Consider the following 64,035-nt stretch of genomic DNA (forward strand, 5'->3'; position numbering starts at 1 on the left):
CGACCACTTTAACACGGAGTGAAACGAAGAAAAAGGATGTGGAGTCTTGATTGGCAGCTATTGTTATGTTTACCTCTCCATCGTATTTATTAATTGCAAATTGTTTGTCGGCTTACCAACAGAATGAAGCAACTGAAGTGGAGTTGGGTACTTAGCAGGGCGGACTAAATGGTAGATGGTCAAATTCGGTTTTAGAGTAGTGGTCAAGCAGGTCAAAGTTCAATACATAGGCAAATGGTTAGATGGCTAGAGTGGCATGTGGTTAATTAATTTAAAGCTGTCGGTTAGACAACAGATAATTTTAATCAGCAAACACGATTATTGAATGTGTGGGTACTCTTTGTTATGAAACGCGACACTGTCACCATCGAATCTTATCATGGAATCAACTAACTGAGAGCTCTTGTCCTGTAAAACCACGTTACCAAATACCAATCAATGCTGGAATTAGGTCATGCACAGATTAAGGGGTAGGTAAGTAGTGGTGTGTCCAACAATATTTCTCTTATTTCTGTTCTCGTTAGAGATGCAACGACATATCGGACGTTTGATAGCATTGACTCTAAAATCTATAATGATATAAATATTAGTGCCACTTGTCCCATGGGACTACTGGGACGTAATCGTTTCAGTAGTCCCATGATGGGACTACTCAATTAGACTATTGGTATAATCGGATTTTTTATCGATGTAAAACCATTGCCCATACGATATAATATATAAAACCGATAGGTACAACGTTTTTTTCTGAAATTTAGGTTAAAATAGTGCACTTTTAATATAGATGCTGACTGTACAAGGATTCAATCAATTCGCACCCCATTCCCGACGAAGGCAATTTTTCAATCAATCCGCGCTCTTGAGTTTTCCTTCGAGATAAAAAATAAAATTATCTTATGTGCTTACTTTTGCCCGTAAAAATCCAGATGAAGATAAATATAAAAAATAAAGCTCTTCTATTTTGTATATTCTTAAAAAAACTGGTTAAGCGTGTGTCGGGCCACGCGCAGTTTATGGCTCCGTACTAAAATGCAACAAATATTAGATATTAAATATCGATCGATTATTAATCTTTAACTTGTAAAACCTGCTAAGCTGTAATAGTTTTCGTTTTAAATTCGTTAAAGGTGTGAATACTATCATGATAGTAGTATATACTATCATGAAATATTTCAGATTTTTCAAGCTGACACTTTAGCTTGTAGAGGAGGGAGTGACTTTAATACAACTGAAAAGTTGTATTAAAAACCATGTACACTTTGTTGCCTTCCCGGCATCCCACCATCGTCGTCTACCTAGACGAGTAGACCTCTACTAGGTCACCTTTTCTAGTTGGTGGGCGTCCACTCGTTGGTTATCTTGGCCCACAACACATCCAACTTATCCTACAACAACAACAATACCCAACAACTCATCTGGCATGTGATTTTTTTTATTTACAAAGAACCAATTGATTAATTTAGTTACATTGTTATTTTAAGTTTTTTTTTAAGTACAATACAGCACTAACATTTTGAAACCCGGAAGGGATTTTTACTTTTATTACTGTAAGATGGTACGAGTGGTACTGATAACTGTAACCAAAATAAATGTATCTTTCTTTCAAATACATATTTCAGCATTCATAGAAGTACCAGGGGGCCTACTACAAAATGTTATAAACGAAGTTTGTATCGTACTAAATAACATAAGCATTAGCGGAACGGCAATATACAAAGTTCCAATTTTGCACTTCGCAGTATAGGGCCAGTGGTCGTATAGCCTAACGTTTCAACGCTCGCGATCACAAACAAAAACTTGCACACAAAAACTATCATTTGATTGTGATCGCGATTGTCAGAAACGTTACGCAATAGACCCTCAGATCGGTTGGTGCAAACCCGACCGGTACAACGGCAATTCCTCAATCAATCCGGCGATGTCCTTTGCACCGCACCGATTGGTGCCTACCAGTGATAAAGCGTCGGGGAAAATCGCTTTTATTTCCTCTGAGAATCAATTTATCAGGAAAATTGCTATTGCGAGCGTTTTGCTGGAGTTTGCGATGAATGAGACGAGTAACTTACCTACTTTAACCTGATGAATGTGAGTGGAATTTCGTCATAATAAATGCCTTGAATATCTGAACGGGTGCTTTGTGACAATACGATATTTTTTTACTTTGAAAAGGCTCGATTTGTTACGTATACGTAAACGCATGTTAGCGACGTGAATGATGAACAGAAATGCTTTATAAAATGATAATAATAATGGTCAATATGTCTATGTTCAACTGCTATATAAACAAGATGTAACTCATTCAATAAGCCTAAGTTCTGGTATGTCTAAGGTATCCGGCGTATAAATTATGTAGGCTTTCTGTGGCATGACAACAAATTACCTTTGCCCGGGGCAAAGATGTGCGCGATTGGATTGCTAATACAGGGTGTTCGGCAGGTTGTAGGCCAAATGACTAAGGTGGGAAGTTAGGGTGCAATGGTGCGCCAGTAAAACACATCCTGCCCAGTCTTTTTTTACAGCTTTGATTTAGTTTCACCTGTCCCGTTGTCTGTCAGTCTGTCTGTCTGTCTGATGTCAAATCTTGCAAGTTAAATTCGACCAACTTCCAGTAGTTGGATTGATTTGAAATTTGGTATACTTATATAAATTGCGTGACGATACAATAATCTAGTAGTAACATCCCGGTAATCGAATCGACCTAAGAATCGTCTCCACAGGACGGAACTCTTCAACGGTTAATGGTATCGACTTAAAATTTGGTATGCAAATGTAGTTTGGGTGACAATACAAGTTCAGTCGACAAAAAGTACCGTCAGCAAAAAAATATCGTACTAAAAATACTTTATATACCAAAAACTTATTTTCGATATTTTCCAAAAGTTCACCATTTCGCTTGCCTAATTTTTGTTTAAATGCGAGAGCACATTTTTTTACCTAAAATCTATGCCAATTCTAACATACTAGCTAGCTTTGTTAGCTTTGTTAATTACAGAACACTAATTATGACAAAAATTGAATACTCTTTAAATTCTGGTATTAATTAAAAAATACTTTACTTTACAAGTGCATAAAAATTACAATAATAATATGTAGCCTACATCAACTGTAAATACGAATTTTATAAGCATGAGGAATTAAAAAATGTAAATACAACCAAGATAATGTGATGATGATTCTCTTAAATTTCTAAAATAAACCCATTAAGTAAGCTATCCTATTTGTCAGATCCTTATCCCGGGGGAGCAGTAGGTATGTAACTCGCGCAAACCTCGCCAAGTCCTGCTTACCATAGTAATAATGAACTTACTCCATTTCGCCGCGTCTCCTCTACGTGAGGGAAAGTCATTATGTCCGTACACTTTTTTCGTATTTAAATGTAGGTAACGTTGAGTAGGTTCCGTCTTAGAAATGTATAATTATGTTTAACTTTGCCTTACTTATTGCACTTTAACTTTGCTTATCTCAAAATTTGTGCCCAAAATAAGCGAGTCGCGTAAAGAGTGCCGGGCCCTTTTTGGCGCGAACGAGTAAAAAAAAATCTAATCTTTAGATCATAGTCTCTAAAATTACCAATAATAAACAAAACATTTAATGCGCTAATAAAGTGGAAAAAAGTCACTTTCTAATACTCCAAAATTCAAAGCGCAACTTAAATCAAACAAAACAAATCGAAATCAAAATTCGAATAAGCACACGTCATTGCCAGATCTCGCCGTCTCAAGTAACCCTAAACCAAGGCAACGGGACTTACAAAAAGCCGATTCAATTTCCCATATTTGAACAAATGCAGAGCAAAAAGCCTCGGCCGGAGTGAATGACCGCAGACTATTTTTATCTCATGATAAGTAAGAAACTAAAAAAGGAGAAAAAAGCGAATTCGTGATTCGATTACCTCGATTACGGCCGGCGCCGGTGCTTAATAGCCCATACATTTTTTAGTCGATCTCAACGTACCATGATCCAATAAACCAATTCTTCAGAATGAAATAACATATTTCTACGTCACTTGTTGGTAGTTCCAGTATAGTTTTGATAATCAATTATATATTTAATTACTTTAAAATATTTAAAAACATTGAACTCTTGTCAATTTTCAGGTAAGCGGTATAAATAAATTACTATTATTTAATGTTTGGACTCGCTTCTCTTTGTTATAATTTTTATTTTTAATCCAAAATCAGCCATAAATTGCAAAACCTGTGCTTATTATAAATGGGTTCAGTTAGTTTGGAACATTGAAACTCAGGTATCTATTATCGATGCATTTGAGTACCTAATTCGAACACTGGGATCTTATGCGAATTGCACAAAGTACTTGCTATAGGTACCTACATATATAAGTATGTACGTAAACCCGCCAAACCACTTTTCTAACTCCAGCTCGCAATTTAACTTGAACCATTAAACTATCCCAGTTAAACAAACAAACATAAAAATAATCCACTGCGCAATAATTATGTTATAAAACTTTTATTATGCGTTTGTGGCGACTAGTAATTTTACAAAACTTTTACAGGTGCAAGGCTTTTACGTTACATTAATAACAGTAAAAAAAAAATTATACTTTGATTCAATAATAATATGAAGATTTATAAATGTGTATAGTTTTAGGGATAGGGAGATAGAAAATTTGAAGTCGCCTCTTTTTTTCAAAGTTGCACCAATGTGAAACCGTGGTGAGTTGCTAGTAGCGTATTGTACGATAAAATTTAAAAGTAGACTGACGCACCAAAATTTGATGTATTTTTTTTAATTATCTTGTTAAGGGCAAAGTTGTCAATATTCCGCAGCATCTCATCGTTCTCATCTCACTTGCACAAGTCGCTGTAACTAATCGAGGCGTGCTAAGTAATATGCAAACAAGGGTACTAATTATTCAAGCTCCCGCTCGATATACCGTCTGGCTCAACACGTCTCGCTTCCTTGCAATATCTGAATACGATGCCTTAAAGATTTGCTCATAAATAACTTCCGCTTTCAGAGTCTATTACTTATACAATGCATCATAACACGTATTTTTTTTCTATGAGGACTGATCATTTTCTCACATAGTTTTTTTTAATGATCATCTTAGCATGAACCATTGCTAACTTTGCCCGTGCTAGAACAACTTTGCCTCCTAACTAGGCAGTGCGTGGTACGCCACAGTCGTCGTGAACGCGCTCGCCTTAAAAAAGATCTTCCGAAAAGATCGAAAATAGTCGGACCGTTTCTTGAGTTAAAAATGGTGAGTTGAGCCATTTCAATTATTAGATTTACAAATCATGCCTCACGAGAGTTAAAGTAATATTTTCGATCAACTTGTCTCGATTAACCAGTTTTCATTAAATTGATCATTTTTATGTAATGTAAACCCCACTCAATCATCGCCATTTGTATCAAATGCAGAAGTTTTCTAGTCGCGTTTTGCGTATCCATGTACCAATCAAAGGAATAAAAAATATAGAAACAAAAATTACATCACTTTTTTAGCTTGACATCGGAACTAGGTTGTCGCTGAAAAGGCTCTATTAAAAACGCTTAGTGAAAGGAGCAGGGCAACCCCGACGGAAATAGTTCACGCTGTGTTGCCAGCAAAAGCCGTATTTGTGTCACAGTGGATTAAAAGGAAATTGGAGACTTAGCTGAGCGCCAGTTATGAAATGTTTTGATTAAAGAAAATCTTTGATCACATGGACCTATCCATTAATAACATCATCGATCGTCAGTTGAAAGACGTCTACTGCTTGGACGTAAGCCTTCCAGTGCCGCCTGTATCTATGAGACTCCTGTGACGTTGACCAAGTCATCACTCCACCTCGTGGAGCGACTAACCCAATTATTATGTATGCCATGCCAATTGGTTTCTAGTGCAAAAAGTCACTGAGCCGAACTATGAATCGATATCATCATCATCATTTTCAGCCATAGGACTCCCATAGACCTCCAGTTGCTTTGGTTGGAAGCGGCCTACATCCACCGTGAACCTGCGGTTTTAACCAGATCACCTGTCCATCTTGTTGGTGAACGTCCTACGATTCGCAAGTCAAAGTCAAAAAAAATAAAGATCGAGCACCTTTTGACCCCAATGGCCATCTATTATATCTGTGTAATTTGCTTTGCCGACCGATATGGTGAAACAAAGGCTCCGTGTTTGCCATTTTGACTACGGAACTTTTCAAAAGAGACTGGAGGGAGTCGTTGTATCGCCAAGCTGTCAAACCCCGCTGGGCTAACTGACCTAATTTAGGGCTTGCATTGCACCCACTGCAACTGAACTAGATTTGTTAGAACACGCCATGCCATAAGATGAGCGAGCATCCGCAAGAATAAGAATAATTTTAGAATATTTTTTGTATTCCATTCACTAATAACAAGTTATCACTATCCCTGATTACCGTGGACTTTTCTTATTTCGACAAACTTCAAAATCCCAACAAAATTGCTGATAACAGCTAATTGATAATATAAAACCTAAATAAGGTAGTCCGAGTGCTGATATCCCAGTAGTTGTCATTTTTAACTTAACGTCAAAAGCAATAGAGTTGACAGCAGGGTGTCATCTATTGGGCTTTAGCTCGTCGAGCACTAGGACATTTAAGTTACTCTCCTGAATTTAAACAGTAAATTATTGTTATTGCTTTCCAGTTTCTAAAGAATCCAGGCCAGATTGAATCGCAAAGAAACGACTGTTTTCTGACAGACAAACGCTTTCGAAATCGCTCCGCTCATCAATGGCGTAGCCTTACAAGTTTAATGTGAGAAAGAAAATTGTCCCACAAAACAATGCGATGAGGCAAACCTTGGTTATTCGGTTACTAGAATTCGTGACTCTACGTTTCCTACTAACTGTAAGTTTGCGTTACAGTTACTTTGAGCTTCGACAACAGTTGAGAACAGCGAGTTGTAAAAATTGTGCAGTTTTTAAAAAATCCTATTTGTTTTTAAATTTGCTGCCTTAAAAAAACTGAAAAGAAAAGACAAGTCTAGAACTGTAAAAGTAACTTAAAGTTATTGGCCTTAGAAAATGGTCACGATTTTGAATGGGTCCCGAACTCTTGAACTTGAAGTTCAACACAGTTCTAAATCTGTAGACAGACTTGTTTTTTCTTTTCAATTCATTGAAGGTCGGGTTTTTGTTTTTTTTTTTAGTTTCATGTTTTTTTTTACTTATTTATTTATGTATATTTTATCATAAGTCGACGTTTCCTATTCAGAAAATAACTTACGAGAAAGTCCCATATAAATTCCGTGTAATTTTTCTAAGTATTTCACCTATCAAAAGACCACCTTAGTCGTTAGTATATTATACCAAATCATGTAACACTAACCTATTATATTATATGACTTTAATGATGATGTCAACAATGTGAACTAGGAATTTCAAAATGGCATACCGGTCTTATTATATGAGCAATTCAAAATATTCTTCCACAATTGTGATATTAAAAATTATTTCAGCAGGTAATTAAAGTTTTTTATGCTAATATAATTATGATATAGATTATAAACTTCTTTTGTTTGTGTTTTTGTTACTATAGGGACCTAGCTACTCTTTCTCTTTCTCTATACCTACTCGTAACTACTACAGTTAATTTAAAAAATGAAACGGAATGATTTATTTGCAATATAAAGCTTAGAGCGCGTAAACATTACAAATAGGGATGTTGACACCACACCACCAATTGATTGACGTACTTTTTATGAGCTGTCAAAACACAATTCTCCCATAGAGTTTGAATGGAAATAGCAACTTATGACGTCACTTGTTCGCACACTCAATCAACTATTTATTTGTTTTAAAGCAATAGAAATCTAATTTTGCAGTTAATCGAAAATTAATCTGGTTTTCAGGGCTAAAATAAAGCGTTTTTTTACTGGAGTCGTGTCTTCGAATTATTTTTTAATGGTGTCAACATCCCTTTTGTAATTTAAAGTGAGAATAAAAAAAAGTGCGCCATAATTTGCTTGAATTAGCATGCATAATATTAAATGTTTAATTTTGGTTATTTTTAAATTTGCAACACAAATTGTTATTTACGTAGAAAAATTATAGCGTTTAATCATTAGGAATGAATCATCATCATTGGCATACGAGTATAAATTTGAAAATTAGTGAAAGAGTTTTAAATAATATTGAGATGCGTACATTATTAATGAATTACAATTTTATAATTAAAAAGTTTAGTTATAATTCCTTCATTTGTATGAAATCGTCAGTGCGCGAGATCGACTGCGTATTTTTTTCTGTGTATCTGTTTTCTGTATCGCTTACTATGTCTGGTGTACAATAAAGAGTCTTTGTATTGTATTGTATTGTATCGACCCGCACTGGGTCTGTTTGTTGTCGAATGGACCATTACGCTCCGTTTCCATCAGGGAGGTGCGAGGATATGTCACGAGGATTGTGTTTTTCATGAACCAATAGGAACGCTTCATTTACCCCGCCTCGCTCCGCTCAGCTGTTTCCACTAGAGAAGTGCTGTGCGATGATGTAAATGAAGCGTTTCTCGCACATCTTTGGTGGAAACGCATTTTTAGAAATTGGTATTTTCACAGTCATTTTCTGGGGAAAGCCAACACTTCAATACTCAACACTTAATTATTTTCGTAAAGCGGAGAGCGAATTTACTACAATTTAATCTAGATAAGATAAAATTGGAGCACTATTTTTCAATTCAAGTACTTATCATTTTACTAGAAAGTTCAGTTATTCGGAGCTTGTAGGACGAAGGACGGTTGGCTTCAAAAAATAGTTGATGGAAAACTTTTAATTGCCAATTTAGACCTACAATTCACAAACAGAGTTTCGTAGGTTGTCTCTACCTAAGACTAACGGCTAAGTAAAATGCCTAAAATAAAAAATCATACCAACCAATACCACAATAGAACTGAAGGTGAAATACTTAGCTTGATAACTAAGCAAATGATATCTTATATAAAACAAGTACCTACTACATAACATTTTTTTTTATTCGACTGGATGGCAAACGAGCAATTTAATGCTTTCTTAGTATAATATTACTACCTTATCATTATCTGCATGTTGAATAGTTGCGTGCGCCATTAGGTCTGGCATTTGAATTAAAATTCCGGGATTTTTTTCTAAATATGGTATTGTATTGGAAAACTCTTTGTTGTACATAAATACCCACGAGAATATCAGTGAACATGAGAAAGAAATGTACAAAGGCGAACTCATCCCTTGAACGGATCTCTTTCAGTTAAAATCGTGTTCTTCATTTAATTTGTATGAAGAAAGCTCGTACAAAATTTCTTGTCTCCAGTTGATTTTACACGCGTGCGTTCTTATCCCGTAGGAATATCGAGATAAAATTTAATCTTTATTATTCCCAAGATCGAGCTATATACATTTATAACTAAAACACACAAAATTTGGTATATATAAAATTTGCAGGATAGTAAAAACAGGCGGAACTAATCAAACAGGCAAGTATAATAGTCAATTTTTCTCTTAATTTACTGCCTTGGAAATATCTCGTATAAAAACTTAACTCTATTTTCTCTATTTTTGCCGCAAAAGCTTTTCAGCCAGCTTTTGCCCGTGAGCCTAAGCTTATCCGCAAAAGTCATTAAGTTTATGCCTTAAAACATTTTTTTCTTAAGTCCAATTTATATTTATGTTTTCATTCATACGTGAGGTCATTGAACTAAACAGGTTGCGAATCCGACCATGTGAGATGACAGGAGCTGCCTGTACATTAATGAGGTATTTTAAACAAATATGCTAATTAGAACGAGATTTTTAGCATTAAAATAATATTTAGGAGGTGCTTGAAGTTTTTTTTCATCTTTATAAATATGTAGCTGTAGTTTGTGTCAATTGACGCAAATTAAGTTTACAAATTTATTTTAGCACGAAATTCAATTAGATAGAAACCTTAAAAGTCTAAGTATGTAAGTTTAAACATTGTCGAAACAATATGTGAAAATATACATTAAATATAATATAATATAAATTCCCTCTTGTAAATACACAAGAGACGTCTATAATATGAACGTTAGCAAAATACATTCACCCTCAGTGAATACAAATGCTAAAACAAAACGTGTAAGTCTTACAGTAAGTACTAACTTTTTTTTTTATTCCGCAGAGTCAACGCACGAACCTCAGAACTCGCGTAAAAAGCTTGCACGAGCGTGCATTTGCGGGTAACGCGCGTATAAACAGCGCCGAGCGAAGCTTTCCTCCCTTTATTACACAAAAATACCTACAGGAAAACTTGTAATAAACACTGGCTGAAACAGAAGACAAACTTACCAAAAAAAAACAGCAAACTGGCAGGCAAACGTAGATTTACAAAAACATTTCAGATTCCAAATTTAAAACGTCACGAGTAATCCGTTGTTCCACGTTCGAAATCGTAACTTCTTTTTGAACTGTTGCTTCAGACGCGACGCGGGCTTCTGCTAGTAAAGGCGGCACCACACTGCGAGAGCGGTGAGCTGCGTCGGTGCCCCCTCCGAGTGTCACTCCACTTTCGGTCCTCTCCCTCGAGTGCAACCGATTTATCACCGGCGCTAACTCCGGACCCGGGAAGGTTTGACACTTTGTTTTAATCCGTCAAGGTTTGCATGATACGATGCTGGCCGGAAACAATCTCTTCAGGGCTTGAAATAACTCTATAGCCCATGTATTAACTATTTAAGATTTTATAACTATTTCAGAAAAGTTTACTGCCTGGTTTTTCTTTTTTGAAGTAAGTATACTTATTATTACCGCTGTGTTGGGGGTAAAAGAGAAAAATAAAGTAATATATTTCGCGTTTATTTCAATAAGTACCCGACCGGGTACCAACTACCAATCATCCGTGAAATTTCGGTTTTCCAAGAATAAAAAATCATCGTGATAAAAAACCACTATTATACTACAATTTATGTATAATTATTACAAATACAAATAAACCTAATTAAATAATCCGAAAGCTTAATAGCGCTTAATTACAGTGAAATCAGTCCTTGCACTATAGTTACGACTGATTAAAATTCGATTGCAATTTTACTACTGGGTTTAATATCTTTTTACATACAGTTTGTAAATATATATGCGCGTCCGTGCAAGTTTGTGTGTTACTGCTTCGTGCAAAAAACGAATTTGGATGAAATTCTGTTTGAAAAGATGTTTCTTGGACAATTGGAACCACCTTATAAAAAATTGGATATGGTTATTATGGGTATGTGTTAGAATCCCCAGCAATTTGTATGGAAACACCTTTTTCAATTACCCTTTTGTTTTCGGTGACTTTTCATTTTAATTCTCCAAGGCGTAGCAGACCGGAAGATTTAATATTAATTTCAGCTTGATATCTCCACGCGTTCCTTATTGGGCCACACACATCGCGATAAAAATTATTGCGATAAAACTTCGTCTTCGGCCTACGGCATTGTGTATGGCTGCATTGCAAGCAAAGAAATATCGATAGTTTATATGCGCCTTTGATGTGCGCAAGTTTACCGACAGTGGGGCGAAGTGTCTGCGGCTTCGCCCGAAGTGCCGAAGTATTCGCGAATATTCGGCTACACACATCGTGATAAAGCGAATGTTCTTATGTCTTCACAGACGAACGGACGGATAACAAAGTGATCCTATAAGGGTTCCGGTTAACCGACTGAGGTACAGAACCCTAAAAATCAATAAAACCGGTTCTTTGCCCACCAACCGTAGAAAAATCACAAAGAATTAACTTTAACTTAGGTCACAATCAAATTGTTTGGGTGTCGCACAATAGTCCAGTCAACAAAAAAATATTCTTGTGTTAGCTTAGTTAAATACTACACAATTTCACAAATTATGAATTATTGTGACCATCCCCATACAAAGAAACATGTATTGATTGGACTACGACGGAAATCAGACTAATTAGGTATGTAGCAGTTTCCGTGTTGCTACAGAAGAACAATACAAACACGACCTTTGTGAATTTTCTTTTCTTTTCTTTTTTTTGCTCTGTTTTTTGCCTATATACGACTGCTAAGGCCTCCTCCCAGATTGCCATAGTTGTGCGGAAAGAATTGCTTCGCAATTGTGCATTACGATGTTTTCCTTCACCGCACAGCTCGTGGTAAATAATGTAATTCCGCACTTAAATTTCGAAAAATCAGAGGTGCGAGCCGGGGTAACCCACGACCCTAGAGGCGATAGGTCAAACCACTAGGCCACCACGGCTTTTAAAGTAAATTAGATTCAGCCGTTTATAAAAGATTTAAAACTAGTATAATAAATATAACGTAAAATAGTTCTTTGTTTAAAGCTTCGTAGCCAAAATGTCAATAACGTAACCCATTTTCGTTCTCTCTGTCTATGCGTAAGTCAAAAGCGATATACTTAGAAACTACAAATAATCAAAGAAATTTCGCAAGTGTCATCTTTAATTGCATATTGTTGTCATTCAAGCACTAGCACACTTATATTCTACCACACGCATATTCTACCATACTCATATTCTACCACACTCATCTTCTAGCACACTCCTTAGCACTTATGCCCTAGCACGCGATCGCTCGGTAACAGCAATTAACAAGAAAATAATCGTCCGGTCGAGTACCGTAGGTCAAGAGCGCCGGCACGATAGTTTGCGAACAGCGGGCTCACTTGTAAAAACTGCTTGTCGAAGTTATCAAGTGTTTTTAAATCGGGCGTTTTTGAGATCGGGTAGGTTTTATTTTTATTGTGTTTCTACCGTGGCCGATGGAGCAGCAAGCAAGACGTGCTTAGTCGAGCGAAATAGGCCGATGGGACAGAAAAATTCTAATGGAGTGGCAACTTTCAGTGTGACCTTTGTCCAGCAGTGGACGTCTTTCGGCTGACATGATGATAATGATGATGATTTTTCTACGGAACAATGTATTTAATTTAAGTACAATGGTATAATAATAATAATCGTTTATTGTTTTCTCCACCACCAAGTAGGTAATTACAAATAACAGTCCCAATAAAATCACAAAAGACAAATGGTAAAAAGAAATAGGCGAATTAAACAAATAAAATAAATCTCATTGAAACAAAACTTAAATCGTTGAATTTGTGTTTAATCAGTCTAATATAACATGCAAACGAAACATTAGACTTTGTAAAGCTTCAGATATATTTCAACTGTATTAAACACCGCTTAATATGCCGGGAAATAAAAAAACGTTTGTCGAATTTTCGGTAGTTGATGTGTTAATAATTTTGCTAGTGTTACTTATGTTATTCTTACGTTTTTTTATCGTTTAGTAACGTTTATTAATATTTGCGCGTTTTTACACCAAAGTGCTTTCTTTGTGTTACTCCATGCCAAGCGTCTCCTCTCCATACAAATGCGTTCACACTTGCTCATGTATTCAGGCTGACCCATTAGGAGAAATTTACTTTCGACGCCCCTTTGAGAGGCACAATGGACGGAAAGTGTTATTCATAACAATGTCAATACGGACGCGGTTCTTTGACCGTCTGCGCCTTCTGTTCTGTTATCTTATTCTGTGCGCGCGAAAGATAGAAATTTTCATTTAGAATTGTTCTGGACAATAATTCAGTCTAGTTTTTTTTTAGACAGTAAGATTCTTTTTTTTTAGCTTTAAGTCACGCGATAGATATATTATTAGATTACAGTAACAATGACTTTTATTGTATTTAAATTATTATACACACGTACTGGAGGACGCCCGTTGGGGCCTAAAAGGTCTAGAACAGAGACCACGGATCGGCAAGCGCAGTGTAGGACGTCCACCAACGAGCTGGACGGATGACCTGGTTAAAGCCGCGGGTTCACGGTGGATGCAAGGCGCTTCCAACCAAAGCAACTGGAGGTCTATGGGGGAGGCCTACATATGTCCAACAGTGGACGTCCTACGGCTGAGAGATGATGATGACACACACAGTGGACTGATGACCTGTGGCCGTATTATCTAACGTGCGGACGCTCGCGATCGCATTCAGCAATAGGATAGTTTTTACCCCGGAGAATTGCATAGTTCCCGCGGGATAGCGATAAACAAAAACTACGCAGACGGAGTCGACGGCAACGGCTAGTCAATTATAATTCCAAGTGCATTTGACAATGCAATTTTTTTTTAAATCTTAAACTCACTCTTTGTCGGACCCTAACTGATTGCTCCTCTCATCTACTCAAAGGTTGACTGGTAGAGATCCCTTAAAGGGATAAGTCCGCCTTTGTACAAGTATCTCAAAGTTTGTCAATTGTGTTTTGTTTATTTTCTTTTGTACAATAAAGAGTTTACATACATACATACATACATACAATAAGGTCTCAGATAAATGTCACAGGTATTTGATAGACGCGGGAGATGCAGGATCGGTCATTTTCTTGAGGGAGGCTTGTGTCCAGCAGTGGATGTCTTTCAATCCAATTGACGAGGATGATTTAAATTATCGTCGCTGCGCCGACAAGTTCCATATGTGATTTTATGAAGGTTTTGGGAAACAACAAAAAACGTTTTATTTAATAAACAAACTGAACCACTGCAAAATTATTAATGCAACATTATAGATCTTTATTCAAGATATATTAAAAGTATAAACTTTGACACAATTATTTTGTTATTCAAGGAGCTAGAATTTTTTTTAAACCAAAAAGTGCACATAATCTGATTTAGAGTCGTCCAAAATAATGATGTATGTGAATTATTGCACATGAAGGATTTGGGAATGGGTTTATTCTTTTTTCTATGGTTTATCGTTATGTGATTTTTAGGTTTTTTACCCGACTGCGAAGAAGGAAGGCTATGTGTTTGACCCTTATGTTTGTATATATGTCTATTCCTATGTCCTCTCGTAACTACTCAACGGCTGAACCGATTTTGATAAATGATTCGTCATTAGATTTGTCTCAATGACGCGAGTGACATTGGGTACATGCAATTCTAAAAAACACAAAATGGCGGATTTTTGGCCCCAAGTTGTGTCTAAAATTCTTCTAGTCTATAATCCTATCGAGTAGGGTATCAAAATGAAGGGAAATAAAAAGAGATTACAAAAATATACACAAATCATGTGTTTTTATTCACCGTTTTCACAGAAATATCACAAAAGTATGAAATAAAACAATAAATAAAAAAAATCTATAACCCGACTGCGTTAAAAAATACTCAAAAGAAGAAAACAAGACAAGAATAATGGGTCCCTACTGTTGAAGTTCAAGTTAGCTACTTAATAGAGTTGTAGACCACTACGTCCACGTCTTACTTTCTTCTTTTGTGTATTTTTTATTTTTTTTTACGTGCTGTGTCATCATCATCATCATCCCAGCCTATATACGTCCCACTGCAGGGCACAGGCCTCCCCTCAGAATGAGAGGGTTTGGGCCATAGTTCCCACGCGGGCCCAGTGCGGATTGGGAACTTCACACACACCATTGAATTGCTTCGCAGGTTTGTGCAGGTTTCCTCACGATGTGCTGTGTAGGTAATTTGAAACACCACGACCGCTCATCCACTTCTGTTGCTGACTGTACAAACAACCACGCAAATTAACTAAATAGCTCTCACGTTAAGGTACTTAGATAGTAATAGTTTGCTGGCTCTGTAACACTAAAAAGTATTGTGACGAAGTAACTTTCCTGCTCACTCACACACTCGCATACCTACTCAGAAACGTTCGCATATATCACACACTAAATATCATAGTATGTTTGGCATGATTAAGCTTTAATAATAAATTAACAGTTAATTTAATAAATTTGTAGTTAACGTCGTCATAAGAATATTTAGGTAATATAGGTTAGAAAATCATTATTTAGTTGAATTGACAAGCTTTTACAGATATTTCTTCAAGAACTTGAGGATTTTCTAAGAAATACAATAACTATGAAGTAAATTCACGATATACTTACCACTTTTACTATCTTTTGACCACTGAAACGATTTTTGAAACTTTGTTTTCTTCACAAACGGTCACATCGCTAACACAACTGGCGAGCGACTGGAGGCGAAACACAAATCCTTTATGTGCACTTCTGCACATACGATTTTTTCTTAACGGTCAAAACACATGTAGAATTTGTTAAAATGGTTTCCAGCTTGAATATCACAAAAAGGACTTTATCATCACATAGATAATGAAACGGAGATTATGTTTAGTGCAAAAACGAAAAATGAAAAAAATGCACATATGGAATTTGGCAGGCGCAGCGACGTTATTGTTTTGCAACACCAAACAAATAATAATATAAATTAGTTATTTTATTAATTCGTTCATTTCCGCGACCACGGTGTAAAGTTGTTTCGTTTATTCGCTCTCTCTCCGTTCTATCTATGGAAAGCATGTAATGTGCTCATCATCATCATCCCAGCCTATATACGTCCCACTGCTGGGCACAGGCCTCCTCTCAGAACAAGAGGGCTTGGACCGTAGTTCCAACGCGGGCCCAGTGCGGATTGGGAACTTCACACGCACCATTGAATCGCTTCGCAGGTTTGTGCAGGTTTGTTTTCCTTCACCGCAAAGCTCGTGGTAAATTTCAAATGTAATTCCGCACATGAATTTCGAAAAACTCAGAGGTGCGAGCCGGGGTTCGAACCCACGACCCTCTACTTGAGAGGCGATAGGTCAAACCACTAGGCCACCACGGCTTGAGTCTTGAGCATGTAATGTGCTCGCAAAGAAATTAATATAAATTTGTATATTTATCATTGATTTTATTATTAGCATGACAACATTCCAACAAATGTTGTAACCAATCTGAATTCGTTTTTAGCGAGTTATTGTCAAATTACCTTTTTAGTTTTTATTAATCACCAACAAACCGTCTAACAACTACTACAGGAAAAGCCGCAAGAAAGTAATAGTAATAAATAAACACTGGGCTCCATTTGCGCGGCCAAAATTAATTCAAAAACCGCGACATTTTTCTAAAGAGCCAAAGTTAACATTCCTAGAGGCGGTTTGGGAGCGATTAGTGGTGGACTAAGACAGGCTTCGCAGTAAAATAAATACAGTACAAACTCTTGGTTTACTCTATTTAAGACCTTGGTCGTTAACACCATTTAAACCGCCGACCTTTTGCACAAAACGCTTCGCTTTATATTTTTGATAATGCAACTGACAAGCATTAAAATTCAAGGTTCCGCAGCATAAATGTCAAAAACGGAACCCTTATAGTTTCGTCATGTCTGTTATTCGTGATGGTAGTAAGTACATATACCTATCAAACTTCCAAGGAAAACTATAACGGCTAAGTTTGCTTGAGAATTATTATAATTAGTTTCGGAACCCTATCTTAGGTGTGTCTGACACGTTCTTGGCAGGGTTTTTGATAACTGACGGACGAAATAGAATACTTACTCTTTTTTTAACCAATTTAGGGATATTCATGGCCAGGTCACCTGCACCCTTAATGTAAGTTTTGTAGTAATAAAAATCTCAAATATATATAAATAAAAAATAAACAATATATACATAAAACAGTATTTTATCGATATACGCTATTTTAAAAGCGCTGCCAATTCAAAAAGCATGCAAGTTCAAAGAACTTATTTTGTGCTTTCAATGTAACGTGAGCAATGTCACAGAATAAGTAATAGTACAGCAATGTGCACTTACTAAACACTTACTGTTCTTATTTGACCATGTGCAGCATAATATTGGACGAAAGGCACGGCTGCGGCTTCAGCCTTTATAACGCACCTGAGAAATTAACTTTCCCACAGTCGGAATATATTAAATTTGGATCGTGATTCACCTTAATTTGAGACTTTAGAAGCCTTTGGCCCTAAGTTAGGTAAGTATAAATTAAGACAGAATAAATTAATAAATAAATAAAACAGAATAACGGAAATATAACAGAATAAATTAAGACAGAATAACGGTAAGTTAGATTATATTTCCCCGTGTGCTGTCGGGTTGTAATTACACCTCTCCACTTCTTCCGCGGAAGTCGTAAAAGGCTATTAAGGATATAGGTTAAGGTATACCGTAGGCGACAGGCCAGCAACCTGTCACTATTGTACCGTTTTTGTCAAACTTTAATCCTAAAATTGCTCAAAGTGGCTCCGAAACGTTAACGTTTCGGTGCTCTGCCTACCCCATTTGGGAATGCAGGCGTGATGTTTGTGTGTGTGTGTGTGTGTGTGTGTGTGTGTGTGTGTGTGTGTGTGTAGATTATAATAAAGGTAAAACCAACTTTTTTCCACAAACTTATACCAATACATACTCATACTATTATGCTAATATCATGAATGCGAAAGTAACTCTGTGCGTGTGCCAGTATGTTATCTTTTCACGTTTAAAACGCTGAACCGATTTAGAAGTATTATGATTGTTTGAGATCCTAGGAAGTACTCAAGATAGTTTTATCCCGAAAATCGCATAATTCCCACGAGGTAGCGCTATAGAAATTCTTTGCGAACGACGTAGGAAGTTAGAAGCTCTGTAGAAACAATATTTTTTTAAACATCTAGAACTCTAATTTGGCAGCAGCATAAATACTTCATTCAAACCAAGCTGCGACAGGTTCTCTAAACAGAACATTCTCAAACAACAAACACATTGACTGCATCCTAACTTCACTGTAATTTCAAACTTAAAAATTCGCCATAAAGTTACCAATGTCCCTGCGTCGTTTTTGAATTTAAGTCGTTTAGTTGGTAAGCATGCGCTTGATCACGTCCCGTGAAATATGCAAATTGTCGTCGCTCACCGGCCTGTAATTCCCTGATTTATGGTCACCACTGAAATTACCACTTGATTGATTCACGGCTTTGATAAATAATCCTTCTTAGTGGCTAGGGGCGTTCCTGACGCTTACTTTGTTCCTTGATGGATCTTAGAAAAAAGACTAAGAGCGTACAAAAATGTGGGTACCTACGAATATCCAGCGTTATCACAGCTCCTTTCCTAAGCAAAATATACGTGAATGTTTGCAAATGTAAAGCACCATAAGCACATAATACTAATCGGTGCCTTTTCTTAAGCATTTTTTAAATCTTAAAAAATGTGTCACATATAAATGAGGCATTATTAAGTTTCAATAATTCACTCATCTCATTAAAATAATTGAATGAATTGAATAAAATTATTAATGACAATTCTTGACAATACCAAATCAAGAACAACACAAAACAACAACAAATTTAGGCACCTATCAGACACCATTTTGCGTCGTACCTTGTGTCACTAAGAATATCTAAAACACAAAGTCTCGTAGCGTTTATATAAAATAAGCTATTTTCTTGTTATTTATGAAGTGACAGAATTTGTAATACTACTTACTGTTTCTGAAAGCGGCCCAATCCCAAAAGATTTGCTGGCAAATGGAAGGAAACCATCTTAGCTCGTGTGGCTGTCCTACGTTACACTAATACCCAGCTTTATCATAATAAAACTAAAGTTCTAATGTCTATAGCCTTACAGTAAGCTTGTAAAATACGACCACACTAGTCATAATGTTTGGTCGCTTTTGAGAATAGAATAAGTTCATTGAACGCGAATAACGAAATCTAGCAGTCGTGTTGAAACTTTTTCTGGCAATTGAAATTTGAAATACTGGCCACCAAAGACAACTGCTTCATACTGGGCACTAACAAAGTACGTAATTAGATAATTGGTATCCCGCCGAACTTTCAGTTTCGGTTGCTGTCGGTTTCGGCAGAAAATCTGTCGAAACTAGGGCCAAAATCCGAAACTGGGTCCATGGACTTTTTTATCGAGTAATCGCTTCTATAAACATCCATACTAATATTACAAATGCGAAAGTGCGTGTGTTTGTATGTTTGTCCGTCTTTCACGTCGAAACGGAGCGACGGATTGACGTGATTTTCGGCGTAGAGATAGTTTATGGGCCAGAGAGTGACATAGGCTACTTTTATCCCGGAAAAATGCATGCACGCAATTTAAAAACAAATAACCTAGAGCAGCCCTAGAATAATGTTTCTGGTTCGGCTTCAGCTTTGTTACCAAATAATGGTTTTGGTTTGAGAACGTGTGAGACTACGTAAAGCCGGGTTTATACTTGCAAGAAAAATCGTACAAGTTGCATTACGAGTACATTGCGGTACTCGATTGACCGCTTCAAACTCGTCCGCCTTACGGCCTCGCAATGTATTGCAACTTGCACCATTTTTAAGAATGACATAACTCATCAATCGTATTTACACTTTATTAACGGTTTTCCTCCACAAAAATTTAAATATTTGGAAACAGACTGTCAACACCACAAATTAATTTACTTAAGGTCGCGTTACCAAACAACAATTACAACACACGAAGACATGGTAATCGTCTTAATAACTCCATTATTATTATGTGCTATCAGAATAGTAATTACTGGCCTATTTATTAACAAAGCTTAGATTTGTTACATCATACAATCTCTTCAATTACAAGAATTGGGCAATTTTGACAACTTCGCTGAGTTCTTTTGTTACGGGTTGAAGGATGTTATAATATTGTTTCGCGATCTTGACTTACTCGTATACTATGTATGAGTATGTAAAATATGTGTAGTAAGAATTTACATCACTACTATTGTAAAGTTTTATGTTTCATTTACCTTTTTTTTTCAATTGATTACATTATTCTTATTTCTTAAACTGGGCACATACTTATCGGCTCGCATAACAGTTGAAAATCGTAATTGTAACGTTTTTCACGATGATGTACTTACTCTTTTTTTTTAACGCCCGACGTGTGCTTGTGGCACCGTAGCTCTTAAACGGGGGGACCGATTTGAATGCGGTTTTTTTTAAATTGAAAACAGGTTTTCTAGCGATGGTTCTTAGACATGTTTCATCAAAATCAGTTCAGTCGTTTTTGATATATTGAACTTTGAAGTGACTTTTTGTTGGTTAGGTTTTTTCTGGCATTATTGTTCAGAATTGCCGTAAAGCAAACCTAATCTAACCTATATATAGAGATTTACAGGCCAATAAAAAAATTGTGTACGATCTCGGCGGGAAAAAATATATGACTATCAAAAATTATGAGAAATATTTCGAAAATTATTGGTCTAGAATACACACTCCCTTAAACTATACCGTTTCACAACTTCACTTTTTTATATATATATCAGGTAGGTATGTTGCATAATCTTATCTAGTCTAGTGTATGATTTGTATGTTACTCGTAATTAAGTCTCAAAGCAAAAAACGGGGTTTTATAAAAATATATTATGTACGTCGCACAAATGCAGCTGATTTACATTCGAATGCCAAATTTCTCGTCAAGTTTCCAGGGTTTTTTCCTATTCTACAACATGACTAAATAATACTATCATTTAAACACTAAGTATATTTCCTGTTTTACAGCTTCATAAATAAGACTGAAGCTTTCCCAGGGGTAGGTTTTACTCTGAGAAATACTAGGTAGATAGCTTTAACAAAGTTCCATGTGAAATTTTAAGTGTAACCCAATTCGAACCGGAGCTATAAATACAAAGGGTTTCATTTTGATTATCTGAAAGTGAATCATAGAACTTTGTTGTGAACAGTGACGTCAGCATTTCCGCGCTGGCGTTTATTACGGCCCATCAAAAGCGTTGTAAAAATACCTGTATGTTTGATCGTTGGTTACAATGTTTGGAATGTATTCGCCATAACTGTTTGATTTAGGAGACATTTTCTAGAGATATACAAGATTTCGATGCTGTTTTATGTAGGTAACGATATCACAGAGTTTACAAAAATGTTTTATTTTTACAAGCTTTTATTATTTTATTATTTAAGTGCGGTTGTTCGATACAGCGCCATCTATAGTTCATTTGCTAAACTAGATGAAATAAGGATGTTTATGTTTGTTTGCCTCTGTTCCATTGCAATCGGCTTCGAAATAAAAACCCAATAAACTCCAACCGATCTCTCATTTTGGGCGCCCAATTTTACAGCGGTGCGGTGATAAAACAATAATCTGTTAGTGAAATTCTGGGATCGCCTTCCAGAAATGAACTCTTTAGCAGTTAATGGCATTGACATGAAACTTGGTACGGATGTAGTTTGGATGACAGTGCAAGTATTGTAAACCAATATTACAGGCAGTAAAAAAATATATCAGAAATTAACATTTTTAACAAAAACTTATTTCTTAAAAATCGAAGACATTATACCATCCACATAATGTGTGTGTTTTTAAACAATAAAAAAGTATCCAACTCGGATCGAAACATATTAAATCATGACCCAGGGTCTCCCAGGGTGGACCCTTTTTTATAATCAATTTCACTACGATTTCCTAGACAAAAGTATGAGATGTCAACATGACATTAGTAGCACAAAGGTTCCACCCCGGGTCATGATTCAATTTGTACGACTGTACATACTCATGTAAATGAAGAGACTGATTATTGTCCAAGGTATAAGTTTTTACGTAGCCTCAAATACGTACCTACTCCGAAAATGTCTAACAGATCAGCTGGTACCCCCAGAATAGCTACAAGACACCAGCCTCTTCAGTAATGTGATCTGTCTGCATTACTATACTTCTGACGGAGACGGAGTGCCGGGATGATTGATGTCGGCGCAGAACAACTGCTGAATGATAAGTTAACAGAGCATATTATTAACGGCCTTTTTCTCGCTTCGCCCCCGTGGAAAGAAATTACCTAACCTAACCAATTTATTGAATCAGGCGTTACTTTTCGGAGGTCCATATCAATTAACTAATAAACAATTACTTTGCTCACCCACCTTATGATGATCGTGCAGTTCCTCCACCTCCACACTGTAAAAACGCACACAAATCACACAAACCCATCTGTCACCACCACCACGTTACACGGACGCGTTTCGAACTCAACCAGAGTTCATCTTCAGAGCAACACAACCGTTCACCATGCTACCAGATGTTAAACATAAACGCAGCTATCACAAGGTCGCGGGTGAGATCTCATAAAAGTTGAAACTTCAAAGTATATAATAATAATAATAATAATGTTTATTGTACTCAAAAAGAAGTGTTACAAGTAACATAAACTTAAGTTTGTACAAAAGGGTCTTAAGTAAGTGGTCGAGCTTTCGACCCTAAACTAGGTTTAAACCTGTGCCTTAGGTAATTTCAGAGTGCAATATTTAAATAAATAAATTAGTTTTATAGTTTACAAATTATCTATTTCTTTATGTAGTCTTATGTAGTTAATGGTGTGTAGTATGTCTTTATAACGGTCCGAGGGTTGCCGACGGTGCTGGCTGAAAATCAGCGCTGGGGTGTTTATTATTAACGCTTCAGCATTATGCTGAGCCAGTGTCCGATTCACAACCGCAATGACACATACCTTTGTGTTGTTTTTATTTTTACCTTATAATATTGTTGTCTTGTGTTGTGAATAAATGTATTTTCTTTCTTTCTTTAAAAAAAGGCTGAACCGATTTTTATCAAACATAGCAAATAACCACGGTAAAGAAATTTGCTTTCATGTAAAAAAATGCATCAAAATCGGTAAATCCGTTTGAGAGCGGCGATGCCGATACCACTAGCGACGATAACAGACTTTGGTGTCAAACTTATTACACGTCTCTTTTGCGTCGTGGGTTAAAAATAGGTGCCAAAGATCACATAAAATTACATGTATCTCCGGTACCTCAACCTTTAATACGATTCCTAATGATTATAACCCCGAATTATTCAAATTCATAATCAAAAGTCAAAAGTGTTTTATTTGTGAAACATAGGTGATGGACTATGTTTTGCCAGTTGGCGTACAAAAACATTGGCTATTAAGCCAGATCTTAACCTATTATATTTATATATTGAACATTAAATTAGATAGGTATACGAGAAAAAAAACAAATTAGACAAAAACAATTAAGTACAAACAATTTAGGTCATCATTTAATGTCAAAAGATAAGCTTATGGTAGGTTAGAACTGTCATCCTAATAAAGATAAAATAAAAAATAAATATCACGGGACAATTCACACCAGTTGACCTAGTCCCAAAGTAAGCTTAGCAAAGCTTGTGTTATGGGTACTAAGCAACGGATAAATATAATTATATAGATATAGATACATACTTTAATACATATTAAACACCCAACACCCGAGAACAAACATTCGTACTTTTCATACAAATATCTGCCCCGACACGGGAATCGAACCCGGGACCTCAAGCTTCGTACTCAGGTTCTCTAACCGCTAGGCCATCTGGTCGTAAGTGAGGCCATCTGGTCTGGAGATAAGTGGATTGCGTTGAACATCGGAACACAGCAGATTGATGTCATAGATCATACTGCGTGCCTTACGGCGCACGGCATGCGTGTGTCATGCGTGCTTGCGTTTTTGCGCGTTATTGCTAATTCCCATGAGAATTTCGTAAAATCCCGGAATTTTAAGTCAGCTGCCAAGTTCACTTAATGATCAACAACAAGGCCAGTATGCCCTACAATCATCGAGATTCGTGGTCAAAATTCGTTACTTTTTGGAAACAACCTAGAAACAGCCACTGAAATGCTTCTGAGCGTTACTTAATTTGTGTTAGTCATTGGAAAAACCCACAGAACAGCTTTTTCTGTAATCTTGTTTCATCTTCGTAAGTCCCGTAGTTTGTCCCTTAAAACAAATGAACCGTGGATCGTTTGTGGCGCTACGGTACAGCTGCACCGGTGGTTTATTAATACTAGATTTTACCCGTGGCTTCGTACGCCTTAACATTCACTTTCAGCAGTTGAATTGAAATTCAGGATTTTGACGATTTCCATAAGAATATACATACATAAACGTTCCACGCTGCGCAAGCCTCCTCTCAGAATGAGAGGAGATGGGCAATAGTTTCCACGCGGGCCCAGCGAATTAAATTCAATGTTGCGCGTGAAGTTCCCAATCCGCAGTGGGCCCGCGTGGGAACCACGGCCCAAGCCCTTTCATTCTGAGAGGAGGCTCTACCCAGCAGTGAGACGATGATGATTATGATGATATCTTCGCAAATAATTCAGGTCTCTCGATAGAGCTATGGCTCCCCAGACCGAGACGGCGTAATGCCGGTACCGTAGCAAAAAACGATGACCAAATTGTAGCGTAACAGGACGTAACTGTGTTAACGCGCTTCTTGTTCTCCGCGATTTTTATGCTCTAAGACCTACTTTTAATCCGGCTACAGCTAAGCATAAAGAGCAGTAAGCTTCTGTTGAAAAAAATACAGCCTTTCTTAGCTTGTAGTATACTGCTTTGTCATCCAACTAGTGCATACCATAATTCAAATCAATCCGACCACTGAAAGTGGGTCAAATATTTATGTACTACTACTAACGATATTTAAGGAATCATAAATGTTCTGAAATAAAGATATTTTATTATTATAATTTACAAATATGTCCCTCCAATGAAAACTAATAGGTACATCTCGACTTAATGCAATGTTGGTGTTCGATTCCGCAAAAAATATGCTAATTTGTCAATCTAATCGTTCACCATTGTTCTAGCTCTTTAAACGACGAAGAATTCTTTTTTCACACACTTCAATTTTGTGTTCAAACGATTTAACTTTAGGTACATAATTATTATGAGTCAGTGAATCAGATACTACCACTCGCGAAACTAGTGTATGAAGATATTTGTTGATAAGTAGCTATTTATTACTTCATTCCCAGCCTATATACGTCCCACTGCTGGGCACAGGCCTCCTCTCAGAACAAGAGGGCTTGGGCCATAGTTCCCACGCGGGCCCAGTGCGGATTGGGAACTTCACACACACCATTGAATTGCTTCGCAGGTTTGTGCAGGTTTCCTCACGATGTTTTCCTACGATGTAAATTTTAAATGCAATTCCGCACATGAATTTCGAAAAACTCAGAGGTGCGAGCCGGGGTTTGAACCCACGACCCTCTGTTTGAGAGGCGATTGGTCAAACCACTAGGCCACCACGGCTTCACTAGGCCACCACGGCTTCAACAACACTTGACTACTTCAAATTAATGTGCACGTAATTTGATTTGTATATTTCATAAATTCTGTATTAACTGTATTCATAAAATCACCAAAAATCAAACGTGTATAAAATTACAATTCGACGAAAAGTAATAAACCAAAGTTAGTAACTGGAAATGCCTACTACGCAGAAAGACTTTATTTTATCAACTTCAAACCGCTCCCCTGAAAAGTAGCACTTTCAGAGTTCTATTAGTATTCACTAGAGGCACAGAAATTTAAATGAAGTCTTGTAAAAATTTGTATGTTATCATGGGTTGTACATATATTTAGAACCTCTAAATTTTTAAATGGGATTATATTTTATTCAGGCAACATCCAGTGTCCTGAAATCCCACGCGTTGCCGCGTCGCCTCATTAATTCGGCATGGAGACTTAAACGATAATGTTACACTCCCATTAATAATTTCCACGTCAACTGATTCCATTAAACACTAACTTAACTTTAAAATATATTGACTGCCAATTTGAATCTTCATGCCAAAGTTAAAGGTCCCCTTTTGAACGTATTCAGTTTTTACGTTAGAGCATTCTGTGTTTGTGTGGCCAGTGTTGCCAGAATTCAAAAGTATTAATGTAACACGTGTCGTGCTTACGGAGTGATTACGTTTTTAGGGTCTCATTATACTGAAAGGGAAAACAAAATCTTTATGTACTTACGTTACGTTGCGAATTAGCTCGTTGGAGTGGCAATAGGCAGGTCATATAGCACGGAAAACAGATGGCCATTGGGGCTAAAAAGTTCTCGAATGGAGACCGCGGATCGGCAAGCGCAGCGTAGGACGTCCACCAACGAGATGTACGGATGACCGGGTTAAAGCCGCGGGTTCACGGTGAACGTAGGCCTCTTCCAACCGAAGCAACTGGAGGTCTGGAGGTGAGTGGGGAAGGCCTATGATCAACGCTGGACGTTCAACGCCTAAACGATGATGATTCAATTTAGGGCGTTATATGTTAGTATGCATTCACGCGAACATCGCTACACTCGAATGCATCCCAGGTCACTGCTCAAGCAGTCGACTATAATACTGCAGTTCCAAAAAAAACGCAAATTATCACTTTGTCCGTGTGTGTGTATTTGAACTGTGTGGTGTGTCGCGTAGTTCTGTATCGGATGCCAACCTGGATCCACGTAATATCAGCGTCGAGCCACCTTTAGTGACCCGACAAGTGCTGAGTGGACTCCTTTTTCGCATTAGTATTTTACTTTTAATTTATCATTTTTTTCATCTTAGTATGAACATGTCTGTACCTAATTCTTAGTTATACGAAATAAAGATTTAAGTATTATTATTATTATTATTGTCTACAAAATGACGACATTTTACGTCAGCTGCGCCAAAGTTCGCTCCCTGATCATTTAGTTTAAAGCTATAGCAATATCAAAATGCCAGTAATACACTTTACGCCATCAAACCCCTAACCACGAAACAAACATCTCGGGACACCTAACAAACTCTGTATTCTCCGAGAGTTCCGAGTGATTTATTAATTGAATTACTTTGCTTGATTTATTTCCTGCAGATGAATTTAAATTTCGTTTCGCAAATTCGTTGGAGTGAAAAGATAAATGCTGAATGTATTGACGATGACGAATTAATTCTTGTGAAATTATTTGAGTGCTCCCAAATTTCCTTGTCGTAATTTTTTCGTTGCTTTTAAAATAGAATAAGTGGCTGGTCCACCGTCCATTGATTAGCGTTAACCGACGGTTAAATGTGATGCCGTCTCCGTCTTTTCGAACAAAACAAATAGAGACGGCATCACACCTAACCGCCAGTTAACACTAATCAATGGATGGTGAAACAGCCCCTAAATCTGAGTAGGTAGGTAGCTTAATTCTTAAGTTTCCCTTGCCGAGATGACAGAGAAAGAATTATAAAGCTGCGTTTCCTCTAGAGAAGTGTGATTTAATGAACCAATATTAACGCTTCATTACCTATCCTCGCACAGTGCAGCTCTGGTGGAAACAGCTGAGCGTAGCGAGGGCAGGTAAATGAAGCGTTGGTTCATGAAAAACATCTTCCTCGCTACATATCCTCGCATGTCTCTGGTGGGACCGCAGCCGTACAGTTTCACCCTGACCGTCTGTGTATATGTCCACGGCCAAGCTCAACTATAAATCTGTAATTTGGCATCATTATTATCATTAATGAATGAGAATGAGAGGGCTTGAGTGGGCCGTAATTTGGCATGGGTGCGATCGGCATAATCACGCTGATAAAGTTGTGGTACTGTTGTGGACGGACGGTCCACAACTCTATAAAAAGCCCTATTTAAAGAATAAACACTTTAAGTATTCTGTTATTTTATTTAAACTTCAACAAATACATTATATAAGTATGTCGATAGTTCTAGACCGACTGCCCCAAAACTCTGTTATGTCATATATTTTAAATTGAAGTATATTCTTTCGAACACACATCATGTAGGCAGCCAGTCGTGTCCTACAGTACCTACATACAATAAAAAATCTATTGAAAAACATAACTTGTGTTACCTCCTTTACGCATAAAGTGCCTTTTCAGCAGGTGGTCACGCAAACCGCTGAATCGTTTCAGATGAAATACTGTATGCTGTAGTTGTGATCCTTAAAATTAAATACATAGGAAAATTGCACTATCTAGTACTAACTCTTCACAGACGGAGTCGCGGCCTAACAGCTAAGTCTATTTTTAAATCTGTAGTTGAACACAATCACAAACATCATAATTCCAAATCGTCTAACCAGGGTGGTCCACTTAAACAAACTTGACTTCAAAAACCTGTTTTCTCCGACTTTGCTAAACAATAGCGCGTAAAAGATACATCAAAAGATTAGCACGTACGAACAGTCGACAACTGATACTTCTACACTATCATATGTCTTAAAAATAAGCATAAACTCTCTTATGGTCCTGCTATTAGAGTCGTGGTCGGATCCGAATAGGATCTTCGTAACGTTGGTATATCTGTCGCTGACTTTACAGACCGTTGAGAGGTTTATGGTACTATTAAATTTTATTAGGCTTTCTTTTACCCAGTTTGCTTGTATCAAGCAAACGTTCGATTGGAAAGCACGTTTAGTTCATAAAAGGGTGAATCTCGAATATTAATCTGCAGGGTTTTAGGCGTCAGCACACAACGTTTTTTTTCGTTTTATTTTATTTTAGAGGGAGCAAACAAGCATGAGGTTCACCTGATGGGAAACTAGTACCTCCTTCCGAGGATTTTATTACATTCCCATATTAATTCCCGATAGTTGAGAAATGACATTTATTTGGAAAATAATTTGCGAATTATACCATGGTGCGACATTTTAATCTTCAATATTAGGCTTGTTATCAGAATCTCAAATATGTTCACGATTGTAATTTTAAGACATATATGTGGTTTCAAAGTTATTTATGAATATTTTTTCTTTTTTTCTTATTTTTTTAATACCCGCTTATTTTTCAAACAACTGGACACAAATTTTTCTATTATATTTAAAGGAAGTCTATTGTATATAAACATAGAAATTGTTTGTAATGTCGAATCTGGCTTTGTGAATGCTCTTTCCACACGAATTTAACTTGTACTTGTCCAGTTTTTTCAGATACGAAATAGAAACAACACTAACCAAACATAAAGACACGAGCCCCAAAAATACACGACAGGCAGTGCAGCCATCGCAATCCTCTTAAATAATTCTTTGTGTCCACTAGATTCATACCCACAAAAAAAGAATTCATACTGGACCCAGCCTTATCCGCCACTCCGCAAAACACAACCTTATTGTACTTCTAACTGGATTCTAAGTTGCATAACCGGCACTCTTCGAAACCAAACAAACTTAGTGGTTGCGAAAGCGGAATCTAGAGCTGAAAAATACAGGATTTAGTCCGGATTTTAGGTTAAGTTAGTCTCAAAACGAGTTTGCGATGACAATTTTAAATGTTTCACAGTTAATTAAATTAGACAGATTTTCTACGGGATATGAATAGCGGTTAACTTGGCGAAATATCACAATTCAGAACTTAACTTAAGTAAATCAACATCTGTTATAAAACAGTCGGGATTTTAGGTTATTTTAGTCTCGAATCGTACCGGCGACAGATTAAGTCGGCCGCTTTCTCTGCGTCGAATCGCTAACAATTGTCGTAACTAATTAAACATTGTTAGGACCATTGTCCACATACGTGCGGGGACAATACGCCCTGTTGCTATGGCGACTTTTTCTAGCACGTGGCGGGCATCACGAATTCTTTTTATTAACGAGATTGCGTTTAGGTCCGAGTTAGAGTCCAGTTTGGATCGAGATAATCTTACAAGTAAGACAAGATGAGATTCGGGTAGTTTTAGTTTCCTGTGTAAAAAATAGTTATTTGTGTCACAAGGGAGTAAAATGTTGTATTTACGGCGAGGGCGTAATTGAATCCAGAATGTAGCGAAGGACTGCAATAGAATCCTGAGCGTAATGAGGGATTCAAGTGTGTTAACGCCCAAGATGTAAACTATTTTGCTCCCGAGTGGCTCGTACAACTTTTCACACCGAGCATTAAGAAACTTGAAAAAAATAATCTAAATTTTATTAAAGAACAACCAGCATAGAAAATGGCGTGGCTTTACAATAATCAACTTCAAAAAATGGCATTTGCAATAAAACACTTCGAAAAGCCTTGAACAGAAAAGATGCACTTTGCTCCCTCTCGCCAGGGAGGAAAAGTTACTTATCAGAAATTATTGAACACATAGGTATTTTTTCTTTTGTCTATCAAACCAAAAATGACTTAGATGAAGCGCGTCAAAGTTCAGGAGCGAAGGCCCGTTACATCACTCCTAAAAATATCACTAATAAAAATTGTACGTACTCGTAAGTACGTGTGACGTCACACGGAATTAACCGGCTAGGTATATGTCCAAATAAGTCTATATACAAAAATAATAATAATAATAAGCCTTTATTGATCCTTGACTTAATCTTAAACGTAACAAAATAGAATACAATACTTATCCTTTATTAAATATTTCCCACCCAAAAACATCTCTGAGCAAAGTTTCTTGTCGCGGAAAATATGGTTATTGGGGCTTAGGAAACCGTCGCCATTTTCGCTCAGACATGTCCAACACCCTGCGTTATTTTTATGATGATTACACGCCACATTCATCATTAACCACGAGTATCTCTAACTTTTTATACCTAAATATCCTACTTCTACGCAGAATCCTTCGTTCGCCACAGGGTTTTGCAGGCGGTAGGACCTTGTGCAAGGTCCGCCCGGATTGCTACCACCATCTTGCTCGCTAATCCTGCCGTGAAGCAGCAGTGCTTGCTGTTGAGAGTAAGACAGCCGGTGAAATTACTGGCACTTGAGGTATCCCATCTTAGGCTTCTAGGTTGGCAACGCCTCTGGTATTGCAGATGTTTATGGGCGGTGGTGATCTCTTACCATCAGGAGACTCACTTGCTCGTTTGCCAACCAGTCGAATAAAAATAAAAAAGGTGGTTGCAGGCTGTTTCCAACCGAAGCAACTGGAGGTCTACGAGGAAGGTCTACCGTCAGTGGACGTCCTACGGCTGATATGATGATGATGACTGTCAGGACCAAGACTTTCTCAAACGATGGCGCAAAAAAAAATGTACCTTCGAATGCCTCCTAATGAGCAATCGTCAGAAGGGTTAGTATCGTAGAGGTAACCGTTTGACGTTAGTCTTGCTTGCAATTGGCTCATTTAGTTACCTATTTATTAACTAATCACAAACGTGATACAAATGTCAAATGTTATTTAGAACCTTGTGATACTATCGCCATAAGTAGCCTGTCATGGAAACCCTCATTGTGACGAGGTGAGTGAAAAATACTAAAACTTCTACAGTCACGGAAACGGTATCGTTCCAGAGTGCCTTTGTGCTATTGACGTCATGTTGAGATCCCAAACATTAGCCACAGAAACCATATTGAAATTGATTATGAAAAGGTTCCAACGCGTCTGTTTATTAGTCAACGATGTTTGCCATGCAATTTTTGACTAATGTCCAAGGTGCTCGCCTAAGCTCTGGGGGGCTACTACGAAATTCGAAAATCAAAGTTCGTATCGCACCGTCCCTCTCACTCTCGTAATAAATAATATTCGTCCGAGCGCTCGACACGCTAATGCCCCCCCTGTCCTGCCTGACCCTGCTGTCATCTTTATTGCTAATGACATAAGATTAAAGGTGCCAACTATTGGGGCAGTGACGAGGACTCGTACGTTTACCTTATAGGTCATGCTCTTCCCCGGACTGATGCAGAAGAGAACCGCAGCTCTTGGACACACGAAGATTTTATCTGACACGCATCCTATGAAGGCTGTGTTTCCATCAAAGGTTTGACTGATATGTGTGTCTGTTTGTCTGTCTGTCTGTGTGCACCGTAGCTCTTAAACGGGTGGACCGATTTGAATGCGTTTTTTTTTTATTTGAAAGCTTGTTTTCTAGCGATAGTTCTTAGACAGACAGACATGTTTCATCAAAATTGGTTCAGCCGTTTTTGAGATATTGAACTTTGAAGTGACAATGGCGGGGGTTTTCCAACTTTTTTGTTGATTAGCTTATTAACCAATAGAAACGCGTCATTTACCTATCCTCGCACAGCACATCTCTGAGGTAAATGAAGCATTTCTATTGGTTTTTGAAAAAAAAAACCTTTTTTTATCTATTTAAACTTCTTTACGTAGCTTAGCTCTTGCATTTCGTCACTACTTTAAAAAAATCTCGTATCTCAAATCAATACGTCAACAAAATTGAACCTTGACCCAATGGTCATAAAGTGCACTCAGAAAAGTTATCCATTTTGAGATAAGAGTTTTTTTAAAAGTAGTGACGATTTGTACAATGGAGTTACCAAGGAGTTACGACCACTTTTCACTTTCTTTATTCAAATTTTACCAACAACATGCCAACAACTTGATATATACGTCACAGTGACATTTGAAAAGCAGTCACATAATGTTGTTTGATATATTTACAATTATCGTATAAATGTATTTATACGTTTTATGACTCGTAAGGATTTAATTTTATAGAAAAATACGGAGAATTTATTATCGTAAGGACAAAGGTAAAGTCAGTCAAATTAGTTTTTAAATAAGTCACAAAGCCAGTGTCTAGTGGGTTTTGCTGTTGCACGTTAAAAAATCTAGAAAACGAAATATGATAGGTAATGAACGGTGACAGCATGACTTCAATGTAAATAGTTCCTGTAAATAACTGATCTAACGCCCTTTTCGAGCTGAATATCCTACTTTATAGTCGGACGGAGAATGAAGAAGAACCATTCGTTCGTTCCTTACCTATCTATAGGTAAAACAGTTGTTCCAAACCTACCCTGTCATCATCTCAGCCTATATACGTCCCACGTCGCTCAAGCCTCCTCTCAGAATGGAAGGACACACCATGGATATTCTTCGCAGATGCGTGCAGGTCTCCTCGCGATGTTTTCTTTCCCCATAAAGCTTATGGTAATTATCAAATATAATTTCACATGTATTATGTAAACATTCTCCCTAAAAACATAATCCTCCTTAGGACAGTTGGCTAAAAAGCTTAAAAGCCTAAATATGCACTAGTTCCTGCTATCCCTTTCCGTCTTTAATCGCCAAGTTTCACTCTCCGATAAATAATGCATGCATCGTTTGACCATGACCACCGCGCCGTGAATAATAAACCCTATTTACATCGAGACAGAGAAATTTTATAGGTTTCTAAGGTTTATTTATATATGATAGATAACTACGTATGCATTTCGCTGTTAGCGCATATACATATTGCTTTTGATGGTCGTAGATGGGTCAATCAACTTTTTCTTGTTTGTTATTCCGTCCCGTTGTCCAAGAGACAACATTGACAGAGTTTCTTAAAAAACTGTTGTAATATATAGTCACTACTATGAAAAAATCCCGTATCTAAAATCAATATGTCAACAAAATTTAACCTTGATATAATGATCATAAAATTCACTCAAAAAAATTATCCATTTTGAGGTACGAGTTTTTTTAAGTAGTGACGATATTTGACGATCGGATGGCTAAGTGGTTAGAGAACCTGACTACGAAGTTTGAGGTCCTGGGTTCGAATAGATATTTGTGTGAATAACACGAATGTTTGCTCTCGGGTCTTGGATGTTTAATATGTATTTAAGTATTGTATTTATCTATATAAGTATGTTTATCCGTTGCCTAGTATCCATAGTACAAGCTTTGCTTAGTTTGGGATATTATTTATATATAGGTTCGTAAAGTAATGGGCTTGTACTACGACAAAAATATACGCTCGAGTGTACCAAAAAAGTCAATCCGATCACTGGAAAGTGGGTCAAAATGAACTTGCAAGATTTGACTTAAAACAAACAGGGCAAACTAAAATAAAAGCTTATAAAACAGGGATTGACTGCAGATACAAAGTTAGAAAGTTATAAATATAATAATAATATTTATTTAATTCGGAATGAAATAGATTGCTGAATGAGCAAATTTATACAGGCTGTCTTCTAATTATTCCGAAATAGATATTTCGGCAGGTTGACTTTGACTTTTGCACAAAAAACTTTGGAGAAATTAGCTTCAGTTGACGGCTCAGGACTGAAATGTCTGTTTTCGTAAAATGTACAATGCTCAAAACTTCTGCGTTTTCACAATGTTAGCACTGGGTACCTGTCGTATCGCATAACGTTTTTCTGGAATGCCAAAGTTAATGGAAGGCGGATATTTTGAGGTTGCAGACATTTTGAGAATAAGCACTTTCGCGAACATTATACAATAACTGTCATTCCTGGAGACAGGAAATTTTAAATAGCTGACATTTTGTGAAACTGACATTATGCAAAAAAAATGTTGACATTCTGAAAAGCAGACATTTTGCGAAAAATACATTTTAGGAAAACGGATATTTCAGGCGTGAGCCCAGTTGACCTGTTGAATATTAATGGAAATCAAAAATAACACGGTGTATAACACCCCAGATTTTGTCCTTCAGAAAATAGGTTGGCTGGGAGCTCTCTGATCTTACTCTATTACGTTTCGCGAACAGAGGTCGTATTGTAAATGAAAGAGCGATCTACATTGCCTGCCATCTCTTGAATTCTCGATTGAATTTCATTGTGGTGATAACCAAATTGGTATAAATAACACCTCTAATTTGAATACAGTAATTAGTCTGCCGTTTGGGTCCTTTTGTGTCATTTTCAATGTTTACATTCACGCTGTACGTAAATGTGGAAGCGGTAGCTCCTGTACATACACTGCCATCAATGGACCCGCCTAAATGGAACCTATTGCTATTCAGGACGTGACTAAACAATATTGGTATAGAATAATTAATTCGATTATACTTAATTGAGTTTTAAAACTTTAACGTATATAATTATTGTGTACTCTTCTATATTTTCTGAGAAATATAATAAATCATGAGCCGTGGTGGCCGAGTGCTATGACCTATGGCCTCTCAAGCAGAGGATCGTGGGTTCAAACCCCGGCGCGCACCTCTGAGTTTTTCGAAATTCATGTGCGGAATTACATTTGAAATTTACCACGAGCTTTACGGTGAAGGAAAACATCGTGAGGAAACGTGCACAACCCTGCGAAGCAATTCAGTGGTGTGTGTGAAGTTCCCAATCCGCACTGGGCCCGCGTGGGAACTACGGCCCAAGCCCTCTCATTCTGAGAGGAGGCCTGTGCCCAGCAGTGGGACGTATATAGGCTGGGATGATGATGATGATGATAAATATTTTCCAGGCCCCGCTAATTTAGATAGGTATACTCTACTAAAAATGAATCATAGTTTTGTATTGTTTATCTGTGAGGGATAAATTCAAAAACTAATAATATTTTAACATCTTTAATTGATTTCGGACTATTATGAGTATTTCTCAAAAAGTTGTCCCGTCATGAAATTGACAAGAAATCAGTTTTGTCAAGAAATTATTAACCCTAAGGACGAGATCATAAAATATAAATTACATAAAACACCCAAAATTTCTTGACGTCAGGAAAACGTCACGAAACTTGTGAGGAAAAAAATCGTAATTTTGTAACTACATCAAAACTTTCTATTGGATCCAACAACAAAGATTATCTGACTTTTATCACTTTTACCACAAGTTTTTGTATATATTTAAAAACAATATTACTTATTTTAGTGGTGAAATAGCGTCAGGTTTTTTTTTTAAATAAGTGGACAACAGATTTTTTTTTAAATGGACAACTTTTTGAGAAATAGTCTTATGTTAATTTGGAAAGGCCGAATATTTGTGTAGATTTATGTGGTCGTTATATTATGCACTGCTCGTATGCCTGGAAAAGGGTAAAATTATTAAAACTATAATATAATAAGGAAAAATCGTAAAGATGAAACCAAAATAGATGTAGTGGAATTTCCGATATTGACTCTCAAATGTATTTTTCTTGCAGGAAAACAGAAGACACGGCCATGTCGCTAGAAAAATGCAACTCCGTGTAAGTAATAAACGTAGGAGACCCTTGCTCTAGCACGATAGAGTTTATCGCGGATGTAAACATCACTTTCACATACACCAAATGATCTGAAAAATGTAGTATTGTTGCGACTATTATTAGACTATAGACTACCGCGTAATTAATCGACACTCGTCTACTATCTCATCATCATAAACATATATTTAAGAGCCTATCTCTTGTCGGTGGAGTAATCGCCATTCTGTACGCCTCTCTGCCAATGCTTTGAGCTCCCTGATACGACATTACACCCATTAACTTCTCTTTGGCTTGATCCGTAAACGCACATCTCGGTCTTCTACTATCTATGGATTTTAAAACTGTTCAGTTCATACCTATGTGAGATAAAATTTAGCGTTAATTCGGCGAACAGCCGCTAACTTGAAACTGTTTAACACGTAGTCGAAAATCGTAACACGATGTCAATCGCGTTAGCAGCGCGTGTTCAAGATACTTTTGAGCTCTTAGACAGCTCCGATGTTTATGGTCGCGATTTTCAAGTCACTGGGCTGGCCACTTTATAAAGTAAAAAAAAAAGTAAGAAAAATAAAATTGAAATTAGATTATCTCCGATTAGATTATCAATGTCACAGTGACGAGAAACTACTTGTTAGTGAAATGGTGTTTGGTAATTTGATTTTTTATTCACTTTAGTCTTAGTTACTTTAAGAATGCAAGTGTATATTTTGACTATAGACGTTTTTAAATTGGGAAACTTTATCACGAGTTTGAACTTTGTATCATTATTGTTCTTTATTGCCAACTTGATATAGTTTTAATCATCATTATCAACATACAACACTAAAGACGTCCATAGAACGCCACAGTGAACGACAACTTACCATCTGCATCCAATGAATGAGGGTGTTCACAGATGCGAAATATCGCTAGATGGCGTTAGTATCGTGAGGTACGTTTCACGTTTGATGTTTGCTCATGATTGGTTAAATAACTACTTCTTCTTCTCTTTTAAAATATGGCTTTTCTGTCCTAATTAATAGGACAATTTCGCCAGTGTCAAAGTATACTCTCTTTGAGAGGGACGTTGTACGGTGGTTGTAGTTTTTGCAACTTGATAGTAAAATTCCAGAAACCACGTGGACACAACTTGTGCATTAAAAAATGTCAGACACGAGAGAAATATAGAATTTTGTGATCACTGTTCACTGTTAAGGTAAATCGCCGCATAAAACACTATCAAAATTATACTTCAACTAGCCAAAGAAACAGAAATAGCAAAATTAGATATTGTCTACATCCGCCATGTTCGAATGCTACAAATCGAATCCGTTAAATAACTAAATGAGCCAATCGCCAGCAAACGTCAAACGTCAAACGAACCTCACGATACTAACGCCATCTAGCGTTATTTCGCCTCTGTGATAACCCTCATTGCCCGCACCTTCTATGGAGTTGGTCTATCTAGTGGGAGGCCTGCTAACGCTGCGTCTTCCAGTTCGTGGTCACCTCTCGATATTTGCCACTTCAATTCACATATTCTTTGTAGTGGAAAATATAATTTGATGCTAATGATAAATTGACGTATTAATTTGACAGAGCAACGGACAAACGGGTCTCGCAGTGGGAAGAACTGATGCGAAAATTTTCAGAAGCCCACAAGGAAGAATGCAAGTAAGTGCTTAAAACTTGGTTACTTCTATATAGCTGTTGTTTTAGGTAAAGAAAGTTTCATAATTAATAGGAATAGGTGCTTGTAGGGCAGATTTAACCTCAATTTCGTCATTAAGTATACATAATCTTGCAAAACCGGGGCTGGGCAGCTAGTGAATATATTTTTTTCACTTCCACTTTCACCTGTGCCTCTGCTGGAGCGAAGTTCTTCACTTCAGCGTCCACCTCCACCTCCGCTAAGATGGCCTCCACTTTATCCCTAATATATTTTAACAAATACTTGCTAATACACACACACAACAAGAAACCGCTTTTGCCTGACTAATCAATCACTCCAGCTAGTGCGGCGTCACATATCCATCTAAATTTTTAACGAGACCACACAACAGAGGCGTTAGCGGGGATTCACATTAGAGGACTAATCCATTTTAATGCCCGCTCCACACTGTCTGACGGGTTTAGCCGGTGACGAATTACTCGCTTCAGTAATCTGTCTAGTTTTTATATAATTTAAGGCGCTTTTCTCGGATGAACTGTAGCTGATAGCCGCTGATGGCTTTTACAGCTTACCGGAGAGCCCTCTCTCCGTGCGTGTTATCGAACGAAAAAAAAAACAATTTTGAGTTATCTTTACGTAAAACAGGGTTATAGGGGATTGAAATTCAAGATTACACTCAGAGGCATGCAAGTATACCGTGTGACATCACATCACACGCAAGTAGCTCGATACTTACTGCATAGAAAGTAGCGTTTTAGAAAGAGACAGCTATGTCGATGGTGCACAAAAACACTATAAATTCACTGTCAAAAACCGTTTTAACTCGTTTATGTTATACCAGGGCGCTGTCCCTGGACATCCCGCGCGTGCAACGTGCCGTGAAGAAGTTCCCGACCGGCTCCTCGTACGAAGGCACCTGGGACGTGCTCGGCATGAGCGGCCATGGGACCTACACGTTTTCCAACGGTACGTCAGCATGTCTCCGCAAACCGTCACTACTTTAAAGAGCTCGCACCTTAATAAAATAGAAACCACGTTTATTTTATTATTAGGCCAAAGCGCTGGTCAAAGATACAGCCAGACAGACAGTGCTAAGATAGAGACATTAGAAAACCGATAATAAAAAACCGGCCAAGAGCGTGTCGGACACGCCCAAAATAGGTTTCCATAGCCATTACGAAAAAAATAAGTAATATTTTTCTAAGGATTTCGTATTTTATACGGAATCTTCCAAGTTTAGGTATATTTTATACCTTAGGCAGCTATTTACTCATAAACTACTAATAATTCTCAAGCAAACTTAGCTGTTATAGTTTTCCTTGAAAGTTTGATATACTTACTACCATCCTGAATTTTTCAAATTTTTCCAACCACCGGTTTAGATTTTAGAGGGGGGGGACGCTCGATTTTAATGAAAATTTGCACTTTAAAGTTCAATATTTCGCAAACAAATCACTGAATCGAAAAATCGTCTTAGTAAACCCCTAATAGTTTTAAAAGACCCATCCAACGATACCCACACTATAGGGTTGGAAAAGAAAAAAAAACACCCCCACTTTACGTCTATGGGAGGTTTTTTTTAATTTTTAATTGTACCATTTTGTCGGCATAGTTTGTTAAGATTGATAATGAATGGGCATGTAGATATGCATTATCTCTATTGCATGGCATGCCTTATGACCTTTTGTGTAATGACAACACCATGGGTTGTCTACTGCTCTCTATCTCGTCTTCCGCCCGTCGACTCACTGCTTGTTATTTTGTTGCTGTACTGTAATTGAATAAATCCTGATTCATCTGAGAAATCATCCGTCTTCATTTTATTGTATCCACGATAAACCTCTGAAAGGACACCGACTGCTGCTCCTACAGGTTATGTATGCCCAGTTCACGAAGAACGTGGATGGATGAGGTTAAGCATCTGACTGAATACAAGTAAGCGCAAATATTTATATTTTTGGAGCGATATGTCTGCTAATGGTGATGATGTGTTGGAACCTCGTGCCAACATGCCTGCCGCGAACTCGCAAGCGACAGTAATGCATGCCGCAAGCTCTCATGCCAGCATTGAAAAACTGGAAGGCGCTCGCAATTACCATTCTTGGAAATTCGCAGTCAAAATGTCATTGATGCATGATGGATTGTGGGACATTGTGGAGACTGGTACTAGTGAGGGAGATGTGCTGCGTGACCAGCGCGCCCTAGCAAGAATATGCTTAGCTACTAAATCAAACCTATACCAATACGTAAGAAATGCCAAAACCGCCAAGGAGGCGTGGAAATGCCTTGCTGACGTCTTCGAAGATTCAGGTTTGGTGCGCAGAGTACTCTTATTAAGACAATTACACAGAATAGAGTTCTGCAATTTCAAGTCTATGTCAGATTACATAGAAGCTATAATGACAAATGTTCAACAATTGGCCGATATAGGTAAAATAATTGAAGACACTGAAGTAGCAGAGGTATTGTTGAGTGGATTGCCTGTTGAGTATGATTCTCTTGTTTCAAATTTGGAGACCGCAAATATGACAAAGAAATTGTCCAGCGAGGTTGTCCGAGCTCGCTTGTTACAGGAGGAATACAGGAAGTCTGACTCCGAAAACAACACTGCATTTCTTTTGAAGAATAGATCATTTAAAGGAAGATGTCACTTCTGCAAGAAAGTAGGTCACATGAAGGCAAATTGTTTAAAATTGAAACTGAAGCACAGGAGCAAGAGTAGCGAAGACCAGGCCATGGCTGCAGGTTTTGAGGTGCACCAGGATGTGTGGTTCGTGGACTCTGGATGTACTTCGCACATGTGTAATTCTCTGGACTCTTTTGTCAATTTGAAGACTTTTAATAATAAAGTGACAGTTGCAAATAATGAACATATGCAATGTGAAGGTATAGGTGATGTATTTTTGAACTTAAATGGTAAATTAAGAAAATTGTGTAGCGTTTTGTATGTACCAGGTCTTGCAACAAATTTAATATCTGTTAGTAGGCTAATTAGTCGAGGTTACAGCGTGAGGTTCGACAGGACAGGGTGTGTCATTGTAGACAAAGGTCTTAACAGGGTTGCGTCTGCTTTTGTACAAAACGGTATGTATAGATTGAGCATAGGTGAGAATTCGTGCAATGTGGTGAGCTACAAACCCTCACAAGGGCGAGAGTTTGTTAGTTCCGCAGTTGCTACTCAGGATGCAAAACAATTGTGGCACCAGAGGTTGGGGCATATTAATCAGAGGGATTTGCAGTCGCTTGGGGATAGGTTGCCTAACAATCTTTTGTTACAGAACCAAGGACAGCAGGAAGGTAAATGTGTTCCTTGCCTTGAGGGGAAGTTGGCCGCTAAGCCTTTTCCTAAAGGGGCAAGTGTGTTAGCTGATAAACCGCTAGCTCTGATACACTCTGATGTATGTGGCCCACTGCCGAGTAGCTGGGGTGGCGCGAAATATCTGCTCACCTTCACGGATGACTGCACGAGGAAATCATTTGGGTTCTTATTAAAGAAGAAATCTGAGGTATGTGACCGTTTTATTGAATTAGTTAGTATGTTAGAAAGGCAGACAGGGCTTTATGTTAAGTGTCTACGTTCAGATAATGGCGGAGAGTATTGCAACAAACAACTTTCTCATTTCTTGAAAAGAAAGGGTATAGTGCATCAAACAACAGTGCCATATTGTCCACAACAGAATTCCGTATCGGAGAGGCTCAACCGCACTTTAATGAATAAAGTCCGGTGCATGCTGCAGCAGTCGGGACTGGACCGCCGTTTTTGGGGTGAGGCTGTGATGGCCGCCATATATTTGAAGAATAGATCTCCAACAGTGGCATTAGGTGGACGTATTCCGGAGGAGGTATGGACTGGGTCTAGAGTGGACCTTGGTCAACTCCGGGTCTTTGGTTGTATGGCATATGTTAAGGTACCAGATGTTAAACGTGGTAAATTAGATGCAAAGTCAAAACCATACGTGTTTGTGGGTTATTCAGACACAAGTAAAGGTTATAGGTTGGCTGACTGTTTAGACCCGAGAAAAGTTGTATTGTCAAGAGATGTAGAATTTTTAGAAAATAGGTTTTATAATTTTCGACAGAATAATAATGATAATTGCAATAATTTTAATTTGGATTTTATTTATGGATTTATAAATAATGAGGATAATTGCAATGTGTCATTGTCAGGTGATGTGAATGAGAATAGCATTGGTTCCAGCAGTAGGAATGAGAGTACTATTGTCAGTGATGTGAATGAGAGTAGCATAGGAATTTGTAGGAACGAAACGAGTAGTCCTAGGTATGTGAATGAGAGTAGCATAGGAATTAGTAATAGGAACGAAAGTAGTAGTCCTAGTGATGTAAATGAGAGTAGCATCGAGTCTATTAGCAGGAATGATAGTACTGATATAGGAGTTGTAAATGATAGTAGCAACATTTTAGAGAGTATTAAACGTGATCATAATTACTCATTAAATTTTTCAGATGGAGCTGATGAAGAGTATTGCTCTGCAAGTGAGAGTGGCTCTCTATCTGATGGTTCTGCGGGAGTGAAAGAGTGCTCACCGGGCAGCACCACGTCTGCTGGAGGGGAAGTGACGGCAGAGGCGGAAGCCCGACCTTCGACCTCTACAGAGCGTCCAGTGCGTAGTACGCGTTCTGCTCTACCCAAGAGGTATGCCGATTACGATTTATCTTTGATGGCGAATGGTCGTGCGTTCGAGCCAACTACGTACGAAGAGGCCGTATCCAGCGCTGATGCTGATGACTGGCGAGCTGCTATGACGCAGGAATACGACTCGCTAATGAAGAACAAGGTTTGGAAACTGGTAGACAGACCTAAGAACGTCAATGTGGTAAAAAGTAAGTGGGTATATAAAATTAAAAATGATGCCTCTGGTAATTTTATATGTCATAAAGCACGACTCGTCGCGAGGGGCTTTACGCAGCAGGAGGGGATTGATTACAATGATACATTCTCGCCTGTCGTACGCCACTCTACCATGAGGATATTATTTAGTTTGGCAAATGAACTAGATTTAAATATAGATCACATTGATGTAACTACAGCATTTCTGAATGGAAATTTAGAAGAGACCATTTATATGGAACAACCTAAAGGTTATAATGTAGACCATAGTAAGGTATGTTTACTTCAAAAAAGTATATATGGACTGAAGCAATCTAGTCGCATGTGGAATTTAAAAATTCACAATGTTCTGTGTAACAATGGTTTGGTTCAAAGTAAAAGTGAACCTTGTGTGTACTACATAAGGTCAAAAAATGATTTTGTTATCGTAGCATTGTATGTTGATGATTTTTATTTGTTTTATCAAAAAGATAGCTTATGTAAAGTCAAGCTATTGCAAACATTAGAGAAAGAATTTAACATTAAAAATCTGGGTCCCATACAAAGCTACTTAGGTATCCGTGTTCGTAGAGATAGAAAAAACGGGACTTTGTCTTTGGACCAGACTGTGTACATAAAGAGCATTTTAAATAAATTTAATATGTCTAATTGCAAGCCTGTATATACACCTATGCTTCAGTGTACTAAGTTAGAATTGGAAAATAAAAATGAATGTTTAAGTGATGACACATTCAAGTACAGACAGCTTATTGGTTCATTAATGTATTTGTCTGTCTGTACACGACCGGATATTGCTTTCGCGTGTAGCAAACTTAGTCAGTATAATAACTGTTATGGGAAATCACATTGGTCAGCTGCCAAGCGTTTGCTACGATATTTAGCAGGTACAATTAATTACGGTTTATTGTTTATAAAAAGTAAGGAATTGTCATTAAGTGCATATAGTGACGCTGACTGGGGAAATGACTGTCTTGATAGAAAGTCTTATACTGGTTTCGTTATAAAGCTGGGAAATAACACAGTTAATTGGGAATCCAGAAAGCAAAGGTCGGTAGCGTTGAGTAGTACTGAAGCTGAGTATATGGCTATAGCAGATGTATCTAAGGACTTATGTTTTATTCAGAACCTTATGTCAGAGATACTTCCAGATACCCGTATGAGCATTATTGTTTATAATGATAATCAGAGTGCGCATAAATTAATTGAGAACAAAGAATTGTGTCATAAGCGCACTAAGCATATTGATGTTAGATTTCATTTTATTAAAGATTTAGTGCAAAAAGGGTTTATGGTTGTAAAGTATCTGAGTACTGAAAGAATGATAGCCGATGCTCTAACTAAGGTATTAAGTGCTAGAAGAAACAGTTTATTGATGAATAAAATGTGTGTAAAGCCTTGCTAATTATGATTATGTGTACATGCATCATGAATTGTTTGTTTATGCTAAGTTAGCATGATAGGTTGTTATTTTATGGTTTGGACTGTATACCTACTTGAATCTTGCATTGTGTAGAGTCAATAAAGTGTTGATGTAGAGTCGATGTAGGATTGATGTAGAGTCAATATAGAGTTAATGTAGAGTCTATATAGAGTCAATGTAGAGTCTATGTAGAGTCATCAAGCATGCAATTTGTTGTGTTCGGCATTAGATTATAATGCATAAGGGGAAGTGTTAAGATTGATAATGAATGGGCATGTAGATATGCATTATCTCTATTGCATGGCATGCCTTATGACCTTTTGTGTAATGACAACACCATGGGTTGTCTACTGCTCTCTATCTCGTCTTCCGTCCGTCGACTCACTGCTTGTTATTTTGTTGCTGTACTGTAATTGAATAAATCCTGATTCATCTGAGAAATCATCCGTCTTCATTTTATTGTATCCACGATAAACCTCTGAAAGGACACCGACTGCTGCTCCTACATAGTTAACTTATATATCTATGCAAAATTACAGCTTTCTAGCATTGACAGTCCCCGAGCAAAGCCGCGGACGGACAGACAGACAGACAGACATGGCGAAACTATAAGGGTTCCGTTTTTGCCATTTTGGCTGCGGAGGCCTAAAAAGGTGTTTCCGAAAACCGGTGGTTTCCAAAGGTGTTTTGAAAAATCTGAAAATGTCATTATGTCATCATAAAAAGTTCTCATGGGTGCTCAATTTGACTAACCCATCCATCTGCTATAACATTCTTAATTAGCGCACAGAGCATACATAATGTTTTGTTCCTATGCAAACTTTCAGAATAACATGACAGATTAAACGATGTTCATGTAATTTTCAGAATTCAACTTTCGTACTCGCATAACAAAAGCGTGTCTAGTTTAGCCCCCGAGTGTGTAGATAAGGAAGTAAATAAATGACGGTTATATTTTAAAGGTGTCTTGGGACATTTAGGATACTGCGTATTTGTAATACGTACACGTACACTCATTTTGTTGGAGGACATTCTTTATACTTTCACTTCAATCTGTTTTTCTGCGGTGGTTCATCTATACCTATGTCAGTATCTTATATCATATCTTTAAATGAACAAGTTTTGTAAATTTCTTTTTTTATTTATGTCGGGTATCTGGGAAACAGCTCTAACGATTTCGTTGAGATATACTTACAGCCATGGTTTAGCCCCGCTACCCTTCAACCAATTCTATATTTATAATAAATACCATAATGGAACTATTTTAAAAGTTTTTTGCTACCTTCCTCCTCTAAAATATGTCACTAGTTTGGTAAAAATTCGTATCTCAAATCAGTACGTAATAAAAATTAACCATTCAAATAATGTTGATAAAATTCACTCAAAAAATAATCGATTTCGAAGTACAAGCTTTTTTTTAAATCAGTGGTGATATCTACCAGCTCTTCAAATATAAGTTGTTCTACTTTCGCGTTTGGAAGCTTAGTTCAAGTGTAAGGTCAAAGCAACATTGTCGCTTGCGTTGGCCATATTGGTCACGTCGTCCGGTCTCACGCAGCGGTCACCGTTTCCCTCCTCATTTACCACATTACCCTATGAAAGTGTCAGCGGAATGAGACGCCTAGTTTTCACCGCAAAATGTGCCTTTGTTGGTGTTAGTTTAATCAACTATTTTATTTTTTTGGTCAATAACTGTGTTAGTGGCAAACTTCGTCTGCAATGAGGGTTTCTTGACAGGCGAAATATCGCTAGATGGCGTTAGGATCGAGAGGTCCGTTTGACGCTACAGCAGGGCTACTACGAAACTCGAAACTTGAAGTTCGTGTCGTGCGGTCCCTCTGACGTTTATACTATTTAATACGAGGGCGAGCGGGACGTTACGATACGAACTTCGAGTTTCGAGTTTTGTAGTAGCCCTGCTGTCACGGAAACCCTCATATTATATATTTCATCACACTTGCTCGTAAACAGTGTCATAACATGCAGGCTACCTTGGTTGCAACCCCCCAAATAAAACCCTCGACCTTAATGTGCTTGTCATGAAACCCGTGGTCGGTAAATGAGTCATTGCCCGTACTAATTTTCATGTCATGAAGCCCAAGGTCGGTAAATGAGTGTGATACTGCATGGTGTGCTGCAGCGCGGCGCGCGCAGGTCGGGCACGTATGCTACGTGGGGTGGGGTGGCGCGGAGGCTGACGCTGCCAAGAGCGTAGTCAGCGGTATCGGCAATTTTTGGAAAAATCTTAGTTTTTCTTTTACAAATATACAATTTTACTCCCAAATGTGATGAAAAACATTGTATGTCGCACGGGCGGTACTAGAATTACGAACATCGACTCATTAAAGCCTCTAATAAAGCTTCTAATAGACTCTCGTTCGTAATTCCTTGTTTACCGCCCTTAAGACACAATGTACTATTCTGTGGCTCTGCGCTCGACCACAATATATATGTAACAATAACTGACGATCATAAACGGCGCTGTGCGTACAAAGCCGCGGAAGAACACTGTAAGTAGGTATCGCGCATCTGAATTTTCGCGATTTTAGAGGCGGCAGAAAAAACTTAATATCTCCGACATTTCACTAGGTATATTTTGCCGACTGAACTATGTAGCTACTTCTACTTTTGCGAATAGTAGTAGAACATAGGCTCTAGCCGCAGGTACCTACTTAGGCCGGGGCGTGGTCAAGCCTGCGACATCGTCGCACCCTACATATATTATTGTATTTATATTATTGTAAACGTGGATCAAATTGCGCTATCTGGTCAACTATTTTATAAACTGGCTAAAGTTTTTAATAGTGGCTTAATAGAATGTGAAATATGTAAAAAAACCGGCCAAGTGCGAGTCGGACTCGCGCACCGAGGGTTCCGTACAAATTATCAAAAATATTTTCGCAATTTTTCCTTTATCTGTGCTATACTATAAGACGTTGCTTCGTACCAAATTTCAAGATTCTGAGTTCACGGGAAGTACCCTGTAGGTTTTGATTCCTTATTTATTATATTATTTTATATTTGCAGCATAAACGGCTGTGTCTTTTGATTGCGTTGGCTTAGAAGTTTGATTTTTTCATAGCTCCAAGGGACGTAGACCTGTTGTGCTGTAATTTCAGCTTGATACCTCGGGTTCCTGAGAAAAAGGGTCTTGACAGACAGACAGACAGACGGACAAAAAGTGATCCTATAAGGGTTCCGTTTTTTCCTATTGAGGTACGGAACCCTAAAAAAATAGCTGCAACATTGTTCCAGGTGTAATATACGAGGGCGATTTCGACGACGGCACTTTCCACGGCAGCGGCGAGCTCCGGTACCCGAGCGGCGCCATCTTGCGCGGCAAATGGCGGCACGGGGAGATGACACAGCGCACGCTCATATTCGGGGACGGGCTCGAGTACAGCGAGACCGATTGGAAGTACTGCCGCATGCCGGACAGGAGGTACGTGTGTACGACTTCGGTTGCATGCTCATTCTGGTGTCAGTTCAATCCATCATTCTGGTTTTCTATCATTCATTGACGAATATCATTGAAATCGTTTAATTTTCATCAATCTCGACCATCGTCCGTCAGTCTGAGAGAGTTACACGGTAATTTTGACAGCTCTTGATTCTGCTTTTCATGCTAAATCATGAATACCTATACTTGGTTTGGATAGGAATTTAACTAAATGTAAACAAAACACGTCGATTGGTGTCTTAAATATTGAAATTCCCCCATTGAACTATCTAAACATTTACATTTCTGTATTGAAATACACTAGTGTAGTTTGTACAAGTAATCAAATCTTTCGTGCTGTATTTTTAAAATTCAATCTTCACGCGTCGCCAAACGTGTTCTGTATGATTTTTCCCAACTATACCGTAGGGAATATCTATCCTAGCTTCACAATTACGAATACCCGCGCATTCCCAAAAGAGCCTGTTTCACGGCGGAACGTGCTGGAAATTGAATCGCATCGAAAACACGATTAATCTCGGTTAGTGGACTCTACAGTGCGGCTGGGGACACTAGTGTGGTGCATAGCCGCAACCCGCCACCACAGCTGGGCTACTACGAAACTCGAAAATCGAAGTTCGTATCTTGCCGTCCCGCTGACGCTTATATTGTTTAATACGAGAGTGAGAGGAACGGTACGATACGAACTTCGATTTTCGAGTTTCGTAGTAGCCCTACAGGTTTACCTATAATACTCGTATAAATCAGCAATTTAAGAGAAAGAGTGATAAAATACGCGTCTGCTAGGGCGAGATAGATATATACGAGACCATTTTTCCCTCACTAATGAAAGCTATTAAAAAGTCAAGTAGCTTAATGTTTGATTTTATGTCATTTTGTTATGGGGTAGGTAGTCTTCAGTGATAGATTATCCTCTATAATATAGAGTCTATATTGTGAAAAAGGTACGGACACGTTATAGGCAGCAGAATGTACTCGTATGATTTGTTTGTCTAGTAAATGCAAACGTCGAAGTTACCGAAAAATACTCGTAACAAACGCATATTAAATAAAAGATGAGTTTATTAATGGTTAATGGATACGAGGGTCTAATAATTCGGGGTAGGACATTGAATTCTAAAAAAGTTTTATAGTGCAAGTACTTATACTTGCTCGTTTTTTTTATTGATTCAGATTTTGCTGTAGGGTCTTTATATTTACCTATTTTGAGAGGTCTAAGCAATATTTATTTTCGGCATTTGAGCGTCTTAAGAAGAGTGAAGCCTTTCCTTTTTTTGAATTTTTGGGAAAAATATTGTTTTTCCTACTCAGAATCAAGAGCACAATCGATTCCGATCGTTTAAAAAGCTGTCCCCATTTTTTCATACAAAATTTTTATGAGTGAGTTTTTCACGCCCATACTAAGTGTATGAAAAAAACGTCTCAAAACTGTCATTTTTTTGGGGACATTTTTTAAACTTATGGGTACATTTTTTTTAAAAACGCCCATTTAAGCTTGTGGATCGGAATACATGCCTTATTTTATTATACGCACTAATCTCAGACATAGATATTCTATAAATTTACCGGGTGTGGCCTGTAATACGAGCAAAAAATTAAAACATCCTCGTCAAACTGAACAACATTAGTTCAGCGACTTAAAAATAATGGAGTCTTCCTTTTTCATACAAATTAAATACTGCTTTCAATGTATGTCATCCTAGAACACAACTGACGTCGCCTGTCACGCTACAAACATCAAGCATTTTGCTTTACATTGCTTCTTCGAATAAACTTAAGTGTAATAAAAATTAAAAAACTCACTATTTTTGATAAATAGCTGATCTAACGTTGTTCAGTTTGACGAGTATGATCTATGTTTTAATTATTTGCTTATATTACAGGCCACACCCGGTATATAGGTACCATCAGCCAAATAAGTGGTCTACCAATTTTTAAACAAGTTCCTATCAAATGAATATGTCGCTAAAGTCGAACTTTCAAGTTGACTGACACGTCTATTGGTATTATTGTTTTATGACATGCAAACGACTATCAACTTTAGGGTGGTAGACCACATATTTGGCTGATGGTATCAACCATTAGGCGCTACAAAAAACACACAGATATTAGAGACCGTGAGAGCTTTTTGCGCTGTTAAAAATGAGCGGGATGTAAACAACCTGAAAACGTAGTTTTTATAATAACCAGCGGTTTCACTGAATGAGAATGAATTTGAGTGAATGAACGGAAATAAGTATTATTATGGTTTCACCAGAACTGTTACGAACAGAGTGAACGAAATTTTGAAAAAAAAAACTGCGTTTTAATGAAAAGCATGAATTATTGTTATTTGAATCGGAAACAGATCAAAAATAAAGGGTACTAAGTGCATTTGTAAGTGCATTTGCAACATTCATTGTTCATTGTCATGAAGGACTATGAAAGCATGCAGTATTGTTTGTAGCCTCTCATTCATTTTAATGTCATTACCTGTGCAGTAATTCAAAAACATGTTTCACGTCCGCAACCTGGACATCTAGGTCCGATGGGTACCACCTTTCTGTCACTTTCTAACCAACCCAGTACAAAAGAGACACTGCGAGCGAGTTGCCACGTGACGCGAGCTAACTAGAAAATCTGATGGCAAGGGGTAGCCGCATATACGCTATTAACTCCTGATTTTCATAAAGCAAGTGATCCATCTTGATTATTTCTAGCTGCCGCAGCGTACATTTTGGCTCTAACAATCCCAAAAGACTTAAGTGACAAATGGCGTTCATTGTGCTATGACCGGAACGACAACGGTATAAAGTAAAAAATGCTCACCCGACATTTTTCCTTTTTGGACTGTTGAACTTATAACCGTCGATTTGTAACTCGAACGCAAACGCGGTCCGAAAATTGCTCACCATTCTGTTCGCAAATGGACGGTTATGAATTACGGCGCAAAACATTGCGGCGCATTTCTTTGCGTCTCATCTCGCATTGAATTACAGATAAAGATAGGGCTCTACATTATTTATGTTGAGGATCCATTGTAAGACTTGTAATTTAAGGCAGACTTATTTTCCGTTTAGGAAAAAACGTAAATATTAAAAATTAAGCACTGTTCACGAGTTTTACGAAACTGGCTGATTTTTTGCCTGGTGTAACATGGCTACACTAAAACAAAATTAATAATTCCAAATTATTGATAGTCTTTTATTTTTTCCTGCCATTTGCTTTAGCATTTGGCAAGGCGTAACTAGGTGAATCGGAAGTTTGTTTCTTTTAGAAATAAATAATATTTTACAAGCTTTTATTTAGTTTCACCTGTCCCGTTATCTGTCTGTTTGTCTGTCTGTCTGTCTGTCTGTAATCAAATCTTGCAAGTTAAATTTGACCAACTTCCAGTTATTGGATTGACTTGAAATTTGGTGTACTTGTGAAAATTGCGTGACAATATAATAATCTGGTAGTGACATCCTGGTAGTCTGGCCAGGATCGTCTCCAAGGACGTAACTCTTCAACGGTTAATGGCATCGACTTGAAATTAGGTATGCAAATATAGTTTGGGTGAGAAAAAAAAAACTTATTAAAAATGTTTTTTTGCCAAAATCTTTTTTTCTGTGATAACTTACTGTTTCATCGATGCTTCTTGCAACAATAAGGACTGCATAAATGCAGCCTTTCCTTTCGTGCTTCATCCATCTTTTCTACTTACTGTACCATCGCTCCACTGCCTCGAAGCAGATCGCCTGCAAAGATTGTGCTAGATGATCCGAGACTTCCTATTATATCCAACAAATCTCAGGCCAGTGTATTTTTTATTTGTATTCAAGAGCAATGCTAGTTGAATCAATTTGTACGTAAGTATATTTGTTTTGTTTTATACTTTTATTTTACAACTAACGCCTTCTCATTCATTTACCCAAGGACTAAAGGACATTGGGTAAACCTGGAATGCTCCGGAAAGATTTTTTTCTGAACTTAACAATCTATTCAATACAGACCATACTTTAAAATGTTTTTTTTTTTTCATTTTATCACTTTGAAGAAAACATTTTATAATTGAGACTTTCAAACGATACGGTGTACCTAGTAGGTAATGTAAGACAAGTGAAATGTTACTATTTTGTGAAGTCAACCAAAATTTCTAGATAGTTTTTTTTATGAAACGGAGTGATAAACGTGCTAGTAGGTCACCTTAATACTAAATAATGCTGAGACACCAGAGGGGTACAGTTACCGAGTTATAAGGCTGAGAGAAATATGCCAATAATTTCACCGACGATCTTGACGATTGTATTTTCAAATGCCATACATAATATTGACTAAAACCATAAACTTTACATCTTAATACTAAACTTTGACGTAAATCTGTTGATTGTAATGAGATATGTTATGATAATGGTATGATACGAAGATTGTTGAAGTTTTTAATCCAAAAGGTTTTAAAAAATATGCACTTTGTTTATTTTTAATTAACGCCTGTCGAGTACCGTTTATGTGCTTAATTTCGTTTGTGATTTCTGATCTGTGCAAAACATTTTACTGTGCGAAAGATTCCTCCTTTCATAATTAACTACTTACTAAACATTGCCGAATATGTTATTGAAGAAGCACTTATCTTTTTTAAATTATTTAAGAAAAGTTTCTCCCATTACCGTTACCATACACAGGATATGGGAATCGTTTGGAGTTTTTTATTCGCAAAAACATAGCTATCGTTCTATTTATCCTATCACATTTTAAACTGAGTGTATGTACGTAAGCTATATGGGCGCTTCAAGAATAGGGCTGTATTTTTAAATTCTCAAAATATATTATCAGGATGTTTAGAATTCACAATATATTAACATTTTATTATATTAATATTGACAGAAAAAACTGCAGTTGCGAAAAATTTTGATTTTTCGAAAGAATTTTTTTTCTCCGATTTTTTAAGTAATTTTGTATATAAATTTTTCACCCAGGGCTTTCACTGATCTCTCAAGAGATTTATTTTCACATAGGAACATACCTATACGGTACACAAGCAAAAAAAAATAAGAGAACAAAATAGATTGAAACATCGAAGAGTATAAATCCCATTGAATTTAAAGTTTAAATTTTAAAATATGTAGCTATACCTATACATAAATATTCCATTTCTTCAAAGTTAAATCGCAGTAATAGCTACTACTGCTTTCTTCGTTACGAGGGCAGTGATGATGATAATGATGATGATGCTTATTAAACGGCACTCAGCACTGTCTCCATCGTTCTCAGGTTCACGGTAGAGTACGACACTGGTCTGCAGCCGGCAGGTCGCTCGTACCTCACCGCCGACCAGCCGACGCGGGAGATCCCGCTCGGCTACTACGACACGGGCGACGGATTCTTCGACCCCAAGACTAAGCTCATCTACAAACCCACCGATCTCACTTATATTATCAGGTTAGACTCAAACTTGTTTGTCATCAACTCCAGCAGGCTTTTTCATTTTAAGTTTACCTACCCTTTACTTTTTTTTTATTAGGTAACTTTAGGTTCTTATTACGCAAAATCATTAGCACTATTAGAGTCGTCATTACTAATCGAATGCCCAAAACAAGACAGATCCTGGGTTAGCAAAAATTGTGACTAATTGTGACGCGTTTTTTGGATAAGTATAATATAGGTAGGATGATGACAGAAAGAGTTGAGAAGACAGTAGAGTTGGTGGAAGAGGAAAGGCGGCTGTTGAGGACGATTGAAAATAGGAGAGAGAATATGCTGGGGCATCTGATACGACATGACAGCTACATAAAAACTATTTTGGAAGGGCTAATAGAAGGCAGGCGAGGCAGGGGAAGGCCGAGACGGTCATTTATAGATCAAGCCAAGGAAAAAGTCAATGTCATGTCGTATCAGGAGCTGAAAACGCTGGCAGAGAACCGAAAAGAGTGGCGATTACTCCACCGACAAGAGCTAAGCTCTTAAATTAATGATGATGATGATGATGATGATGACAGAAAGAGTTGAAAAATAAGATGGTAACGGGCCTGCCGTTAGACATTATAGCCTCTGGACTATGTGTTTGGACTCGAGGGTTCAGTTCATAGCTTGCACTGTACCTTTATGTACGTGTAAAATAAGCTAAGCTAAGCTATCAAAATGCGACCTCCCCATTGATTTTGTAGATAGAGCTGAGACGTCATTTTTGTAGCACATCATTTCGTCATACAAATTGGCTCCATAGTCTCAGTTATAAATTCGCCTCAACGTTTTTTTGCTTTATATACCAAATAACAAAGTGTCGTTGATAATGTACAGAAGCGGGCGTTGTCAAATGAGTCTGAGAAAGGGTTCCCTATCTTATCGGCTCCCAAGAGGCAAGCGGAACCCGACTGGAAGTTACTAATATGATAAAATGAATTCCGCTCGAAATTTCCAACTCATTACGCTGCAGCACTGTTCTAAATTTGCGATTCTTTTGCTGTTTGCTAACTATTTTATCTTGGAAAAGCTTTTGTTTTGGTGAAACGTATTTTCTACGGAATGTAGACCGGGTTTTTTTAACCCCCGACGCAAAAAGAGGGGTGTTATTAGTTAATTAACCGCAATGTGTGTGTCTGTAGCACCATAGCTCTTAAACGGGTGAACCGATTTGAATGCGTTTTTTTTTAAATTTGAAATGAAATTTTCTATCGATAGTTGAATGTCGGGGTTTTTGAACTTTTTGTTGGTAAAGTTATTTAATGTAATGAGCTTCCCATATTTTCACGCAACTACCTAGGTACTTGTGTTATGATTATGATCGCGGGTAGGTACTCTCATAGAATTGCGAGAGCATCGATCCATGAACGCCTTTTTACGAATTTCGATCCCTTATCAGTCTATGCAAGTTTAAACTATTAACTTTTTTTAGTATGACAGAAGGAATTTGTGAATGCGATTGTTGTTCCGAATACAATCAGCAACAAAGATAAAGTGCGAAAAAATTGTATACACGACTTTAAAATTTAGGCAATAAGGTCCTGTATACATACGAGTACTCGTACTTTTGGTTCTTTGGCTGTATTTATATCTTTGTTGCTGACTGTACATACACAATGCATAATCTGTGAGACCTCTTCAGGTGATGCCTGTTAAATCAAAGCTGTCATAAAAACACCTAACGTCTATGCGCAGTATTCAATCCGTTGAATCCAATTCCGTTTGAAGATTAGTATCGCTATCTGATTTATTTACTGTGATGAGAACGGAAAGCACAATTTCATCGTTTAAGAAAGTCAATAAAGAAAATTTACCATCAGAAGTGCTTATATCTTCTATATGCGCAGTCGTTATACCTCATCCCGTGGCGCAAAGTGGGCTAGCGAGCCAATTACCGCAGCAATTAACGATGTTGTCGCGAGATTGAAGCGCCGATCTCGCCGCTATTTGGTTCCCAAATTATTCAATCGATGGAAATGGAAAATTAACGAATGCTTAAGGCCCTTGGCTTGTTGACACAGTTTGTGTGGTAGGTACTGTGACGAGTTTGAGGTTGGTGATGATTTTAATGAGCACAAAAGCACGGTTTACTAATTCGTCATTTTATTGTGACAATTCCAGTTACTTCTTCAGTATATTATATACTGATATAAGAAAGAGAAAAATTGTTTTTTTTCGTAAGTCTTCGTCATCATCATATCAGCCGTAGGACGTTCACTATTGGACATAGGCACCCCACATAGATCTCCAGTTGCTTTGGTTGGAAGCGACCTGCATCCACCGTGAGCCAAGTCCGTCCGTGACATATCCCAGTGCCGAAGTCTCCAATTTTTAGGCATTTGAAAACATAAATGCGTTAACAGGCCTTATACCTACTTAGATACTTCATTTTTAAATCCACGTGGTCCTTCCAGATGTCCGTCAATACGCGAGCAGCAATGGATACTAGACAACTGCCGTACAAACCCTATTAAGCCGTTAGGGCCTCGAGAGGACCTTTACGAGAAGTGGTCTGAGCCCATGGTGACCCCAGAAGTGCCCCCGCCTCCTGCCGCGGCCTCCCGCGTGGGAGCAGCGTCGTCAGCAACCAGCGCCCACATGGAAGACCAAGAGATTGTAAGTAGTCCCCGTCGCAAGTCAACAAAACCGGTGCTGGATAGGCGACTAGGTGTGGATCCTGCCTTAACTTCTGCTTTCAAGATCACGTCACATCACCAGTGATATTTATTTATGCTATTTTTGCCCAGCCAAAGAATTTCACAGACTTGGCAACGTGGTTCCAAAGTTGTCCTTTTGAGAGGTTATAATAGCCTCGCTACCTTGACTGTTACATTGTAGTGTAGCCAAAAATACGTACTTACCTTTGAGTAATTAATATTTAGGTAAAATATATTTTCTTTTCTTTATTGTTTATTTGATTTTGTTATTTTTTTATTTTCTTCGAGTGTTGCTCTAGTGGTATTTGTCTGAATTAAATATCATATCGATTCCTTAGTCTATAACTAGTTGACTAGATATGGTGGTAACTAACAATACTAGCAAAAGAAATAAATAATTTGTTTGGGGCAAAGCCGATTTCGAAGAAAGGCCGCTAGTTTAACCCAACATCGCCTTTTTAATAATTTTTTGTGTATAACAACAAAAATGTTGACTAATAAAATTAGGAGAGGGTATCAATCCAGTGAGAGACCACAAACCCGTCCAGGGAGCATGACAATTGTCTAATCAGAAGACATACTCATTTTGCTAAAAAGGATGCGCAAGTGAGAAAGTAGCATGCTCTAGTAGTATGCTTTACCTAATGGACGCAGCGTAAACTTGTTTGTTTGTGATTATTTTATTCGCTAAATATGCTCTGTCTTGCCATGTTGTAAAATATGAACTGACTGGACGTAATGTTCCTTGTGTTATTTATTATAGTGTCGAATGTTATTGTCGCTCTTTTATTTTTATTTTTTAAGTTTTTTACCTAGGTACATAGGTATTAAAATAATATTTTAATTTTATTTTTACTATGTACTATGACTATGATTGTTATTCGCATCTACTCTACTCGAGAAAACGATAAACTTCACAGTACCTGATTAAAAACAATATCTAATTTACATTTTCATATTGCGACGCCAGCGCGACTGTCATGCGTTTTCCTTTCTCACGAATAAACGTTTTGTATATTTGGTAAAACCATTCTACGATGATCCTTGTGACACATGAGTACCACGTTAAACGTTGTCAAAAAAATCAGTTTTCTTTTGACAAAGGTTCACATTGATATAGTCACAGGGAACTTCGTTCCGAGGTATTTATTTTTCTTGGAAAAGTTTGATTTTACTGTTTTGTGCTGGTTAGGATTATCATAAAATAAATTTTTATTTTTCTCATCCCGACGTATTTTTTTTAGCATAATAATTTTTTTACACGTATGCTTTTTTGACTTGAAAGTTAAAATTCAAGTGCTTAGGTAGAGTTCTTTTTGTCTATACTTATGTTATATCTATAGGTAGAGTCATTCACGATGACGCGTGCCATGGTTCTTATTACAACGTCATAAATGTCTAATTCGTGGATGGCACTAGGTATACCTACTTGCACTATTGGACAGAAGGATTTGTTGGGTCACGATGAATTAACGAAATATCAATAAAATCTTTTCAGGAAATCACGTTCATCGACCTGGCTGAATCTTCGGACAGTTCCAGCACTAGTAGCAGTAGTAGTACCTATGCATAGCTATAATTTTGAGTAGTATTAATTTAAAGTCTTCTTTTCGACAGTTTAAAAACTATTTGATTTCTTCTCAATTAAAAAAAACTATTTCTGCATGCAGCATGCTGTTATACGTATTTAGGATGTTTAAGTTTCTTACCATAATTTTTAAACAATTCAAGATTGAGAACGATATACATCCAAATATATAGTTATATAGTTTTTATTACTGCCAAATAACGACGTACTTCATTACTTTTTGGTCAATTGACTTTACAGCCCTGAAGTCTGGGATTTTGGCAGAGAAATCGTTTTGACAATAATATCGAACTGAAGTAGGGCAGTAGAGTAAATGCATCTCTGAATGTTTAAAGCCCGGTTCAGACTTGCAAGAAAAATTGTGCTAGTTGCATTATAAGGCCATAAATCTAAGGAGTTATAGTAGGTAGTGGCCAATCGAGCGCCGCAATGTGTAATGCTATTTGCACGATTTTTATTGCACGTGTAAACTGGGCTTTAACATAGACTTGTTGCAAGAAAATCGTTCCAACAACCGCCTGAATTAGCCACTGAGATTTCAGGTTCATGGAAGTCGGAACTGATCGGATTTAGTTAGTTTAGTTATTTACATACTTAGGCATTATTTTGCCTTGAATCTTTCTAAGTTTATTTTATTGGTTGACGTCATTCCTTTAGGTACTGAACTAGCAATTTAGCTTAAGATACTTAATGAACGTCAAATTTTCTAGATTTCATTAAAATTTTGTTCAAGATTGACACGTAGGTATGTTAAAATAAAAGTATATACATTAAAAACATTGTTTATCTTGTGTAGGTAATTCAACACTCGAGTTTTTCGGAAGAGTAAGCCGTGCAATGATAGCACCAAAGGCATGGCAAGCAAGGAAGTGCAAGTGCGTGGTTTTGTACCACTGGTTAAAATAAGTAACTTATTAAGTCTTACTATAAAATTCGTCAAAAGGTTTCGAGTAGTCATTAAAGGCGCTCTCATCCGTTCTTGTTAGTTTCATTCCAATTTGTAAAAATCGCAAAAATAATAGGACTTTTTTTATACTTTCTGAGTACCCTTAAACCGGAATCTACAAAGCTTGGCTTCTTTATGGTATGCTAATGTGTATTTTTTGTATGTATTAATATGTATATTTTGGCTGTGAAAACAGGCTCATCGCAGTCACATCAAGGCGCCGTCAACTAAAAAATATTTATTTATATACAAATAAAAAAGTAAAGTATAAATTCTTTATACTTTCTTAAAAGGCTGGCAACATACCAATGATTCTCCTTAAGTAGTCGGTACTCATGGTAGGAAGTGATCATTTTCCATCAGATAGCTTGCATGGTCGTTCGCCTTCGACTTACAAAAAAAGGCAAATTATTGAAAACGGTGGTCTGTTTGTGGAACCCTGTCGCAGGGAGCCTCTGCTGTTCTTATTTTAAAAAAATGCAGCAGAGGCTCCCTGCGACAGGGTTCTACCGAGTATCACGCGATCACGATATAGTTCAGGTTTTGTGTAAAAGTACTTCAGTCTTCTTCAAACATGATCACATTGCGCTTAACTAATCCACGTCACGTCACGTGGAGGGCCTTGGGGAGGCCTATGTCCAGCAGTGGACGTCTTTCGGCTGACATGATGATGATGATGAATCCATGTCACTCGAGCCGGATCTTAATTATCTATTTTTTTGACATATTTGACCTTGATGACTTATATTTGTCCTCGTGTGGCGACCACGAACCGGAAGACGAGGCGCTGGCAGGCTTCGCACTAGGACTGACGAAATCGCAAGAGTGGCGGGCCACCGGTGGATGCAAATAGCGAGTTGTCGTTCATTGTGGCGTTCTAAAGGGGAGGCCTTTGATCAACAGCTGATGTCTTCCGGCTGATGATGAGACATATTTTGAACCAGAGAAACTGACGGCTTCTCTTGCACTTACTAATCTGAAGCTTAGTTCTGGATAGAAAGATGTGAAAGTCACGAGGACTTTGCCTACACGAGCACACATTTAGGCTAAAAAAATGGCGAAGCTGGCTTAGTAAGTATAAAGGTGCTTTTTCCTTCACAGGAGGAAGTGGACGACAGAGAACCGCCTTGGAGGTGGTTCAGGATGTCCAAGATGTACCCTAAACAGGAGTGCCGGCTGAAATTTGAATTATTTGGCAGTAATGATAATGAAAGTACCTTAGGGGTAGTAGATGAAGAACCTAATTGAAAAATAAATGGGCTAACTCCGTTACATTGTTTTTTTTTTACAATTAAATTATACATTCGCTAGGTGCAAAGTAGGAGGTGGGGGAACCACGAATCGATCGCAGCGCGCGCCGTGGCCAAACAAGGAACTTTGCGGCACTTTGTCACTATGTGCTAGTGAAATTTATGTATTCGTGCATTATTAAGCAAAAAATAAATAAATATGCGTCACGAAACCTGCGGCGTACCGTAAACTGCTTCAACTTTGCCCTGGCCCCAACATTGCCTGAGTTGATTTAGAGTCGATAACTTAGCACTCTTATAGATTTTAAACTTTTATCTACACGGAATTATTATTACGGGGGGATATAAGTTTTAAAACCTAAAGGTGCTAAGTTATCGACTCTAAATCGAATCAGGCAATGTTGGGGCCAGAGGGCAAAGTTGAAGCAGTTACGGTAGTCAACTGCAAGAACAATGTCAAAATAAGTGATCACATCACAAATTCTACAAATTTCCACAAGAAAGATATTGTGCATGGCGTCGATGTCACTGAAGTTTGACGAATTACACGAGCTTCAATGGTATAACTCATTATTTATTTACTTGTCGTGAAGACAGTCATGAGAAAGTCGGTGTCCTGAAATTAATTGATGGTGCCATTTTTGACGGGAAAAATAAAAAAGGTCAACGTTATTATCGACACTAGATTACATGATCGAATGGAATATAATGTAAATTTCGATATTTCATTGAAATTATTTTGTTTGCTTTCTTTCTCTTCGTAATGACAGCCAGCCATTTGATATTCAAAGTCCGCCGTAATTGTAACCGCTAGTTGGCGCTGTCATCGCGCACCCAGCGAATAAACGAAATAAAAATATCATAAAATAAATATAAATAACATGTAATGGACAAGTCCTTGTCAAGTGACACCAACTTCTAACAAAATTATAATTGCCAAAATGTACAGCAAAGTAAATTGACAAGTAATAATCAAAGTGTCTGTCGGTCGTGGTCGGTCGGCTGTCATTTACTTGAGCATTTCTATCTATAGTTTATCTCTCCGATTTCAACAAATTTGCGAGGTAGACTCAGGCCATGATTCCGAGCTGGAAAAACAGGGTCTCCAGATGTGTCCCCAAAATATTGTATGGATGTGTCCGTTTTGTTACGAAAAATATTAAGTTAAATTCGTAATTTCGTTTAAGTTTATTAATTAAATTAATGTTATGGTTAAGTTACAGAAATATGTTACTTTAACCTCCCTCAAAAAAAGTCTGGCTACCGTTAACACACTGTATACTTAAATAGATATTTAAATGTCCAAGACCGTCTTTAATTATCTAAGCCAAGACCCGAAAACAAACATTCAATGGTCGTCATAATTATAACAGTACGAGTTAAAATCGCGTAAGGTAGCATTTATCGCTGGTGTTTGTCATAGCGGTCTGCGTGACAAAGTCTATAGTCTATACCCCTATTCGTCTAGAGTTGATAAATATTCACCGTATCTTTTTCATCTTCCGCTAACTTCGACAGACTTCTTTATTTGATAGAAACCTTAGGCTTTTGTCCGTGACTTCGTGTACCAAGATATCGTTTATTATAATAATAATATACAATACAGAAGGCGGTACTTCTGGACACGGCACGCATCGTCCGGAGGTTCCTCACTCTGCGGCCCTGACCACCGGTAGCTTGGCCCTGCCCCGTTACCGCGGCAAACTAGGTTAGGTTATTATGATATTTTTATTTTGTTTGTACTTTTCTGTATTTTACTTTTTATAACTATTATAAAAACCTAATCCTAAGAATGAAAAAAAAAAGTATAATTTATTTAATGTAACTGGGACACATATTATGTTAGTAGGTAGTTGTTGCTTAGTTTCTAAAGATTAGAAACTATTTTACTCATTCTACCACAGTATCACACTTGTAGGGGAATGCAGTCCCTCACAGTGTTACATGTAGTCACAGTCAAGTCTGTCCGCTATATATAAATATATGTAATTTTGCTGAAAAAAACGGTCCCATATCCCCCCCCCCCCATTTTATCATTTTATCTAAATCGGTCCAGACCACGAAGCAGTTAACCAAGTACAAACGTAGTGGAGCAAACATGTTTTAAAATTGTTCATTTACCTATATTAGATATTAGTAGGAAAGATAAGACATTATTCCAGTAAAATCGTACCAGTAGTGATACATTGCGAGGTCGCAATCCTAACGAGTTACACAAGATCGATCGAGCATCGCAGTATCATGCTACCCTACTGGAACGATTTTACTGGAATAAAGTAAACAGCATAATCTGTAATATCATAGGAAACTGAAGGCTACTTCGTAGCTCTTCCTCTAGGAGCAACGCTTACTTACGCGGCTTCTGCAAAACGCGCACTGCGCGCCATCGCTCTCAGCTTGCGCGAGCAGAGCGGTGGCGTGTCACGTCACGTGTCGCGTTAATCCTAGACTACTTAGAGGAAGGGCTACGAATTAGCCCGAAACATGTCGATCTAAGACTTGAGTTATCCGGGTTTTTTCATTAAATACTACCAACTTCCTCAACATGATAAATAGAGCTTCACCCACTCATAACTTCGCAACTCCTTAATGAAGCACTGAATTTGTTCAAACTTTACCTGCGAATTGTGTTGTGAAACAGGGTGTTGATCTGATTTAGCAACGGTCCTCGTGACGGAGCGGTCGTGACGGACCACATTTCACATCCATTTTGTAAAAGATAATTACACAAAGATATCTCAAGGCAGCGGCTGCAGGCAACTAATTTGATAATTTTGTCTCGTTTGTTTTAATGAACAATCTTTAAAATTGCTGCTGTTAATAGCTTGGTAAGTATAGGGAGGTTTTTTATAAACCTGACCAGGAATCAGGGGCAATATGGTTATTTTTACCTACTTTACCTAACTTATAACTTGCCCATTTCGAAGTCGGCTTACCAACATTAAGATAGTAGTTAGTTAGGTTCTCAGTCTCTTTTTATTTAATTTATTTTTCATGGTGCTTCGGAAGAACCACAGTAAACTTATTGTTAGTTTTTAAACGTCTTCCCGCTTCAATCAGAAATTTGAACTTATTTTGGGTACGTACTTTTTAGACCGAGAGTGGAACCTGGAACCTCCCCTTGCAGTGCTACAAATCGACATAACTGTTACAGTCGAGTTCGTAAACTTCTGAGCAAACATTTGATCAGAAATATCTGAACACGCTTCTACGCCGTTAACAATGGAGTGGTGTTCACATATTTTTGATCAAATTTTTGCTTAGAAGGATATGAGTTCAACTGTACCTATGGTGATTATGTCGAGTTGCAGTAACATTTCGTTACTACTTTGAAAAAATAAATAAATATAATGAGACAAATTGACACCAACTGACAAGTCCCACCCAAACAGCAAAGCTTGTATAGATGTAGTCAAATAGTTATTTGTGCAACAAGAGAGCAAAGTTGTTTTTTGTTGCGAGTGTTGATTTTGAATCCCGAGTAAGGGAAGGATTCTATAATTGAATCTCGAGCGTAGCGAGTGATTCTAGGTTAGAATCCTGCAATCAGCGAGGGATTCAAACACACGAGATGCAAAAAAACTTTGGTCTCGTGTGACACATACAATTTTTCACCTCAGCAGCGAGAACATAATTTAAATGTAACAACAACAACATAAAAAACATATGTATACTATACCTACCTGTTTACAAAACAAACACAATTTTTAAATATAATCCGATTATTCAGAAACAAATAATAATAATCACATTTAAAACCTTTACTCAACAATTATACGTACAATCGCGATTACATCTTTAAAAAAAAGTTAGTTAAGAATGCCAAACATTCAAAAGCGATAAGTAGAGAGATTTTGAATTCGGAACGAAAACTTGTTCAGTAGGTACAGTCACCAGCATTAATATCTGCTACAGCGGAGCGTGTAAAAATATCTGACACGTCCTTCCGGCCATAGAAGTAGAGTCGTATCAGATATTTATGCACGCTTGTTGTGTCAGATGTTGGTGCTGGTGACTGTACAATAAAAATCTCATACTCATAACATGCATTGTAATTTGAACTTAGAAGTACTTGTAAAATATGTCATACTTATTTTTTAATAAGTACTGCAAAAAGCCTCATCATTAAAAAGTTTGAACCTCATTGACCCTGTTCACTCAATATAATGAGGGCTATCGTTTTTTGTCTCACTAGATGGCGCACTGTTGCGTGAGGTTTTTAAGTATGGCTTTCAAAGTCTGTTATTACGGGATGGAAAACAAATTTTAGATTAAAATCATATTTAATACACCTTACCTAAAACCGTACCATAAAAATATCGAGCATGCCACAGTGTTGCATAGTCCCCGTTTTGTTCGGAAAAAAGGGAGGACAAAGGTTTCCGAAAGACAAAACTGTCTCAAAACACAGACATTCATTGCCCCGGAACGCATATTTGCCATAATTAATTTCAGATATTGCAAAATATTCACAAAATTATTCTAATTATAAATAAACC

General features: G+C 37.5%; 2 protein-coding genes across 4 annotated transcripts in view; one reads left to right on the forward strand and one right to left on the reverse strand.

The window, feature by feature from the left end:
• The window catches only part of LOC141436371 (uncharacterized), a 143,322-nt gene extending 132,859 nt beyond the window's left edge, over positions 1 to 10,463 (reverse strand). The window contains exon 1 of the mRNA XM_074099308.1: positions 10,262 to 10,463. The gene's annotated coding sequence lies outside the window, so the exon portion shown is untranslated. The remainder of the gene's footprint in view (positions 1 to 10,261) is intronic.
• A 22,318-nt stretch (positions 10,464 to 32,781) lies between these two features.
• On the forward strand, positions 32,782 to 59,541 carry LOC141436372 (MORN repeat-containing protein 5-like). 3 transcript variants are annotated; one of them, XM_074099310.1, is made up of 8 exons: positions 32,782 to 32,906; positions 36,253 to 36,297; positions 37,873 to 37,947; positions 38,787 to 38,911; positions 47,470 to 47,656; positions 52,907 to 53,074; positions 55,510 to 55,711; positions 59,388 to 59,541. In XM_074099310.1, exons 2-8 carry the CDS (start codon positions 36,272 to 36,274, stop codon positions 59,532 to 59,534), a joined length of 930 nt encoding a protein of 309 aa, XP_073955411.1. In that variant the 5' UTR covers positions 32,782 to 32,906; positions 36,253 to 36,271; the 3' UTR covers positions 59,535 to 59,541. The 3 variants fall into 3 exon arrangements, with proteins under 3 accessions (XP_073955411.1, XP_073955413.1, XP_073955412.1); XM_074099312.1 differs by lacking the exon at positions 59,388 to 59,541 and adding an exon at positions 58,137 to 58,217; XM_074099311.1 differs by lacking the exon at positions 59,388 to 59,541 and adding an exon at positions 57,251 to 58,092.
• The last annotated feature ends 4,494 nt before the right edge of the window (positions 59,542 to 64,035 follow it).

This window comes from Choristoneura fumiferana, chromosome 16, assembly GCF_025370935.1.
Source record: "Choristoneura fumiferana chromosome 16, NRCan_CFum_1, whole genome shotgun sequence".
Taxonomy (NCBI): Eukaryota; Metazoa; Arthropoda; class Insecta; order Lepidoptera; family Tortricidae; genus Choristoneura; species Choristoneura fumiferana.

Coding starts and splice junctions, on each gene's coding strand:
- LOC141436372 (XM_074099310.1), top strand. CDS start 36,272: ATGTCGCTAGAAAAATGCAACTCCGT. Junction 37,948..38,786: donor GCCCACAAGGAAGAATGCAA/GTAAGTGCTTAA, acceptor ATGTTATACCAG/GGCGCTGTCCCTGGACATCC. Junction 47,657..52,906: donor TGCCGCATGCCGGACAGGAG/GTACGTGTGTAC, acceptor CATCGTTCTCAG/GTTCACGGTAGAGTACGACA.